The sequence below is a fragment of the Mytilus trossulus genome, chromosome 1 (assembly GCF_036588685.1).
Source record: "Mytilus trossulus isolate FHL-02 chromosome 1, PNRI_Mtr1.1.1.hap1, whole genome shotgun sequence".
Classification (NCBI taxonomy): domain Eukaryota; kingdom Metazoa; phylum Mollusca; class Bivalvia; order Mytilida; family Mytilidae; genus Mytilus; species Mytilus trossulus.
Genome location: NC_086373.1, coordinates 66,176,571 through 66,248,659, shown reverse-complemented (window position 1 = coordinate 66,248,659; position 72,089 = coordinate 66,176,571). Strand labels below are relative to the sequence as shown.

Sequence of the window (72,089 nt, the reverse complement as noted above, 5' to 3'; positions counted from 1 at the left end):
TTTGAGGTTCAAACTTAGATTGACTGAACTATAATTCTTTACTCATCATTATATTTTAACATCACATTTATCTTCTATTTCTTTCCTTTTACCTATCATTTCTTATGGTTCCCCCATTATATTCAGTTATGAAGACCTTATCATCATCTTCGAACATGCAGTCTTCAAGAACAATTGTCAACTAACTTTTGTACTTGTTGCTTTTTTGTTATTACATTCATATTGTATACCCCATACATTCTTCATTTCTGATATATTATATCATTAAACCCATCCTTAATTATTTCATTGATATTTTTATTTGGTTATTGCCTGTCCTTTTTGTGACATGTATTCGAGAACACACATACATAAAAAACTTATATACATCTTTGAAACTCATTTAATATATATGAATTATTTCAATTGAATATTTTTTTTATTGGTAAGTAGAATGGAGAATTATCCTGTTGCATAGTTAGACTAGGCTCTACTAAAATGCAAAGTATGCAGATGTTTATTTCAGGTAGGTTGTTATTAATACATTTCATAAAACAAATATGTTATAAACACAACATTGAAATTGGTCATATGCTGTTGAAACAACAACAAAACAACATGATCATATAATCAAAATTAAAAACAATTTGATAGATATATTTCAATAAATAACTTTGAATGGCCTTAACAATTACTCAGTTGTTGTATTCATGTATGTTGTTAAATTATGTTGAAATTATTCACTAGTTCATTTGACTGGGAGAAAACTGATAATTATTTCAGGTTTTACAAAATTCTTGTAACTCATTCAGATTTCGGTATACCTACATCAAGATTTATATTATTATTCTAATTGTAAGATTTTTGTTTTTGTGAATAACGTCACAGGCTTATAAAGACAATGATGGATAAGTAAACGATTTTTAACATACCACCATATTAATTAAATAGACTAGACAAATTGCAAGATAGCAACTATGGATGAGTCAAAGTTTTTTTAATCCATTTGATTTTTGTTGTATTGATTATAATCTAAGCTTTATATATTTAAATAACAACAGTGAATAAAGAATGAGAGTCATCCCATTAATAAACATTTACATTTGTAGCTTAAGATTGAAATAAATCCAATTATTCTTTATAATGTATTTTGAATATGAACATTGGGATAAACTTTATTGAGACATCAAGCCAGCAGCACAATATCAGTAGCTATTTGTAGTTTTACTTCAACTTCATGCAAAAATGAAATCTTTTTTCAATGTAAATTGAATGTATGTGATATAGTTCTATTCAAAGTGCGCAACTCTTTGAGGCATTGGTGCAACTTGCACAGTTTCAGATTTTTTTGCTTTAAACTTGTTTATGAATGACTCATTTATTCCACATTTAAGATAGTATATCAGTATACAAAGAAGGAGATGTGGTAAAATTGCCAATGTGACTGTTTTTGAAAAAAATGTATACTATTGCCTCGTTATGCCTTTTACACCAACTTCATATTCGCTTTCCTCTGTGTTATTATGATCGGTTTTGATGGTGAGTAATACACATTATATATATATGTATGTCATTTTGTTAATTGCTTGTATGTTTTCATTAAATAGTATTCTTTTAAAGAGTCATTGCATTTAAAATGATATGCATTGCTTAGAAGTTTGCTTTGTATGAATTATAATTAATTGCTATTTTCTGAATTTCAACTTTTGCTGATATATGATGTTGGGCTACTGTCACAATCTTGTTCATGCTCTTTACTGCCCTGAAATAATCTGATAATTATTCAATAGTGATTCATTATATATATTTTTATTTACTAAGGTATATCAAAAGGGCAATATACCAATTATTAGTCTTATTGCCATAGGACCAAAAAAGAGCAGATTCCTCCAGAGAAGAAAATGCGAAAAAGGTAGGATAATGTCCTTTAAAATATATCTGCCGTACCGATGACAAACAATAATGTCATTTGTTATCAGGCAATAAGTATGCTTCAAATTGGTGTACACAGATAATCATGTTCTGTTAAATAAGCAAAAGCTGCAGAGTCACTACGGCTATAAACTTTGCGAAATTCGCTATCAAGCCTAAATGAAAAACAACAATGTTGTTGCAAAGTCCTGTACTATTACAGTCATTATAACTATAGGTAGGGAAACAACGTCAACAAAAGACACACCCACTTGTAGTCGCTGTATTCGTGTGATTTTAGTTAGGGGAGGATAACCAATTTGTAGGGACTGTTGCAGTATAGTGATCTAATTAATAAGCCACTACAAATGTCACAAGTCTGTCTGTGTTGAGTTTGTGAGTTCTCGTGGCGCGCATATAAACTTCATAATTGAGTAAAATTGCCAGTTTACATGTGGCATTAAACATCATCTATCAACCACTTAATGAAAAATATTTTTGTTTTTCATTACCAAATGTTTCATTTTTTTCTTTCATGTCGACTAAAAGTCTATATTCTTTCTATGTTAACGTATCCGCGATTTATCCTTATTTTACTGATTATTTGTAACAAGTACACAGTACAACCTAAACGTTGCTAAATGGTCACGTTATTGTTCCATTTTTCAGACTTTCCTTTACTACTAAATCTTTTATTCCCTCTACAAAACGTGAGTTGAATAAGCTTGATCCAAAAATTTGCAGTGTCGATGCTATATCCTAATTTGAGATTTAATTAAAAAGATAGTCTACTAAGTAAAGTTGAAACGTTATATTTTTACGGCCCGAGTGAATTTAATATTATCTTAACGCATTTGTAACGCTTCGCTCCATTCTTGAACTATTACCTTTCCCGAGTTAGTATTATAATGACCCTTCTTGTCAATGTGGGTTAGATATTGTGGATGTCCATCACTACTTCTTCGTTTATTCAAAATGCAGGTTCTGTAGAAAAACCGTTATTGATATTGACAAGCGACATCATTATCAACACTCACGTCATCAAGTTTGATTTACTTGTGTCGAATCAATTTTGCTTTAATTCAGGAAATAAAATATGTTTAAACTGATTCTTTGTAAAGCTAAAACCAACCAATTGTATTTAAGCACATAGAGTTCTATATCTTTATCCTATTTTTCCATACTCCTTGTTTTGTACATAGTGTAGTCTGTTCATTTTCAATATTTTTAACACCCCATCCAAACCTTCCTTCATGCGTGCATCAGGCAAGACTCTATTATTTGGTCTGATATATAAAATATTTAGAATAGAAACAACATCATTTTCATGTAGCTTATAGTTTACATACTATTTTTGAAAATACAACGAAGACAATGTAAAGCCAATGGAAAATACTTATTATTTGATAAAAAAAAATTAAACGATGTTAACACGATAAAAAGAAGGTTTATCAGATCTTTTGTGAAAATTCATTTGTCATGTTTGTGGATGTATTTGTAATTTAAAGAAGTTCAGCTCTTGTCTACAATAACATGGTACAAACAGTAATTGGGGTTTTTTTTCAGAAATCCCATATTTCAAATGGTCTCTGAAAACTTAGGATTCTGTGCAAAGGGAGGCAAACCAAATTTCGAATATCTAAAGTGCCATAGCTCCAGTAGATTGCGATACAATGTATATTGTCATGTGATGTATCTGCGGGTGAACGATTTAGATTGAAATAAACAATTAATTTCCCCATAGGCGACAATGGTAGCCTTTTTCGAGATACAGACTTTAAAAGTGGATTTTTTTAACGAAACCTGGCTAGAATAAAAAAAAAAATTTAGGACAGTATTTTTTGGTCCAAAAAATATAGGTTCGCGTTGCTTTTCTTAGCGTATTTTGTAATTATCTACATGCCTATCAATTTTGCCCTTAAAAATACGTGTCTTGTCCTAGCGTCGAAAGTCATCTCAGTGCCTTTAGGGCTACAGAATAATTTTTATTTTGCCTTTTGTATAAAGCGGAGTGCACGAAGTCTCAAATTATAAAAAAAAATAGAACATATCGGCCAATCAGGATTAGCCATACTCTTAATTCTGAATACCATGTTATGCTCATAAAATGGCTGCACCCATAAAATCTAATGGTGTATTGTAACCTATAATCTAAGACCATGTGGTTTAAATCTGCTAGAGTAATGATGTTACTAAGAAAAGTTGTATTTATTTCTCTTAAATATAATATCTTGAAAGAGTCCCAAAGATATTTCTGGTAGTCACTTAGCAACTATTTCTAAGCAATAACATCACACAAGATTATATATGGACAATTTATAGATGTGGGATTAAATAACAAATAAAATAATGGAGATTAATACATGGGAAACCTGCAAAACACCAGAAGAGTCATCAGAGAAGTTTTGCAAATAATCTGACTAAATTGTAGTTTGGCCCGTTTAAAAGTATGTCTTTAATTTTTGTATAACTTATTTATCGTATCCTGGTTTAACATCATCTAGAATCACACAAAAAAAAACGTATATTTATATGATACAAATTAACGACTACATCAAATGATTGATAATAAGTGGCTGACATTTTTCTGTTTTGAAACAGTACACCATGCTTTTGTTTTTTAAATAGATTTCCTTCCATTCCAATTTCATCACATCGATTAAAAAAAAATGTATCCAGTATAAAGTGTTTTTACTTAATAGGTAAAAAAGAAATTGTAAATAAGAAACTCTAGCAAACATATCACCCATTCCTCTGTGATGCATATTTTTCTTCTTTTTTTTTCTTTAAAATTACGTTTTTAACAAAAAAACATATTGTGCAAAAGCTATTACAAACAGTGATATGATAATAATTCGCAGAGCCAGTAGATATCAAAGGAACAAGGTCCGGTAAGGACCGATTTTGGACTAAAATTTCAGGTTCATCTGACAAAAGATGTTGACCACTTTTCAAACACTCAAGAGTCTATTTCATTTGAATCAATCAGTTGATGTGAAAGATTTGAACTGATTTAGTCATTTAAATCGATCCGATTGAAGCTCAAATATGAAATATTAACCAAATATGCCGAAAAATGTAACTTTTCGGATGATTCTGTCAAAAATGAAAGTGGCCGCATCCGTGTTCATCCTCAACCTTTATATATGTTGTGTATCATCATAAAATACAACTTCCATTTCATTATTAAGAATGAACACGAATGCGGCCACTTTCGTTTTACACGAAAATCGTCTAAAATTTCACTAAAATGCTAGAATTGTGAAGAATTCAGTAATTTAGCATAATTTTAAGGTGCCAGTACCCGATATATGTTCATTGTATAAGCAGAAGCACTCTACTGTTCAATAAATAACTAAAAATTTACTTTTTATTAGTTTCGTAATACTGCTATATTTTGAGGCCAAAAAGAGCTCTTTTTGGACCTACTCATTCTGTTTTCTTCCAGTCCGTAAATAAAGATATTCATAACGTCGGTAAACAACTATAATCGCGTCAGGATAAATTTTTCGTGCTTGTAAAGTTTGAATAAGTTCCACTTAACTATAATTCTGAAGAATTCGATAGATAACAGACAGAACTTATGACAGAACTACTTTTTGCAACCAAAGTAAACAAGATGGCGGCGGTAATATAAAAAAAAAGGCTCGCCGGTTTTTAAATATTTATTTTCACTTCGCTTTCATCGTCAAATTAAATAATATTTGTTTTGTTGGGGTTTGTTTTTAACGCCGCTTTTAAGCATGCCAATGGTAGGATTTGAATCATGTATAAATGACTAATACCGACTAAGGCTAATTTGAGGGGATGTTGGAGGGGTCCTGATCCCGAAATCCCGGGCTTAAAACCATGAAATCCCGAGATACAGAATTTTAAAAAATTCATATCCCGAAATCGAAAAATATGTTCCCGGATCCCGTAAGGATCAATCCCCAAATCCCGAGCTTTAAAACACCCGATCCCACCGCCCCGAAAAAGGTCTTGCTTCCTTCTAATCTCTACCTTACTTTCACTTTTGCCAAATTACTATTTTCCCTTTTAACAATAAATTTGAATGCCCCAATTATTGACAATTATAATTATGGTTTTTCGGTCGTCCGTCCTTATCGTCTGTCTGTCCCACTTCAGGTAAAAGTTTTTGGTCGAGGTAGTTTTAGATGATGTTGAGCATGTTTTACCTAATTTAATATATATGCAAGTGGTATGACCCCTTTATAAATAGTAAACATTTCAAAGAAAACAGTAAACAGAATCAGGAACTTTCTATACTAACATAGAAATTCCCTGACAAAATACAGAGTCTCTATATATTAAAGTAGAATAATTGTAGATTACATGTAGATAAACGCGAAAATATTTGTCCTCTCTCAGACTAAGTAGGTATAATAGTTTTGATTCTTGCGATCTAAACACCATGATATGGAGAACGTTCTACGATTGGTTGTACTTGTGTCACATGTTTTACTTATTCTAATTTAAATAGAAAACATTTAAAAAAATAGACAGTAGACAGAATACAGAGAGTGTCTTTATATTAAAGTAGCATAATCGTAGTTTACATATAGATAAACGCGAAAACTAATTGTCCTCTCTAAGGAGGTATAATAATAGTTGTGGTTCTTGCGATCTAAACACCATGATATGGAGAACGCTCTGATTGACTTATCTATTTTTCCTTTTTGTTATCTATCATACGATTGGTTGTATTTGTGCATGTTTCAAACCGGAAGTCTTATCTATGACTAAAAGACAGTGTGATGACGGAATCATATCCGGACCCCTTTTTGTCGTTTTTCTCCCAAAATAACTCAATCTGTATAATCATAAGGAAGGATGACAAACGCGACTATGCATGTTACATATAGGACACAGAGGCATGATGATTGATTTATTGTGGAAGGAAGAGAAGCGACACCAAAACTGAGGTCTTTACGTTTAATAGTATAGATATGGATTAAACGCATTTTTAAAGTAATTTATTGGTGTACAAACTGGACCAAGTCACAAACATATCATTTAAGTCATTCGGACTTTTATTTGTTTTTGGGCGAATTGGTAATAAATTCCTTCAAAAACTGGTTTAATTCTATATTAATATATCAGTCTTATTTGGTTTTAATGAGAATTTATGTTGTAATACATACTGATTCTACTTGAGACAAATATTGTAGTTAGGAGAAAACGAGCTTTAATAGAAAAAATTTTTTACAAGTCAAGTGTAAAATAGCCATTGATATTAAAATATATGAATAATATAAAAAGTTTGTTAAAGGTCTGTTTTTCTCAATGTCAAAAGAAACCGCGATATTTAGACTAAAAACTGACGAAAATCCTCACTATAAACAGGTATGTGAATATTTAGTGAAATTTGATAATTGTGATTGAAATTCTACTTCAAATGTCACTTGTCAATTTCAATGAGACAGTGGCCAAAAATACAAAATATATTCAGTATATAGGTGTCTATTTCAATAGTCCGAAAATAGAAGTTAAAAAAATCAGCAGTGGCTTAAAATGATTTCCTAGCTTCGGCGAATTCCTAAATAAACATATTTGGATAATATAAAATGACATTGACGCGACTCTTGACTTCCAACATGAATATTAACATACGTAAATCTAGGTTTTGAAATCTCAATCCATTCCCTAAAATCTGCATTATTCTGATACTATGAAAATGATCCACGATGCATGATCTCAAAAGAAGGGGAGAAAGATAACAGAGGTACAGTCAAACTCATTTATCGAAAATAAACTGAAAAAACATGGCTTACAAAGAAAAAGACAATTAGAAAAATAATAGTACACAAAACATAACATAGAAAACTGGAGACTAAGTAATACGAACTCTGATCACCTGTCCTAAGTCAGGAATCTGACGTACAGTAGTTGTCGTTTGTTCATGTAATTTATACGTGTTTCTCGTTTCTCGATTTTTATATTGTTAAGACCGTTGGTTTTCCCCTTTGAATATTTTAACACTAGTAATGTGGGGCCCTTTATAGCTTTTTGTTCGGTATGAGCCAAGGCTCAGTGCTGAAGGCCGTACATTGACCTATACTGGTTTACTTTTATAAATTGTTATTTGGATGGAGAGTTGTCTCTTTGGCACTCACACCACATCTTCCTATATATATCTACCAAAATCTGGGGGTGATCTCAGGTGCTCCAGAAGGTAAGCAGATCCTGCTCTACATGTGACACCCGTCGTGTTGCTTTAACTTAAATGTCAATATGACAGCAATCAGTACCTGTCATCTTAATATCGTGATTCATTAGATAAGCCCAAATCAAAAGTAATATGCTTAAGAAACAACAACTAAAATTGCAGACTTCTGAACTTGGGATCAGCACACAAAGAATTAGACGAGGTTAAACATGAAGGCAATGCATTTAACATATGTTCAAATCTTAATCCCTTCCTACTGAATCTGGGTCTATGAACAATCAGCCGATTCTATAATAATCGAAAATGTTCACAAGTTATGGAAGGCGTTAGTTATAGCAAACATGTCTAACCGCGCACCATTATGTATGTGCCTGTCGAAAGTATTGTGACTGTTATTTTGAAGTTGTCGTTTGTTGTATATCATATATTTTTTTCATTAATTTTTTTTTGTACATTCTTTAGTCCGTTAGTTTTCTACGTCGAATATGCTGGAGTGGGCATGCGTATCAAAGCTTAGTCTTTGTTATCCGTTTGTGTGAGTTTTTTTCCTCTCTGTTGTAAATAATTCATTAAAGATAGAGAACTGCATTTTGCAATTTGAATAAAAGAAGTCCATTAGGAAAAAGAGGAATGCATGATTATGTTTATTGAGCAATAAAACTGTGAACGATAAATATTTACCTCCATTAACGCTTGATTTAGATTAAGTCAACATAATTCCTGATAAAGTCAAATACCTTCTGATGCTGTCCTGCATCACGTATATAAGACTGTCTGAACAGTTTCTGCGCATATGGCTTTGTTAGTGTATCACTCTAAAATGCTATCAAAATCAGATAAACTAAAAGTAGTTTCAATCTATATTTTTCTGTGTGTCGCTACATTTTCAGGGACAGAAAGTTCTGGATACGAGGATGCTCAAAATTTGCACGCGCTTTTATTGAAAAATTATTCCAGGATACTGACGCCACGTTTTAATCAAAGTGAGCCTGTCGACGTTACCTTAGATTTATTTCTAAACTCCGTTATTGATTTTCATCCTGTGTCTGGAATCATGACATTTAGTGCAGCTTTTATAATTAGATGGAAAGACGAAATTATTGAATCGAGATGGCAAAACTCCAGTTACGTAGATATTAAGGATACAAACATTGGTATGCACCATGTATGGCTTCCGAAGATATATATTCGAAACATAGCAAATATTGCCTCTATCTACCAGTTTCTTAGTACATTAGATAGTGAAATGTCATACGTTACTTATGACCGGTATGGGAAAGCAATCATGACGTGTTTAGCTGTCTTACAGACAACTTGTAAGACGGATGTGACGTATTACCCATTAGATGTGCATACTTGTGATATTACTGTTGTGACCATTGATGCTTTTCATGGTATAAATATACTAACAACTGAATCAGATGAAGCTATTGTGAATGAATATACGTATCCCAATTCAGAATGGACTATTTCATCATTTGTCACACATAATTGGGAAGATGACAGCTTTTCTGAAGTAAATTTTGCGGTGATTTTGAAAAGAAAACCTATATTTTTTGTAACAAATTTAGTGTTCCCAATCATGATCATAACTGTTGTGAATGGACTGTCATTTTTTGTGCCAATCGAATCTGGTGAACGATTGTCTTTTGGAACAAGTCTTTTGTTAATGTTAATTGTTTTTTTAACAACGGTTCTTGAAGTTCTACCATCAACAGATAATAAACTTTCTTATTTTAATATTTTCGTATTTTTAGAGTTGATATATAGTTGTTTAATAGTACTTGGTATAATAATAACTATCTTCCTATACCATCGTTCGACTACGAAGAAAGTTCCAAATTTTCTTAGAAAAATTACTTTGATTGTTCTCAAAAGACACAAAACGCTCCCAATAGACTCAGATAACTTGGATACCATTTCAAAACTGAACACACCAAATACAGATAGTACTAAAATGATGGACATTTATGATCAAGAATATGAGAAAACTGATTCGGAAAACCATATAAAATCTGCGAAAGAGGAAATAGTGACACCGAAGGTTAAATGGAGAGATGTTAGCATAGCGTTAGATAAGGTTCTTAGATCGATAACAACGTTTTTCACTGCATGCCTATTTTTAGTTTTTGTTATTTTCGATGTATGGCTAAGAATCGTATATGCAGAGTGATGAACATGGCGCTGTGGTCTGACGATGAACTGAATGAAGATCGTAAACTTGATAAAACTGTGTATATAACTTCATGTTTGATGTATTTTAATTTAAAAGTTGGTACTTTGAATATATTTTTACTTCTGTTGAATTGTAAATATATTTGAATTCTTTTTAGAAAAAGACAAAATTATTTTTAAAAGTGTTTTGAAATGTATAATAAAGCGTTTTATATTAATTACAGTAACAGAACAAATTTTTTGTCAATAGTACCTGTAGCGTCTCGTGGTTCATTTCGTGTGGTTTCGGTTCACAGGTAATTGATCTAGGAATAACTTTTATTAACATGATCTCTCAATTTCCATGTTAAGTTGGTTATTTGCAATGTGCGTTTAATTGGTATGCATGCTAAATTTTTTCAAAAATGTAAAATCTTTGGTTTGATTTGAATGCAAATAACACATTGAAGATTGTCACACGTTACAAGAAAATATGTTTTGTGTGATGATTGCACATTTTTTTTATGATAAATGATATATCACTGGAGTATACCGAACTTAAATCAAATTAGTTTGAGTTAAATAAATCAAGTACAGGGCAATTTCATTCACTACAAAAGTCCAACAGTCCGAAAAGACCAATTTTGTACAAAATATGAATTTGTCTTAAATATTTACTCAAGATAAGGCATTGCTGGCGACTATCTTTATCACTAATTGATTTTACTCGATGTATGTCTTGACCGTATTAACATTGTACAAAAATACTCGACAGTTTAAAAAAATGCTTTATTATATAAACCAATTCTAGGACTATCTTAAGTTATCTTGATAAGTCTTGACACCTTGTTGGCAGTTTACAGATCACTGAATATGTCTCGACACATTCCTGACGGTCTATAACACTTTATTTTGCTGCTTTACACTAACATCTATTACCGCTAGAATAAATTTAGAAGAAAAGGAAAAATGAGAAAGGAAACGGGGAATGTGTCAAAGCGACAACAATCAGACCATATAGCAGACAACAGCCGAAGGCCACTATTGGGTATTCGATGTAGAGAGAAACTCCCGCACCCGGAGGCGACCTGCAGCTGGCCCCTCAAAAATATGTATACAATTCAGTGATAATGAACATCATACTAAACTCCGAATTATACGTAAGAAACTAAAATTAAAAATTATACAAGACAAACAAAAGTCAGAGGCTCCTGACTTGGGACAGGCGCAAAATTGCGGCGGGGTTAAACATGTTATCTTATCTCAACCCTCCACCTATACTTCTAGCCAATATAGAAAAGTCAACGCATAACAATACGTACATAAAAATTCAGAACAGAGGTCCGAGTCTGATGTCAAAAGATATAACAAAAGAAAATAAACAAAATGACAACAATACATAATGATTTTCAATTATACGTCAATTACAACAGACGTCAATATAGAAAATAATGTTCCTTCCACTTGAGATTGCGAAACATCTAGTTTTAAATATGTTCCCTATGGTCATGTTATCAAAGGAGACCTCAACATAGTCGATGACCGTGAAGTCATAACTTTTCTAAAGAAAGGACCGAAATACCGTCCTCCATCAACAATAGATTGGAAACAGTGTCGTCAGGTCATTAAAGACGCTCTGTCTGCCTATTGTAAAAATTGGTGCAAACGTGAAAAATCCGATAAAAAATCTTTAGACAGTTATTTGAATAAAATTATGAATACTGTTGATATTCGAATATCTCATTTAGAAAACAATTCTGAAATTAATAATAGGAACCATGATATACCCATTTCTAGAATAAAAAACAAACTCAAGGTACTCGCAGAGCGGTTTGTGTTCGTACCGGCAGACAAGGCAGCAAATAATGTAGTGGTGGTGTGACGCATATACTACACGAAAGTTCTTCAAAACGAAATAATAAATTCCTCTACATTCAGGTCAGTGCGCACCACAGAGAGTCAAATCGTTAACAAGCATACCACTGCCACTGCCCAGCTTAAAGCATCTTCCGAACATTTGACAGTCCCTACCATGTACTGGTTACCGAAATTACACAAAAAACCATTTAAATTCCGTTTCATCTCCGCTTCGAGTAAGTGTTCTACTACTAATCTTTCAGTGCTTCTAACCACCTCCATTACTACTATCAAAGAACTGGTTATTAACTTTTGTAATAAAGCTTATGAAAATAATGGTATTAATTATTTTTGGAGTGTTAAAAATTCTTTAGAGGTTTTAGATAAAATACATGCTTTCAATGGTCCTTACAATTCTGTTGACAGTTATGATTTTTCTACTCTGTACACTACACTTCCACACAATCTTATAAAGAAAAAGTTTTTGTATTTGATAAAATGGTCTTTCGAAAAATCTCATTGTAATTTTATTTGCTGTAACTCGTTTAAGGCCTTTTTCTGTAACGAAAAAGGAAAGTATGCTAGATACACTTACTGGAAATGTGAGGATATGATTGAAGCTTTAAACTTTCTGCTTGATAACATTTATGTACGTTTCGGCGATAAAGTGTATCGTCAGGTAGTAGGTATTCCTATGGGCACCAACTGTGCCCCTTTAATAGCAGATTTATTTCTATATTGCTATGAATCTCAGTTTATGACCAAACTCAGTAAAGACCCATCATTGTTACATTTGGTTGATACATTCAAAAATACCTACCGTTATCTGGATGATATTTTTTCGTTGAATAATCCAGAGTTCTCTAAATATACTTCAGAAATTTACCCAAACGAACTTACTTTAACTAAATCTAACATAAACAGCAGCAGTTGTCCTTTTCTAGATTTAGACATTTCAATTTCAAACGGGAAACTTCACACTAAAATTTACGACAAAAGAGACGATTTTTCATTTCCTATTGTTAATTTTCCTTTTTTAGACGGCGATGTGCCTTTGGCTCCATCATACGGTGTTTATATATCGCAACTCGTTCGGTTTGCCCGTGTGTGTTCTGATGTCATAGATTTTAACGAACGTAATCAATGCATCACTGGTAAATTGTTGTGTCAGGGATTTCGATACCATAAATTACTTAAAACTTTTACTAAATTCTTTCATAGATACAAAGATTCGATTAGTAAATTTGGCTATACCTGTAGAAAGCTTATTAAAAATGGTATTTCTCATCCTAAATTTTATGGTAATATTGTACTTAAAGCGAGGAAATCACTATGTGATCCTTGTAAACTCATCGAACCTTTAAACAAACTTATAAGTAAGGGTTATCGTACCAATATTGTAATTAGATCTCTGAATATAGTTCACATTGGCACTAATATTGATTTTGTCATTAGCAAATTAAAACATAACTAAATTTCATTATCTTTTGAGGCGAGATGTATAGGGGACACAGCCACGTTAACTTTTATTTCTATAGAAGTCGCTCTTCACTATACTACTACCTGTCGATACATTTATTTTTGGCATTGCACAAGTCATGTCTTCTTTGACTATTAATGACGTTAAAATACTAAATCCCTGTGATGTGTTTTAGTCGATTTTAGTCTCTGATGCATGATTTTTTACTATTAATTGGTTTTGGCTTTTAACTAGCTGTCAGTAACTGCGAGAACTCTCAAATCGTATTTTCTTGTTAATTCGACCTGTTGATACTGTTTATAATGCTTTTTTGTCATTTTTTATTTATATGGATCTTGGCTGTATACCAGCTTTGATTATTTGTAATATCTTCAATTTTTCACTTATTCTTACAACATTTGTATAAACTTCAAGATTATAAAAAACCGGTTTTTTTCTAAAGTGAACATTGATTGGTTAAATATTTCTCAGTGTGTTTGAATTTGTTTGATAGCCTTTTGGTCATGACTGTTTGTCTCTAATATTTAATTAACTGTGCATTTGTATTCAGATATCGCAGATCAAATTTATTCGTTCTTTGTGTAATCATACGTTTTTTGATTGAGTTAAGTCTGCTAATTGATATTTTATCGTATGTTTTTATATGTTGTGATGTTATGCTATTGTTTCAGAAAAAGGGAGAAGGTTTGGGCCCATTAAAACGTTTAATCCCGCTGCAAATGTTTGCACCTGTCCTAAGTCAGGAATCTGATGTACAGTAGTTGTCGTTTGTTTATGTAATATATACGTGTTTCTCGTTTCTCGTTTTGTTTATATAGATTAGACCGTTGGTTTTCCCGTTTGAATGGTTTTACACTAGTAATTTTGGGGCCCTTTATAGCTTGTTGTTCGGTGTGAGCCAAGGCTCCGTGTTGAAGGCCGTACTTTAACCTATAATGGTTTAATTTTTAAATTGTTATTTGGATGGAGAGTTGTCTCATTGGCACTCACACCACATCTTCCTATATCTATAAATAACAACAGACTACTAGCAGTTCGTCCCCGAGGGTATCACCAGCCCAGTAGTCAGCACTTCGGTGTTGACATGAATATCAATTATATGGTTATTTTTATAAATTTTCTGTTTACAAAATTTTAATTGTTTTGAAAAACTAAGAATTTTCTTACCCCAGGAGTAGATAACCTTAGCCATATTTGGCACAACTTTTAGGAATTTTGGATCCTCAATGCTCTTCAACTTTGTTTTTATTTGGCTTTTCAACTATTTTGATCTGAGCGTCACTGATGAGTCTTATGTAGACGAAACGCGCGTCTGGCGTATAAAATTATTATCCTATTACTTTTGATAACTATTAACTGACATACCAGCTCCAGTCCTAAATTAGACTGATTGAAAGAATATGTCTTAATCATATTAATATCAGGCACAACCTCTCCCGTTAGGGGTTTGGTAACATACAATTATAAAATATATGAGAAGAAATTAACCCGTGTCATGCCAACAACTATTTTTTGTAGTTCCGATGCAAAGACCCTATAAGTGAATCAATACTAAAGCATACAACAATACATTTTTAATTATAAAAATGTTGGTATGAATTATTTATTTACATTTTAACATTTGAGATTATGCATGTTATTCATAATAAATGAAATATATGTCTATAGTATGATTTATTTCAATCATTCAGCAAGTATTTACAATATAAATAAATCATGATTTGTTATTATTTACAAACCCACATTTAAATTGGTTTATATTTTAGTTCCCACATTTGTTGTTTATATTTCCACACCAATATTTATATTATAAAAACATTATATACTCACATTTTTAATTGTAACAATATGAACATGCCAACTTTTTGTTGTTGTTGTACTGCTTGTACTGAGTGTTACTTGAAATAAGAGTATATTATAAAATGTCAAATAAAGCAAAAGATATATAATGTATATTAGTCAGGATTTTTAAAGCTCTGTTTTAAAATACACTGCACGAATCTATGACACAATGTTCATATAAATCAATAAAATATAGGGGTGGGAAATTAAACAATTTCAGAAATTCAACCATATTCTTTAACAAAACGCCGCCATCTACATGCTATAACGATGTAAACCTTGACCAAAATGCAACCATATTTATAACTGTTTATTTAGATTATAAAAGACCGATAAATGCAACTAAAATTAATCCTCGAATCGAAATTACCTCAGAAACAGAATGACAATATACCGATACCGAAAAAAAGGTCGATATAACTTTGCAAACAAATTGATCATTTTAATTTATAAGAGGAAAACAAAGGGACAATGGGAACACTGAGCTGCAAAAAAATAACAGACGCCTATGTAACATACACAGAAACGAACTATTAGATAACAACTGCCATGTTCTTGCATTGGTAAGAGAAAAAATGAGAGTAACCTGGTTTTATGGATAGCAAATCCTCCCGTTTATATGATAATATTTTAAAAATATCACTAACATGACAACCCTACGTATACGTGACAGAAATACAATAAAAACACAGGTATAAAAAACAAAGAAATGATGATGTGCTAAAAGGAAAAGATTGTTGTTGGGGTTTTTTTATGAAGAAGAAAGTATACGTAAACAGAAACATACAAAAACAACACTTTTCACCTGATTCTTGTGGTTTCAAGAAGTTTTATCATTTACTGTACATATAATGAAAGATGGAAATCTATAAGGAACCACGAGAATTGTGCCGATCTAGATATACGACAAGTAACAATTTTTGGTGAAGGATTTTCAAGGTTATTTTGAACTGAAAGATGTCGCAATCTATTCGGATCGTTTAATTGTGTTCATATTGAATATTGTGGTCAATCGCAGTCAATTACGGTGCTTTACACCACTGGGTCGATGCCACTGCTGGTGGACGTTTCGTCCCCGAGGGTATCACCAGCCCAGTAGTCAGCACTTCGGTGTTGACATGAATATCAATTATATGGTCCTTTTTGTTATAAATTTTTTGTTTACAAAATTTTGAATTTTTCGAAAAACTAAGGATTTTCTTACCCCAGGAGTAGATTACCTTAGCCGTATTTGGCACAACTTTTTGGAATTTTGGGTCCTCAATGCTCTTCAACTTTGTATTTATTTGGCTTTTTCAACTATTTTGATCTGAGCGTCACTGATGAGTCTTATGTAGACGAAACGCGCGTCTGGCGTATAAAATTATAATCCTGGTACTTTTGATAACTTTTTACACCACTGGGTCGATGCCACTGCTGGTGGACGTTTCGTCCCCGAGGGTATCACCAGCCCAGTAGTCAGCACTTCGGTGTTGACATGAATATCAATTATATGGTCCTTTTTGTTATAAATTTTTTGTTTACAAAATTTTGAATTTTTCGAAAAACTAAGGATTTTCTTACCCCAGGAGTAGATTACCTTAGCCGTATTTGGCACAACTTTTTGGAATTTTGGGTCCTCAATGCTCTTCAACTTTGTATTTATTTGGCTTTTTCAACTATTTTGATCTGAGCGTCACTGATGAGTCTTATGTAGACGAAACGCGCGTCTGGCGTATAAAATTATAATCCTGGTACTTTTGATAACTCTATACTGGTTGACGTAATCGCCAAAATATTTCACCTGTCTCTGTCGAAATTTAATTCTAAATATTCAACGTTAATTTTTTTTCGAAGGAACGTAACACACTTCGCAATTATTGTTCCATCTTTGAAAACAATATACAAATGTTTACCACACAATGTAGCAAATGTAGTGCTGAACTCAATATTCCGCAATATTTAGAACCCATACTTCATATACATTCGAATGAGTCACATTGAATTTTAGTGAATTCATAATTAGTACATTTTGTAGTAATATCTTCATGTGTCCACTTTAAAGAAAATACTCTAGCAAAGGTATCAAATTGAAATTAGAATATCAAAATCGATGACTGAATTCAAGAAAAGATTAAACATCTACTTTGATTTGATAATTTTTGGTAGTTGTTTGCCTATAGTTGAAGATCTGACAGCAATCTACATTTGATAGCGTTAATGTCATTCTATTGGAGAGTTGTCTCAATGGAAATAATATTTTTTTAAAGATTTATTTATTGAAAGACAATAACAATCAAAACCAAGGAGTAAACAAAAACTCACAAAATCAAAGGACATTTACAAGAAACAACACGAATTCTACTAAAAACCGGGAGTGAAATCAGGTGCTCCGGAAGGATAAGCATTTCCCGCACCGTATATGGCACCCGTCGTGTTATTTCTTTGTACAGTTCGGTAATGATTGAAGGTTTTTATAACTGAGGAAGAATAACATATATAATTTCTGACACACTTTTGTCTCGTTGAAATGTGAAACGTTTCCCTTTAGAATATAAAACTGCGTTATACGGAGAAACTATTAACAAAAGTACCAGGGCCTTCATATTGTTTGTTTAATACTTTATTATCCAGACGTATTGTGATGTAAAATTAAAAAGATTAAAGACAAATCCTGTTTATTTATGGATAATTTAACAAATGGGTTTACTTTAGATAATGGACGCTGAGTTTAATGGGGCAAATCAATTTCCAATTATGTTCTGTTTTGAAATTAAGTTTTTTATCGGAATAACTTTGAATAACATTTTGAATGTCCAAATTGATTTTCGTCCCTGGTTATAACTGTTGTTTACATTGGTGCTTAATAAATTACATCTGTGAGAAACAGATACTTTTTCATTTTCATGCATTAAAGAACAAATACAAGGAAATGATATAAGAACATTTTAATTTCACAAAAACTACTGATACACGAATCAGAACATGCACAATGAATATTGCCAAAGGGACTAGTAATGAAGTAAATATGTTAGCTATCAAAATGGAAAAAAGAAAATATTACTAGGCAAATTGAAAAATCAAAGAAGAATTATTGAATAATGATTTTAACACATGGCTTTTTGTTTATAGCCAAATTCTAGCGGAAAATTTGCAAAACAAAATCCAATACATGTTTACAAAACAACACGGTTTTTCTCAAATGGAAGTACATCCAAATTTACTATGCTTACATTAGTTGCATTAGAAATCGCCAAGTCATGTTTACTTATAAACCCTTACATATGTACCTTTGAAACTTTTTTATGTGCAACATAGGTTATGCCTTAACCAAGCCCGACTATATGTACTTTGTTTTGAACAGAATTTGTGTTTGAAGTCCATCCAGTAGGAAGACTTGTATATAGAAGAAACGATATTTTTTTTAATGAAAAATGGAGTAATCATAAAAGGTTTAATCGAACTAAATAGAAAAAAAAATCAAGTTAAATAATTTGTTATTTTCACACTTTAGTTTGTCATATAGATCCTTGTGTTGGTCTATTTTTAACAAGCAGTTAGATATTAACATAAAAAAAAACAATAAACCATTACTACCAGCATCACGATTTCGTGCGTATGCAGTGAACGCACCATCATGCGTCACCATGTCCAGGTGAAAAACAAGTAAACAAACGTGGACGAAAAATTCACATATAAGACAAGTTTAAATATATATGCATGATTTGAAAAATCCTTAACACGTTAACTTACTATCATTATATGACATAAAGCAATGGTTTTAATGTCTATTTTACCGTTTCCATCCTAATAATTGATACCTTAACTATAGATTATACAAATATTACTCACCTAAACGATGAGCATTACTATAAAACTTTTCAAATCCAATTCATGGGCGACTACAATAGCGGTGATCTTAGTCTTTTGAAAAATTCGTGGTTTGGCTGTTACTTCAGGTTTTATATAATGTTTATATTTGTATATTAGGGGTTTGCCCTATGTTATGGAAAATTAATGACCGCTTTTCGTCTGTGTGTTTAGGTCCTTTGTTTTTTATTATTGACAAATCCCTCACATCTTCTACTATTCAGAGAGCCTCGGTTGCTGTGTGTAACAACTGTATCACTAGCCAGTATTGAGATTATGATTTTGAATCCCACACAAGTGCTATCAACTTCAATCTTTATTGCCATGAGAATGCAGAGACGTTACGCTCGATGTTGGTGTCACTTTTGGTAACGTGTTATGTTAACGTCAAAATCACATATATTGACGTTTTGCAATATCATGATATTGACGTCCAGTATATACGTTAAACACTAGGTTTTCTGTTAATAAAAGGTGTATGACAGGTGGCCTCTAGACAAATGGAAATATAAGGAATATCTATGGTGTTCTGTGAAAGGACAGAAATGTCGGATATACGCTACATTCAAGTCCATTTTTATGCATTCATGCACAATTTGTTTCAAAATAATGTTTACCTTTTGGAGAATGAAAATCCTACTGAAGAGGAAAAACACCTTCACTTTTTAGATGATTTTTAACACTTGTTCATTTCGTTTTTTTACCTTTACTATGGTTCAGTTGTAGGGAGGAACGGTTTAATATTTTTGAGGTCAACCTTAACAAATCAATTTTAAATAATTGTAAGATTTTAATGTCTGTCAAAATTCTATGATTACAATATACTTGATTGCCAAGTTTGTTTTTTTGGGAAATGGGATGGTTGTAAGAGGCTCGCCTCCAGGTGCAGGAATTTCTCGCTGCATTGGTGGACTTCGGCTGTTGTCTGCTCTTTGTCGAGTTGTGGATTCTTTGACACATTACTCCTTTCCATTCTCATTCTTATATTTTATGTTTTACTTTGTTCTGTATTTGTTTTGCTGTTATTTTTGTCTCTCAGTTACCTTTTTTTGTCGTTGATGGTATCTTATTTAAATGTTTTTGTTTTGCCAATCTTTATTCTCAACGAAATGATTTCTGTTCCTTAGAATACAATTCTAGTGATTAGTAAAGATGTACTTACGTGTCGTGTGATTATCTCTAGAGTAAATTTCTTGTTTTATGCAGTTCTCTAAATTATCACAATCAAAATACTCATGATTGTATAATGCAATATTTAACTAAAGCGAGAAAAAGATAAATTACGCTTCATATATTTCTAAATCACTTCTTTTAATATCAATTGGAGAAATAAAATAATAATAAAAAATTCTTCAATGTGATAGATGTTGAATTTTAATATTGAGAAAGTTTTATGTAGTGCTCTCATTCTGTGCCGTGACACATTATGAAGCGGTGACACAATATAAATTTCAAATGATAATCAATGAATAAGTTCACATACCGTATAGCGGGTTATTTTCGCGGGTGTAAAATTTCGCGATTTTCATTGAACAAGGTATACGAAATATTTTGGCGGTTATTTTTTTTGGCGGATTAAAAACTTTTATTAATACCTTTGTATGTACACCTTTAATTTGGAGGAATTTATTTTGGCGATTTAGTTCTGTCCGCGAAAATAAGCGAAAATTTGCACCCCGCGAAAATAACCCGATATACGGTAAATTAGAACATTCCAAAATATTATTGTTCTCCTCTTCGGTTAAAACGAACGTATTTCTTTTCAAAATACTGACTGTCTTGGCAACATACAACACCGACGCGCTCGGGACCATTAATTTTTAATTTTTCAAAAAGACTGTACTGTAAAACGTGATGTTTTTCTTCATGTAATAATGTCCATTAGTTACATGTGTTCCTTTAAGGAAAGTCAAACCCGGGGGAGGGGGCACTCATCAGTTTCTTCTCCTGTTAACATATGACTCCCCGATGTGGTTTTAATGAGGAAGAAATCATTTTCCTCATCACATAAAACTGCAAAATTTTTACCAGTATTTATTAGAACAGCTACTGTGTCATAACTATCATCTTCTAATGTCTCGTCTTCTCTGCTTCTATTTTGACTTCCAACGAAATACCAACTTTATCAGGAAACAAACAATGGTCACCCTTAAGGCATCCGTCGCAATAGCACGACACGGTTCGAAGTAGTACCGTTTGTGTGTTTTTTTTTTGTTTCTACTCGATGTATGGTCCGTATCCCCTTTATTGGTTTAAACGATTTTCTCTTTCCAGGAATTTCTTCTTTTTCGGATTGTTATGGTGACATACAATTGCATTTGTCGTCGTCATTGGAACTTCAAGTCTAGTGGATAGATGTCTAATTGTCAACCACACCACATCTCCTTATTTATACATTTTGGCACACTACAGATTATTTTAGTATAATATTGTGTTCTATATGACGTTTAAGAGCTTGCATTGCTTTTACAATGGCCAAAATAAAGTATCAATGATTTTTATTTGATACATTTGTACTTTTAAAATATTAATCATAGAACCGAAAACCTATGTTTGGGAGTATTAATCATTATACCATTTACAAAATGTATTTGAAATTAAGTGTACCCAATTAGCTGCACGTACAAAATATCTCCGTATTTGATTGTTTACATATAGATGTGTCCGTGTGTCCGTATTCATATATGTATACACAACCTTCAACTTTCTTATTCAATACTTTAATTGATACGAATATCCATTATGTATGATGCTAGTTTATTTGTTGTTGTTTAGAAGTTAGTATAATTATCTAACAAGTCAACTTAAATAGCAGACATGTTAAGATGAATATTTGACATGCCAACCAACCTAAATATCCCAAACATATATGAATTAATGTCAAACGTTCAATGACGGCTCCAAGTTCGTACTACGGTGGTACGGTTGCAATTGGGACACCTCTACTAAGTGCAGTATTGCGGAACATGTACGGAACGGACATGAACTCTGCGCCGGAGATTAATGCTTCCCTTAATGATTAAAATTGATCTATCAAATGACCATTCCATAGTGAGTAATTATCATTAATTATGGATTTACTACAATTAATCACCTTACAAATAAAGTTTAAATATCAATTTAAATGTTTGTATAATGGGTTTCATGAAATGAACTTAAATTATAAATTTATGACTAAATGAATTGTATTAACAAATTTATGTCTCCACTTATATCATCATTTCCATGCTAGCTTTTTGAGTTAATCATTTGTTCTTTTCTTATACTCATTAGAATAAAGAATTTAGTATACAGAAAAAAATCTTCAGCCATGATTTCCCGAAATATTTAATGTCTTCTGTCAAACGTATAACTCTAACAATCAAATTAAACAAATGGGTATTGCAATCTCAAAAAACATGATTAACATTTTAACAAGTAAGAGGCTGTCCAAGTAAATATCAGACAATTCTATGATAATGGTGACACAACATAATATTTTCCCACTGAATTTTCGGTTCCAATGCAATGTTTATATCATACAAAGGATATATATGTCAAAGATATTTTTAAATCTACAGTGTATGGCTCAGAAAATGATTTTAAAGTTCACTAATAACGCAACAAAATTTTGTACAAAATGAAGAGTTATCTCCCCTTTTCAATGAATTTTCAGTGCTTTTATGTATTTTGTTTCTTTTTAGTTGTTGCAGTTAATAAAATCAAAACTTAACTTTGAGAAAGAATGAATTTGAGATATGGAATAGATGAAAACATTTTGAAAACAAAATATGTCATGTGCCATCCACTGTCTGGTTTTTCCATGGACACCATCTTAAATGTTTATTATTCCATTAATGATAAAAATTTATCTAACTCATGACCATTCCATTATAAGTAAATATCATTAATTATGGATTTACTACAATTAATCACCATACAAATAAAGTTTATCACTTATCGGTTTTATGCAATGAACTAAAATTATAAGTTTATGCGTTAATGAATTGTATTAATAAATTTATATAAAATTTAATATCATGGTTTTCATGCTATCTTTGATTATAAGTTTATCACTTGCTCTTTTTTTTTAATTATCTAGAATAAAGAATTCAATAAAAGGAAGAAAAAATGACAAGCCATGATTTTTCAAAATATTGATTTTTTTCTATCATACGTACAAATGTTACAATTGAATTACACAATTTGCCATGGATTTCTCAACAAACATGACAACAATTCAACAATCAAATGTTCTTCCTTTAATCAATAAAATTGATGTAACGCAGGACCATTCAATTTTGAGTAAATATCGTAATTATGGATTTAACACAAATAATCCCCATAGAAACAAAGTTTATCACTTATCCATTTAGATGTTTGCCTACTCGGTTTCATCCAATAAAATTATAAAATTAAATTATAAAGTGGAGAGTTAATAAATTGAAAAGACAAATGTATGTGTCCGCTTATATCAAGGTTTTCAGGCTAGCTTCGACTGTAAGTTGATCGCTTGTTTCTTTTTTTATACATTATGAAAATAAAGAATTCAGCATACTTAAAAAGAGATGCAAGAAGTTATATGAATTACAAAAGCTGAACATGCTGAAGGGTAAACTATAAATAGACTGTATCCTTTTTTTACAATCCAGTCATGATTATACAAAACACAATAAAATTAAACATAGCAACAATTATAGCAATTACATTGAGAACCCTGTCTAATGTCTCTGCTACATCTCGCCATGTAGTATGATGACGTCCATTGTAGAGATTATCTAATGATTCTTTATGGTCATAATCTTTCATGTTCCTCTTCTTGCGATTTCCTTTGTCTTCATCAACGTTCTGACTATTGCCTAAAGGAGAATGGTCTTGTTTTGATGATTTTGTCGTCACCATGATCGTTTTGATAGGTGCAATTTTTACATAACAGAAGATAATGTGTAAGTATCTCACTAATTTTTTGTATGACACAGGAACGACTTTTTTGCAATCGTAATGATAGTACTCGAGAGTTTTTATTATTCCAAAGACTGTTAAACTGCTATAAATAAGTTGTAAAAACAAATATACATTAAAACACGACACCGTGTCGGTTGATGGTAGTTTGTCCAAAACTGTTGTTAAAAAAACAATGTATGTTAACAGAAGACTGACACAGAATGACAACCTTTCACCTGATTCCACTGGTATCAAGAACGACAAACTATTAACTGTGCATATGATCATAGATGGTAATACTAAATTCAAAACCAGGAAATATGGTTTACGAGTTAAGTATAGAACAAAATTGACGTTTGACACTGGACCTTTCAGGTCCAGTTGAACTGCAGAACATACACTCCATTCCGAATTTTCAATTGTGAACACATTTAAAACAGTAGTAACTGACGTTTTAAGAATTAGGGAACTGAAAATGTCCCGTGGAATAACTGTTATATCACATGTATGTTTATCGAAAGGGTAATATCTTATATCCGTGCTGCACGTAGTGTGAAAAACAGTCAATAAACTTGTCATAGCTGTTCCATTTTGAAAGAACGTTACATATGTTGACTCACTATCAAACGTGCTGCTAAACTGAAAAATTGATGTTTCCGCCGCCATGTTCCGAATATATAACTTTGGAACCCATACTTCGTGTACGTTGAATTCCGTCAAAGCGATATCAGAGAATTCCGAATTGTTCCATCTTGTAGCAATTTGTTCGTCTTCCCATGATATATAAAATATTCCAGCAATGGTCATAATTCCAGTTATAACATCAAAGTCGATGACTGAGTTTAAGTAAAGATCAACATTTATTGTAATTGATTCACTTAGGTTAGTTTTTGGTTTCACACCCCTTGAATAATTGGCTAGCAAATACTCTTTTAACCGTCTCTCGTCCGAATATGTAGCAGCCTTTACTGCATTAATTACGAACACAAATAGCAGTACATTCATGCTTCTAGTAAAAAACTTTAATGTCCAGAATTAATTTGTTGTAACTAAGGACAGTGCGGCGATACATATAATTACTCTTAGTAATACTAATCTGTAGTCACTTTTTTTTTTAAAAACGGATGTCAAATGAAATCGGATGAAACTAAGTCGATTGACAATAGCGTATAACTTCAATGCAATTATTTCATTCAGATATCATTAGTCAGTATTGATGGCTGTCCCCTAGTGTTAACTAAAGTAGTCTAGCAGTTAATTCACTACTCACATCAAATAGACAATATTTGATAACTGTCGTCACAAAAACAAAGAAAAATAATTGATTAACTATAGAATAATTATCGGAAATTTGAGAGTTTTTGAAAACAGCTATGTTGTCTAATTAAAACTTTCCAGAACAATAAAATAGAGTTAAAATAATGGATTCGTAATTAAGGACATTAAGAGACAACCCGATGTCTAAATAATAGAAAAAATAAATGGACGAAACTAAAAAAAATATGTAAAAGTCAATTAATATGAAAACACAACATTATATCAAAGTAATTGTGTAAGATAAAATCACCGTGTATAATAATTTTAACAGTTTAGATAAGTTCTAACGTCTCTTAAAAAAAAGCTATAGACGGATCTTTATTCGTTGGATACCAGATTTTGTAATTTCCATGTTTGAATTTATCCACCAATTTGAATGTCTTACAAAATAGAAAAAAACTGTTGTCCAAAACAAGACATGGAAGGATCAACATGTAGGTTTGACCTTTTTGATACTTGAACATAATCTTCTTTTGTTTTCTCCTTTAATCTTTCAAAAAACTTTTAGACTTTTAATTCCCATGTAAAATAAATTTTCACCAGTGATGATATTACGACTAGCTGTTGTTTAATTTCACAAGCATATATTTTACTATATTGAAGTATATTTGTAGCATTTTTCGAGTAAATATTTTCTTACAGTGACATACCTATGGCGAAAAGAACAACTTTAACGATAGCTAATTTGTTGAACATTTTGATCTCTGGTATTACCTCTTATTACAAATGTGTAATATTTAAAATGTTAACTCTGCATTTATTTTATTTTTCGATCGAAACAATATACACGCATAGATGAGCCAGCTAATTACCGAAGGCAGAAGTTTAAGAAAAATGTTAATAAATGTTGTCAGTAATGAAAGACGAACACGTCACTTATTTTTTAATGTGACACAAATCACTATTAAACAAGATTTGATTATGTTAATGAATCTTGATTTCTGAAGGCTTCACGTTTTTACTATTGTTATTAATAAAAATAAAAGTCCACGAATTGAATAACCTACGATTATGCAACTTTTGCTGAAACAAACAAAAAATCATAACCAACAAAAGTACTTTCAAAGTATCTAGAAAAGCATTTTTTTTTAAATGTAAAAGAACAGTCTTTTATAGACGACTACACGGTATGGTATTCTCTCACAACTAAAGGTCGTAAGGTAGTCTATGATTGCTCACATACCCTTTATTGGAACTTTTATTTCTTATAGCGGATGTCAATCATGCCACATCTTATTATTATTATATGTGAAACAGTTTTTCTGGCTCCTTTAAACAGTTTCTAAAAAAGGTAGTACTGTCCTATTTGATAGATTGACAGTTGTACACTACAACTGATTACGCGTGTCCTAACAGATCCATCTGTTTTATACTTGAGTCGTATGTAGACGAAACGCGCATCTGGCATCTTCAATTATAATCCTGGTACCTTTGATAACTAATCATACTTCTTAAATCAATTAAAAGATTGTTTTATTTTTTTATGCATCATGATTGCATTGTTGTAAAGAAAATATATTATATTTATGTATGAGTTTTTGTTTTCTTAATTTTCTTTCTATAATGTTTAAACACACTAATATGTGAAGGTATGGTCTGATGTAATCCAAATCGTTTAACCATGATATATATCCCCATAATGCTAATTGACCTGTATACGTGTAGATAGAAGGTATTCTTTTTGCATAAAATTTTTAGGTTGTGGTTGGTTTTTTTTTTTTGTTCACTGCAGAGTTCTTGTTGTTCATTTTTTATTTCTCATAAAGTTGATGTGTTTTCCGTGGTTTTAGTTTGTTACCCCGATTTGTTTTCTCTCAATAGATTCATGTCCTTTGAACACAGGTATACTAATGTTGACGTAATTTTCATTTACATCACATTGCTGAAATATTATTTACAAAAACTAGTAAACAAAAATCCAGCGAACTCTGTTCTCACGATCATAGAGCTTCTAAACATTACGAGGTCATAATTGTGTTAGAACAGCTTAAGATCATTAACAATATTTTCATGTGCATTTGTTTAAAAGTAAAACATGGTTTTTTGATTGAGTTAAGTCTGCCAATTGATATTTTATCGTATGTTTTTATATGTTGTGATGTTATGGTATTGTTTCAGAAAAAGGGAGAAGGTTTGGGCCCATTAAAACGTTTAATCCCGCTGCAAATGTTTGCACCTGTCCTAAGTCAGGAATCTGATGTACAGTAGTTGTCGTTTGTTTATGTAATATATACGTGTTTCTCGTTTCTCGTTTTGTTTATATAGATTAGACCGTTGGTTTTCCCGTTTGAATGGTTTTACACTAGTTATTTTGGGGCCCTTTATAGCTTGTTGTTCGGTGTGAGCCAAGGCTCCGTGTTGAAGGCCGTACTTTAACCTATAATGGTTTAATTTTTGAATTGTTGTTTGGATCGAGAGTTGTCTCATTGGCACTCACACCACATCTTCCTATATTCATTCATGTATAAAAACTTTTTTTTTTTTTTTATTAATTTGAAGTGCCATATGACTTTAGTAAACTTTGTAACCCGGATTACAATTTTTCGAAATGTATCTTACTAAACAAACGATCACAGATGATATATGTAACAGCCTCAATATTATTTTCCAAGACATCTTTTTAACACGCATATGGTTGGTATCGATTAATAAATGGATCAATATTGTTAATACAATATAATTGAAAGACAAATGCAAGTCGAACACCAAATTCATGTATAAACTGTTTAACTTGTCAATTCACAAATAAAGCAAAAACTAAAATTGCATCAACTAAAGTAAATTAACATCTTGTTATAATAACAATATTCTTTGGGAATTTTTTTTGAATAATCTTGTGCTTGTTTGTAATAAGAATACATTAAAAATACTACATTAAACTGTACACTTGAACGTTGAATACCAGACGAATAAACTTAATTTCATGTGCTCCTTTTAATTGGTTCTTGCATAGCCCAGAATTAAGCGTGTGCTCGATATGATATAAGGATATTTAGATACTGATGTATAAAACCTCCCTATTAGAGTATGCAAAAAAGTCTTACTTCATTTCAAGTACTTTGAATTTGGTTGGGTAAATTCGCATGTTCTTAGTTTTTTTATTTGTTTGTATATTTTTTGTTTTCTTTTATAAGACAACTGATCCAGATTGGAAAAAAGAACATATTTGAATTACGCATTATATTTGTAGAAAGCCCTTCCCAACATCGTTTTTATGTGTTAATCTCATTACATAAACTGCATGATAAATGAATTAGATATTGATAATTCACATGGAAACTCACTATATACCCCCACGATATATACCAAAGAGGAAATCGTGGTCTGTTATATGTTCCTTTGACATTTCAAACAAGAAGAACTTACATCACTGAATTGGGTACCTACATTACATAAGTGTCCTGACAAACAACGGTATATTGCTGGGTCTTCCAATTGCTACAAGAAACTTCTTTCTAAATTATTAACATTTATTTTATCAGCAATCAAAGCCGAGCTTCAATGGTATTGTGAAACTGCATATTCTTGAGGTGGCCTGAATCATATGTGGATATTAAAAAATTCCAAAGATCTTTTAGAGTACAAACAATCTAATAGTCTTTCATCTTGCAATAGTATTACATCATTTGACTTGTCTACACTTTATACAAGTATTCCCAATTCCAATCTAAAAGACAAAATGAAAGAGTTGGTACTGCTTTGTTTCATGAAAAATAGCCTACCTAAATACAATTATCTTGTATCTGGAGGAATACATCTATTATGTAAAGAATCAATCTGATAAAAACAAAAAATTCTCTGAAACTAACATTATCAAGATGCTTGATTTCTTGTTAGACAACATATTTGTTACGTTTTGAGGACGTTTTTTCCAATAAACTATTGTCGTAAATATGAGAAACCAATTATACCCTCTTCTCGCATTTGCCGACCTGAGCCTTTATTCTTATTAGGCTGTCAACATACAAGAACCTCTTAGGACGAAACAAAAAAAAAATACTTTTCTTTCCTGCTATATATATATATGATGTTCACTCACTGAATTATTCAAAATTTGTTTACTTTGTTGAAAGCATCTATCCCCTCAAACTAGCTATAGAGATACAGTATACAACAGATACAGTTAAGTCTACCTTATATCTTGACTTACATCTAGATTTTGACAATGAGGGTCGGTTGAAAACAAAACTTTACGACATTAGAATTTTTTTAAGCTTCCAACTTGTGGTGTTTTCATTTTTATATAGCAACATTCCAGCAGCGCCTGCATACGGAGTATGTATCTCCTTCTTGATATAATATTCCTGGGCTTGTATTTTCTACATGTTTCAGGGTGAAACAAGAGGCGGATGATATTAAAGGAGCTCGCGGGTATAAATCTTTTTTTTTTAAATAGGATTTCGCTCTATTTTTCTCTAAATGAACTTTATCATATACTTAATTAAAAAAAGAAATAAGAAAAACGGGATCACCGCCCATTTAAGCTTACAATCTGCCTCCGAAAGAAGCATACATTTTTGTTTAGGTCATTTTTTTCCTGTTAAACTAATAGGAGAAAAAGAGGTAATATTGAAATAAAAAAAAAATAATTGCAGAAATCATTTAAATTTTACAATAGTTTAGTTTAAGTGCAGCTTATTTGAAGAAAAAAAACAATAAAAATATAGGTCAGCGATGGGTTGAAAAAGATATTTTAATTTTAATGCCAAACAGTGGGATTGTTGCACCAAAGGGAGGTAATTTGGAGGGTTTTTTAAAATGATATGTACATATGAAAAGTCATCTTCGGCCAAAAGAAATTGATTTGTTTGGTTAATTTTTATACCATATGATAAAGTAAAAACTAATAAAGTAAATGAAATTTGTAATGAAAAAAAAAATGTTTAAATTTTTGCTGAATATTTTGTACCCTCGAGCCTCCTTAAGATATGTTAAAAGCTAATAAATTAAAGACAATTTGACAACGCATTGGCATCTAATGAAAAAGATGAAAAGGCGAACAAGTTTTTAAAACACTTCAACGAAAACTATAAATTGAACAATACAAACCACACACAAAAACGGGGAAAACTAAAGTGTTCCGGAAGGATAAACAGTTTTTTCGCCACATGTAACACATTTGTGTCGATCATGCAAGTACGAATCTAGTGAAATGTCCCATTTGTCTATGATACAATCGAGGAAAAGAGACGGGATTATTGTATTGACATGATGGCGAAGACTGTATGTTGTCATGTAGACATATATAACGGTTATTGATATATATTTTGGTTCTTCTTGTCGTTGTGATTCTGTCTCATCACTTGATAATCGACAAAGAGATAATAAGTAGACAAATATAGATCGAAGTACGGCTTTCAACACGGAGTCTTGGCTGACACCAAAGAATAAGCTATAAAGTGTAACACAAATCAAAAATCAAATTTATTCGTTCTTTGTGTATTTATTTACGTTTTTTTTATTGAGTTAAGTCTGCCAATTGATATTTTATCGTGCGTTTTTCTATGTTGTGATGTTATGCTATTGTTTCAGAAAAAAATAGAAGGTTTGCATCCCTTAAAACGTTTAATCCCGCTGCAAATGTTTGCACCTGTCCTAAGTCAGGAATCTGATGTACAGTAGTTGTCGTTTGTTTATGTAATATATACGTGTTTTTCGTTTCTCGATTTTTATATAGATTAGACCGTTGGTTTTCCCGTTTGAATAGTTTAACACTAGTAATTTTAGGGCCCTTTATAGCTTGTTGTTCGGTGTAAGCCAAGGCTCCGTGTTGAAGGCCGTACATTGACCTATAACGGTTTACTTTTTTTTAAATTGTTATTTGGATGGAGCGTTGTTTCATTGGCACTCACACCACATCTTCCTATATCTATGAAAACCAACTGTCTTTTCTTTATGAAAAACGAGATGCAAGAACGACTTATGAACAACAAAAACAAACGACAACCACTGAACAGTAGGCTCCGTACTGGAGACATGTGTATTAATAAGCAGCGTGTTTCAACGTTTACAAGCGCCACCTTTCACTCAAACCTGAGACAGTAGTGTAACATTACAACATAAACAGCCACGCTATAAAATTTCGAAATGGATTAACTTGTTTTTTTATGTAAAACGTTAAATGTATTTGTATTGGTAGGTACATGTAGAGTTCCGTCATAGGTGGTTTACAAGATTTTTCATTGTGATGTTTTGGACATTTTATAAATGATGATAAAATGGACACATGTCATATTTACTTCCGTATCCTCCCCAAAAAAAACAAATAAACAATTCTAAAGAAGCATAATTTTAAAATAGATTTTTATTTTCACAGCGTTAATATTTAATTTTTTCTGGTAACATAGGTCAAACCATCCATTTAACCTCTAACAGTAAAAGTTATGCTGAAATAAAGAAAAATGTCATAATCAGATTATATATATTATATAGACGTGGCACGGAACTTGTCTATCCCAAATTCATGTATTTGATTTTGATGTTATATTTGTTATTCTCGTGGTTTTTTGTCTGTTGCTTGGTCCGTTTCTGTGTGTGTTGCGTTTCGGTGTTGTGTCGTTGTTCTCCTCTTATATTTAAAGCGTTACCCTCGATTTTGTTTTTTGTCCATGGATTTATGAGTTTTGAACAGCAGTATACTACTGTTGCCTTTATATATATATAGCATTATATTATGATTAATATGTCAGTGATTAAAAACACCGTAAACGTAAGGTAGAGATTTCAATTTTTTTACCGATACATGTGTTTGATATATATATATATAAGCATATTATATATCGTACAATGTTCCGAATACGTGTAAGCTTTGTTTAATGTTACAGCTTTGTAGGGATTTAAAAGCTGTTAAAAATAAGCCAATGGGAAAGACAGATTGTTTTCGCATTTAAAAACGTAGTTAGTCCCGAAACAAGTGTCATGCATATAAATCATTCGCTAGCACATGTTACTCCACATCTTCCAGTTTTCTCCTGGTGTCTTTAAATGGAAAGAAACGAACATTGTAACCAATACGGTCGTTATTAATATATACATAGATATGCCAAAAACATGAAAAAAAGAAAGTCCTTTACGCTAAAAATTAGGACTTAGTACTCACCAGAGCATTTTCTTTGTATTAAAACATCCCGCATGTTTCTTAGAGGATCAAAACTGTCTTGGGAAAATATGTATTTATCATGAGGTACTGTTGCCATTCCCTGGAGACAATCTTGATGGGTATAATCGCCGATTCCTATTACCATAATCTTTATGTTACTGTTTCTGGCTTTTTGGGCTTCTCCTAGTGTTTTTGATAGAGCCTTGTCAGATCCATTTGTAAGAATAATCATCAACTTCTTCGCTTTACTGCGACTTCCTGTTTAAAGAAGAAAATGGTTATCAGCAATTTCTTTTTATCAGAAGAAAACATACTTGTCACGAGCTATGATTTGGATTTTTTTTTGTCATTTCGACGAACTAACAAATCTGAAAAAAGAAGTAAAGTCACAAAAATACTGAACTCTGAGGAAAATTCAAAAAAGAAAGTCCCTAATCAAATTGGGTAACAATTATAATTTGACAATATGAACCAAATGTGTATCACTATCTAGAAAAAATACTTGTAATGATATATTAGGGAAATTATTGATATTTTAATCGCCCAAAAACATTGAAATAAATTGATAAACTTAACAGTTGCTTCGGATTTCAAATGTTATGTTATATATAATGTTCCTTAATGCATTTTGAGATCATGTCTTGATAAAGAGTTTAATCACATAAAGTTGAGATAGTCTTTTATAGAGGAGTTAAATAAAGACCTGGAAAACTGTTCTTTCTGGTGTATTCAATAGCCTTGCCAATAGACACTTTTCCACCTGTGTACTTAATTCTCTGGACAGCTTTAATGATATCATTTCCAGTTTTGTACTTTCCAAGTACAAATTCGGATTTAGCAGTACATTTGAAAGTATTGACACCAATCTGAATATTTCCGTTACCAATTGGGACTTCTTCCGCAAGGTTTACAACCATTTGTAACATTTTATTGAAATTCGTCTCTCCGATATGACAGGAATCCTCGAGTAGAAAAACAATGTCTGTTTTCCCCCAACAAGCTGAATCGAAAGTCAATACTAAGTCGTACATATATTAATGTGCATCACTTGAAAGAATAAAAGAATGAAGTATAAAATTTATACATTTGGATCGTCTAAAATTATCAGAAGAGTAAATTTATAACAATTTGATACTTTTGCTTAACACATCTTTTGATTGGCTGTAAACATTTTGTCTATCAGCTAAAGACATAATTTTGCCATATTGAAAACCATTTTTTTAAAATGTTTCAACGGTATGCAATCGTTTCATTTTTATAATTTATGAATACTCACTGATATCAGCAACTGAAATTAAATAAATCAGCCATGAATCTCAAATTTAGTTTACGATTGGCTATTTAAAAATATCATTCATGAAACAATATTGTATAAACGTTTTTAATTAAATGTTGATGTCGATATTTTTGACGTTTTGTTTATGCTAAAATCTATATTGTCCAATTTATAATCAATCAATCAAGTGAACACATTAGTCTGCACTTCAATAATTGTGTTCAAATTCAAGATTTTGTTCAGAGTGTTCTTATATTGGTTATATGTGATAAATACTAGAACCACAATGCTTGAAAGTGACCAAATAAATCTGAATCAACAGCAAGCTTGAGTTAAAACTCTGAACATAAATTACTTTCCAAAACTAAGAAAAACTAATTATTTTAATTCAAATATACCAGACCACGTTCAGATGCAAATTTACACTTCTATTTTCAATGCTCCTTGATTTTTTTTTTACTTTCAATCGTTTCAGGAGTATAAGTGTTTAACTATGCTAATTTTATCTGAACAACAGAGAACTTTAATATATTAAAAATTTACCGACGCTTGAACTTTTTTTATCTACCACAAATAATAAAAAATAGTTAACTTAATTATGTAACTTGTTTTGTATATGTATTTCAGATTCTGACACAACACATACTAGTTGTTGATTTGACTTCTTGTTCAGCTTCTGATAGCTGGCAAATATGTAAACATTGTCGTATCATTTAAACACGTACCTTCGCATGTCTTACTCAGCAATAATGATTCAATAGATTTCAATAATTTGAAACTGGCAGCAGTGAAAACAAACTGACTTTTTGGTTCGCTAGCAACACTTTCAAGTTCGGTCGTGTCAATGGCATTACCAATTCCTATGGAAAACATTTTTACACCCTTCAACCGCGCGTTCATTGCTTCCTTTCGAGTTTCTGCCTTGTTTGATGAATACCCATCTGTTATTAATATTCCAATCATTGGATAGCCAGGCCTATGACCTAATACAAAAATAAAACGAAAACGTAACATGAATATGAAATAAAGGCATTTGAGTCCCAATTTTCACAATTTCATTTCAATTTGAATGTTTAATCAAAACTCAGGTAGAACATGAATGTTTCCATATTAAATTGATGCCCCATCCGAATTATCATTTTCTATGTTCAGTGGACAATGAAAACGGGGTAAAAAGTGTAATGCTGAGCACGTAATTCGAATTTGATTCGCATTAACTAATTCGAATTAGTTTAATTCGCATTCGAAACGTTTTACGTCCAAACGTCAATTCTAATTCGAATTGCAATACGAGTCAAATTCGCTTTACTGTCCAAACGACGTTAACTTTTAATTCGTATTAACAAAAGCGTATTTCTAATGCGAATTGGATAATTCGAATTAGCCAATTCGAATCAATTTGAATTAAAATAGAAGAGTGTGTGAACGCGATAAGCGAATTCGATTCGCATTAGATACGAATTCAATTCGAATTAAATGTACGTGTGAACGAGGCATTATATTGTATTAAAATGAGAACGATCATATCATAGTGAACATATGCACTCAGTTTCAAGTTGATTGGACTTCAACTTCATCTTTAATTACATAGACCAGAAACCTTAACCTGAAGCGCGACAGACGGACAAACGAACGGACGGACGAACGAACAGGCGAACAAACGCACATACCAGAAAACATAATGCTAATAAATGGGACATAAAGACATTGATAAGGTGACAGTATACCTTTTCTTTTGTCTGCAGGAGTTTTGAAATATTCTACATAATGCTGACTAAATCATGGTGTGCTAGCTTTACAGTTTGTTAGGCTTTACAACTGTTTTGAATTGCACGTTACTTATGAGTTTTATGTAGACGAAACACGCGTCTGGTGAATTGAGTTATAAGCCTAGAACTTTTGATAACATTAACCGTTTATTAGGTGAGTACTAAAAGTATAATCAATAACAATGATAACGGCTCAATTCAATTTACATATTTTAAACAAGTGTTGATTTTTTGCTGCTGGTCTTTGTTTTAAATCATTCACCTTTTTCTTTTGAAATAGAAACAGAATATGTCAAAATTAAAGCATTGTCATTTTGTTTTATAAAGAAAATCAATCAAGAGCACTTTAACGAATGTCAATAAGAGAATGATATCCAATCCGAATAAGTGTATTCAACCCGAAATTCTGTTGAGCTTTAGAAACTCTGTTGATTTATCAAATCTATTCTTATGAAAGTCTATCCTCTGGTTTAAAATAACTATAACTGATTGTATATTGTGTGCGAGAAAATTAATCATTCATTTAAACCTTCTTTCTTTAACAGGTCGGGACCACTACCTTATATGGAAATGCAAAAATTAGCATACTTATGTTCTCGCACATGTAATTGTTTATTTACATGTGACGCAATTTATTTTTACCTAGGTTTTTAACCAAATCCACTAAATGAGTCACAATGCATGATGGACTACTACGTGTTTACAATCAACCAAGAACACGTGTTATTTACTGAAATACAACACATTTTTTCGTGCAATGCGGGATTCACAATTTCGCTTAGTTTTTCATTTTGTGTATCCTCATTTATAGTTCGTGATATAAAGTATTACTTCCATGCTCAGATTAACGAAGAGTTGTTTCTATGCGAATAAAACAGGGTTTGAATTACCCTATATAGCCATTAACATGTTTGACGGTGGCACAGATATTTCATGTATTTGTCAACCAGACAGCAACGAAACAAAAGCGAAAAAACACAATAACCCATGAGACAAACTTACTAGTGTAAAGTAAGCCGTCGATAACAGCCGGTGCTGATATTCACGAGTACAGCCATGTTCGTATAGATAATTAAAGGCAAATGTGTGATCCTTGAATTTTGTGTTCGTAAAAAAGGCGAAGTAATATTTACATACATGGCAATGTTAACAAAATCTATAAGTATTTATTTTTGTCACATTTCAGTATATGGGACTTCCAAACTGTTCCCTTTTGTTTTGAAGGTAGTGAAGTCAGCAACTGTAGTTTTAGTTTGTTTGTTTTTTAACAGGCTCGGACTTTTGCCAAACTGAAAAAATCATTACAGCTGATTCCGTATAACTGAAATTGACATATTTAACAACATGTATAGGCATAGTTTAACTTGTATATTCTATATTTTGTACAATGTACAAACAAAGCAAGCAAGCTAACCAAAGTTTTGCTCTACATGCCGTTGATTAGGAAATAAGCTGTAATGATGTTATCCATATGTATGTGCGACAAGTTTGACAAGTTTGAAAATTTGATATGTTTTTTGAAAATTGCAGCGTTGGATCTATAATAAAAAAAGAAGATGTGGTATGATTGCCAATGACTACGCTGTCCTCAAGAGACCAAAATGACACAGAAATTAACATTTATAGATCACCGTACGGCTTTCAACAATGAGCAAGGCCCATACCGCATAGTCAGCTATGAAAGGCCCCGATATGACAATGCTTACTTTACTGAATTATGTCTTTGTTGGAAAGATGTCACTCATACCTCATCTTCTTATTTCTATATACATAGCACGTTTTAGAGAAAAAAAATAATAGGTAATATGGCACCCACTATGATCAAGAGACTTTTAATATTGGAGATATTTTACATATGTCAACAGGACAGCGGCCGAACGATAAAAAACCTCTGAGGTATATTTTGTGATAAAATTAGCAACAAACGGATATTATCGATGGATGAAACTATAAAAAAATGTATTGAGCTATATACCGTACCCGCTCCAGGAGGGCGGGGGTTCCGGGGGGAATGGGCTCCCCTTTTTTTTGGACGATCAGTCCATTTGGATAGGGACATGTAGTTGGAACCCCCTCCCCTTTTGTACAGGGTTAGGACCCCCTTTTTAAATGGCTGGATCCGCCCCTGCCGCTTTCATAACACTTATTTTTAGCATACTGAATATCATTATGTTCTTACTTTTAGATCAGGTCCTGACAAAAAGAAAATACACTTCCAGTACAGAAAGAAGTGTTTCAATGAAAGTTTCGTGTTTTTCTAGGCAGAATGATTTTGGAATGACATTATACCGGTTTAAAAGAGCTCAAATGATTTTCTTACTGGACAGTGGTCACTTCATTTGATATTTCACTGTTTCATGTCGTGAAATTAATGCAGGTTCAATTCATAACAATGCACAAAACCGGTTCAACTACTTTGGCAAGGCGTAAAAGAAAGTCGAATCGTGAAGCCAGTAAACAATTTTTTTTTAATCTGAGCATGCAAATTGAAGATTACGTTATATATTTTACATTAAATATATTTGCAGAATAAAAACATTGGTAATGAGAGTCCCAGACAATATATTAGTTGACTGTTTTCTACTTATTTCACGTGTTTTAAGTAGTAGTTTACTCGTAGTAGCCCACAATGCATTGTAGTTCATTGAGTCGATTGGTCAGTTTTTCAAGGCCATTTTGGCCTTGTGTTTTGGAAATTACTATGCAAATATATTCTGACGTCAGAATATCTAGAGTTCTCGACCTGTTTAAGAACATACAAATATATTTATTATTAGTATCGGGAGCACATGACTTGTCTGTGTTTGTTTATGTTCAACACATGTTGATGAGCACATGATTGCATACCTGGTTTGTTATTGTATGATTTGATTAGCTATTGTATGTCGCAATGCAGGTATTCTATCCGTTTGTACGAGGGTAGGATCGTGATTCTCGTGCAAAATCTCATTATAAATATAAGATATCTTTATAACCAGTTTGCTTGGATGGGTAATTTGATGCAGATGGACGTTTAAATGACTATTGAAATATGAATATATATGAAATGGTTTTGTTGTTTGAAGAAAAAATAAAGTATAAGTATGAGACATCATTCCTATTGTATACATGTGTTGAGTTTTATTGACTAAATAATTTATGTTCGGTTAAGCTTGGCGAAAAAGAAAATAATTAGAAATGACATGAAATTAAATTCAATTACACGATCATTTTGAATATGAATTAGAACGTGGTTTGCTAAGTATATGTAACTATACCCGACGCTCTCGAGAATGCTGTTGTGTGTAAATATTTAATAGCTCCTCCTGTATTTGTCCCACCTCCTTCGTATCTGATTTCCATGATGGCTTTCTGTATGTCTTGTTTATCTTGATATGCGTCAAGATTAAATTCTGCCTTCACTGGAGTATGAAATGTTAGTACTCCCAATTGAAATTTGTCTTTGTCTGTGCCGATATTTAGACCGTCAACAATATCAGAAATAAACGTCAAGGTGGTATTAAAATTACTTGAACCAACACTTCCAGAATTATCAACGAGGAAAATAATATCAGCACCCGCTTTGCAACCTTTTGATAAGAGGAAAATTAATAAACTTAAAATGACAAATATTCAAGCATACCACAATTAGAATTGCAACTATCAAACTCCTACTAGTTGAAAAGATATAATTATGCTCATTTTGAAGAGATGATTTAATAAATTCAATTCATGACATGTTTTGAAAATTCTAAACCTCTTTTGTATTATGTTAAAATTATTGATTCCAAGGGCGATGTTTTAAAATGAAAATGAAATTTTATACAGAGACGTTGTTCTTGTTTTAATTTACAGTCACCATTAAGGCCCAAAATTAAAATATGAAAGCCGGAGTTACATGAATATAGTTTTCAACCTTATTTATCACGTTTAAGCGTGAAGTAAGATGCAAACAGTCGGAACCTAAAAATGTTTGTAATGATACATGTATATATATATTAAAAGAAAACACTTACCAACTATCGGGTTAAGATCTGAAACAGAATTGTAATCATTCGAATTATTATGATCATCATTTTTGTTGCTGATATTTTTATTGTACAAGTATTGATTTTATTATGTAATGTTTACTGCTGGGTTGTTTTTTTGTTGAATTACTTTTGCAATATAAAAAAGAAGATGTGGTATGACAAGACCATTAAAATCATCTTTAACAGCTTAATATATACATTCAAAATCATATTCGTGATAAAATGAATACACTGCATCCAAACAAAAGGTGAACTATTGAGGAACTTGGTTTAGCGTTAATTATCGTAAATGTGTTCAATGATACAGAAGAAAAATCTAATATTCATTCTTGAAAGTATCATAGCACTTACTCTTTTAGGGGGTAGTTGCTTACCCTTCTGGAGCACCTGAGATCAACCAAATTTTTGGTGGGGTTCGTGTTGCTTAGTCTTTAGTTTTCCAAGTCGTGTCTTGTATACTATTATTTGTCTGTTTGTCTTTTTCATTTTTAGCCATGGCAATGTCAGGTTTTTTTTTATCTATGAGTTTGACTGTCCCTCTGGTATCTTTCGCCACTCTTTTGTTATCAGACCTAAAGCTTCTGTAAACAACAAGTGTTGTTTTAGATTTATGAGTTTAACTGTCACTTTGGTATCTTTCGTCTCTATTTGATAACAATAAAATAAAGTATATGCGCATCACAGCAGACCCCTTCTTTGAGTAACAATCATCAAGTCAAACTCGAGAAAAAAAAAAAAATATATAAACGTTCAAAAGCATCACAAACAAAAAGTGTACTGAAGTATATTTTGCTTCATATCAAAATATGAATTCAACTCAGCCTGTGACTTTCTTAAACCAATTTCAGACATAAAACAAACGAGATTAGATCCATTGCAAAAGTAATAATGATTTTTACAAGGAAATAAAAAACAAAATTTCGCTTTTACATAAAGAGCAGTTAAATCTTAGATTAAAATATTAATATACACTTTATGCATATTTACATACTCTGACATGTTTCTGATGCTAATCTACTCTCAATTGACTGCAACGCTTTGAAATTGTGGACACTGAAGTAAAAAATACTGTCCGGATCATTTGCTACTCCTTTCAGTTCTATAGTATTGACACTACTACCTATTCCAATAGTAAACAACTCGATTCCCTTCCTTCTGGCGGCGTTGGCAGCAGCTATTGTTGAATATTGAGAATTTGATCTGCCATCTGTTAATATGATACCAATCTTCGGAACTCCAACCCGGCTACCTGAAAATCAGAAAAAAACTTCAATGAGTAAGTTTCGTATTACATTGCAAAAGTTCATACTCTTCTTACGATTACAATACTATCATTCAGTGATTTACATGTTTCGCCAATGTTATCATTCCTTTATTTTTAAAGGATTTTAGAAACTAACTGAGTATTTATATTATCATGTACCTAGTTTGAATATAATTTAGGTGATGACTAACGTATGATGCGACCAAAGCTTACGCACACTACTTGATGTATGTGAAGTTACGCAAAAATAATCAAAACAATAAATTACTTCCAAAACGGTTGTGAAATGAATCATTTTTTTGTTTTTTATTAAAAGACGTTACTGAAACCATTGGTTTTAAACAAACAATAAATGAAGTTTTCTGATCTCTAATCATTTATAAATCATTACCATGTGACGACGAAAAACTGCTGCTTATCAAATGATGTATCGCTCGGTTTGTAGCTGTTCCACCATTAGTATAGGAAATACTTTTCACAGCATCCATCAACTGTGTCTTTGATTGGTAAGAGTTCAGTCTTATGCGTGTAGAAGCAGAATTAGCATATATATCAACCCCAACCTGAACATCATTTTTACCAATAGTAAAAATATTGATGACATCTTGCACAAACTTCAGCATAACTTTCCAGTTTGATGTTCCTACACTGCCAGATGAATCTAACACAAATATTATGTCTCCCTTCTTCCCACATCCTTTGGTTTTTAAAATAGAAAATAAAAAAATATTGATGTGTCATGGTAAATTTTGATTAATGACACTCGGAGAACCACTCAATTAGAAATTCATCGGGAAAAAAATTGAATTACACAATTTGAGTGGAAAGTAATTTCTTAGTAACATCTTTCTTCTAAATAAAGGCTACGATTTTTGTATTAAAGGTTTTTAAAAAATAAACCACGTTTTGCAGTATCAATTTTGTTCCCCATTAGAAAACTAAGATATACTTACTTTTTAAGGGAATGTGCTAGGAATTCACCTAAATGGTTGAGTAGCAAGAAAACGGCTTCCGTATAATGCACACAAATATGTAATACCGCCATTCATAGAACGACATATAAAAAAGAAGATGTGGTATGATTGCCTATGAGTAAACTATCCACAAAAGACCAAAATGACACAGACATTAACAACTATGTGTCACCTAAGGCCTTTAACAATGAGAAAAGCCAATACCGCATAGTCAGCTATAAAAGGCCCTGATAAGACAATGTAAAAAAGTTCAAACAAGAAAACTAACGGCCTTATTTAAGGGAAAAAAATAACGAAAAACAAATATGTAACACATAAACAAACGACAACCACTGAATTTACGTCAGATCTGGTTGCAAACGACAAAAGGTCGAAAAAAATTGTTCCCTTGAATTTGATAGTTGTAGGAAATTAATACCATATTTCATTGCAGCAAATATTTTCTAAGTCATAAACATATATCATTGTTGTTTCAAAGCACGGTCCTTTTTTATTATTTGTTGTTTCTAGAGAATATTTTGGAATCTTGAGGTTACATGATTACTAAAGCTTGTACAGAGTAAAATAAGGAGTGAATATTTGATTGTATGAATTCCACTGATGGTTATTATCTTTTATGAAATGAAATTTTATGTGAAATTTTATCCGTAGTACTGGAAGGGATAAGATTTTACCCATGTCAAGTATTTTTGTTATTTGAAACAAAGATAAATTCAGCACATTTTTTTTTAAATTCCAAAATCAACAAAGACTTATATGAGAAAATTAATGGTGGTATTACGCCGGTCCTATGGTAATAATTTTCTCATCTTTTATCTAAAATTTCTGTCGTTTAGTTTCAAACTTCAGTTTCATAATATCCAAAGATTTTGATTATTGGTTTTTTTTGTTTTTTTTTTATATTCAAAATTGGTTTACATACATAGGGTTCATTAACCAAATGACTCGTCGTGATTTTGACATAAATAAATAGTGTGCTTAATCTTTGTATTACACATCTTTCTTCTACACACTCCTGAACTAGTTTACCTGTTGATGCTATTATTGCAAATTTATAATGGTTCCCTGTATACAATTACTACCGCTTATTATAATATAAACGATACTATTTTGTACATTTCGGAATTTAAAGTCAAATAAGTTCTTTGTTAAGATTTTAGGTTTTTTTCGTAGGATTCCATAATCCTTACCATCATTAATTAGTAAATCGAAAAGATGAGAGATAAGAAATAGTTGTAAACATATATATAATATTACCAATTTTGCTTGGTCGAACAGTTACTGGTATTCTATAATTCGAATTACTAGTACCAATAGAAGAGGGATTCATAGTAACTGTACTAGTACTTATATCTTCTGTTGTGTGTCCTGTCGTCATTTCAGTAGTAAATGAATCTGTAAAGGGATTCATAGTAACTGTACTAGCACTTATATCTTCTGTTGTGTGTCCTGTTGTCATTTCAGTAGTAAATGAATCTGTAAAGGGATTCGTAGTAACCGAACTGTTACTAGTATCTTCTGTTGTAGGTCCTGTTGACATTTCAGTTGTACCATAGTTGTTGTAATAATTATTTCGATGGTAATAACGATTCCATCCTAAAAAGTATGCATGGAAAATTATATTAAAAATGTTTCATATAATTAGTGTGTATTTTCTTTTATCTCAGTTATCTTAATTAACAGATATATACGTATTACTTATATAAAAAGGTTTATACCTAACCAGATCAATTATGGATAATAAGGGTCTTTTTGTTTTGAATTGCCTTTACAGTTCAGTATTTTTTTTTTAGCTTTAATACCATTTTTAAAAGAATATTGGCATCTTTTCGGGCAGTAAAAAACCCTTCTACACTCTCGTTTCTATTTGGCTGTGCGGACAAAAAGAATTTTCAGTAATGTCCGGTAGAAATAGGAACATTAAATCAAAAGTTTCACTCTCTCTTAAAGTAATATAGTTCTTGTAAAAGTATGTAAAATGTTAAGGAGACAAAAAATCAAATGAAGTGGATACAAGCAATAATAAAAAAAATCAGTTTGCAATTGGCTGAATTCAAACAATAAGTATGAGAAAAAAACACTAACACAAAAACAAAACCCACAGATGTTAAAATTCCAAACTCCACGGAAAATTCAAAACGGGATTTTTCAAATGATAAAATCAAAGGGTCAACGCATCAAACAAATGGAAAACAACTGTCATGTTCCTGTCTTAGTACTGGCACTCCCTTTTATAGAAAATGACTGATAAAACATGGTTTTATAACTCACTTAACCTCTTACTTGTGTGACAGTTGAATAGAATGCCACGATTATTTTTCTATAATTATTACAGAAATTTGATAGTTCAATATGACCTATTTATACAAAAAGGGTCATTTTTAACTAAATAATGCTTTTTGTGTAAATATAATAAATTTAATATCAGAATAATATTTGTTTTAAAACTAACCTGTAGCAATATGTGTAGCTGCTATCAATACTAACAAAATGAAAATCATTTTGATATCTACAAATAAATCATATCTATAATGTTATTATTTTAGATGAATATAGTCTCTCCTGTTAAATATCTGCAAATAAATCATATTTAGCCTGAATAATTATCTCACAATGTAAATCCCCTATACCATTTCTTATAAATTTAATAAAAATGTCTACCATTTCTGCATTTATAAAGTTATTTATTTTTCTTTCAATAGTTGTACATAATTATATAAGATAACGATTTGGTATTAATCTATGAAAAAAGATGTTAGAATTTAGAAACACAGATTCTTCTTTATATCATGCAGTTTTGTATCTTTTAAATAGTTCAGAATTTACAAAGACAAGTAACGTATACGATTTTGTTTATTTCAGCATATACATTGAATTTTTAAACAAATATTGTTTTTCCAGTTTAGTACTAGCTATTTGGCCCACTTTTATTTTGAGAGGACCTGCTTTAAATCTTTATTTTTTGTCCCTTTTTAAAGTAAGAAAACGCATGAACTACCAACTCACACCGTCAACATAATTGTTTTATAAAAAAAAAATGAAAAAAAAAATCCTGTCTTAAACTGTGTATAAATTAAAGTTAATTATTATTAATAATTTGAAAACAAAAATATTTTTTGTAGCAAGAATAAGGCTGTTGTCTATCTTTAGTTTTGGTATCTGCCTATTAGGAAGGAAATATCATTAATTTACATTTTTTCCAACTATTCATCATTGCCAGGGAGTGATTATTACTCTGTTACTGGAGAGTAACATTTAAGTTTTGGCTTAAATATAAAAAAACAATAACATTCTGTGTTCAAGATTTTTAAACTACGTTATATATAACAGCATTTTTATATTAATATTCTGGGAAAAAGGTTTTATATCTCCATTTGGTAAAAATTGTTTTAAACTAAGATTTGTCGTTGATGACGTCGTGCATTTTGAATATTTATTAGTGCAATATTTGAATGTATTGCACGCTAACTTTTGGTTACTTTCTGTGGGAAATTTTATATTGCTATGCAATAAATATATTTATAAAAGAATTGAATAACAATTGTCATCAATTTTCCGTATTCAGCTTATATATTTATATTTTAGTTAGTCATGATAGAATTGTCTAATCATTATATACACAAATAGAATATCATGGCAATAATTACCTATATGTTATGTAAGAAGAATGAGATTTAAAATGAAAGTCAAAATTATGATCATTAAAGAAGTTTAATTTATAAGTGATAAACAGATTTTGACCTAACAAATCAGCGAAATAACGACAAAACAATGTTGCATTAATGAAGAGTGAGAGAAAAAAACATTATAAATCTGTTTTGATAATTTATAAAATTTTTCCAGTAATTTAGTTCAAAAATAAAAACGAATTACACAAAAATGTTACAGCTAAAACAACAAGTTTACATGTATTCAGCTTTTTTAATTAACCGATTTGTATTGTTGGTCAATTTAACACAAATAAAACAACATAACATTTATGATTCAATTTTTAAATCATATACAAACAATAGTTATGAGATTTTTTCCATTTTTGATAGAGCACTTTTTTATTTAGGTCTCGATGTTGTCTTTCATAAACACAATGAAAACAGATATGACATATAATAAGATGGGGTTTGAGTGCCCATGAGATAACTTTTAATCCAAGTCACAAGTTATAAAAGTTAACCATTATAGGTCAAATAACGGTCTTCAACACGGAGATTTGGCTCACATCGAACAGCAAGATATAAAGAGCTCCCAAAAATACTATGTAAAATATTGCAAAACATCTAAACTGCATGTTAAGATACTAATTTAAAGACTATAAACATGAATGTGATCGTAGTATACGGATGCTCTACTCGCATTATTATTTTCCATGTCTAACGGACCTTGAAAATATCAAGATAATGTCATAGGGAACATGTGTACTAAGTTTCAAGTTGATTAGACTCAACCTTCATAAAAGACTAACTTGACCTAAAACCTTAACTAAAAATTTAACCTGCAGTGGGACAAACGGACGAACGAACAAACGAACGGATGCACAGACCAAACATAATGCCCTTAGGTGGGGCATTTAAAGATCTTAAAAACGTGTTCAGACTAACAAGATTGCTGAGATTATGTTGAGATTGTCAAGAAATGTTAAGAATAGATAGGGTAATTTGAGAAATATTCATAATGTTGAGAACAATTTGTAGAAATTATTACTTTTCAGGTTGTTAAAGTAAATTTCATACAATTCAGATGATAGATTGTCAAATTTGTGACTTTTTAGTGAAAGTTGACATCACTGTATTTACAGTATGGTTCCATAATAGAATTCCACGTAATCACAATACTCACAAAAGGGGGTGGGTGGGGTGGAGGGTTACAGGTAAACGAAGACATTTAACCCAATCAGGTCATACACAAACCTCATGACAAAATATACGTTCCAACTTTCCTTCTACTAAAAACCATAACCACTAGCAATGTTTTAGAAATCATACTTCGTAACTGATAGCAACATATTATCATAGAAATTGATAAATGTACAGAAATCGTACAACGTAAACTAGTATAACGGTTTCATATATGAAGCTACGTCAAACTGGATAGTTATTGAACTTTCGAAGACATAAAGTGTACGTCTATAGTTCATATATTACATGAAATTATAAAACGGACAATTCTGCAACACAAACGTTCTTATGTTATGAAACCATAACCATCAAATTAACTTAAACTCACAAATCTATTCAGAATGATTCGTCAAATTTAAAATTAGTAACTCATTTTGGCCATTATATTAAATACAACAAAGAATACAAAATCAGCAAACTTACTTACATTTTGTAATTTATATTAAGCAGTAAGAAACATAAAACATGAAAAAAGTTATTCTACTTCATGGGGTCAAATATGAAGTGGATTGATTAAAATTAATATCTTGAAAGTAAGTTAGATTTTAAAGAATGAAAACTCACATTACTACTACTTATACAAAAAATGTGGAAAATAAAACAAATCAAAGAAACACCGCAACAAATATAGAAAATGTTTAAACTGTATTCATAATGTCTTTCACATAACTTCGATGTAATTAAAAATAGACATGAATTTCTCTGTGACGGGGTCTTGTATTAAATCAGAAGATGAGAAGTGCCTCATTTGTCAAAATACATGTATTTTACATTTTATTGCATGACATGGGTTAAAATGTTTAGAAGATAACGTTCCACAAAATAATTCTGTAAAAAAATAAATATATAAATAACTACATGTATTATTATTCTTACCGAAATAACACCTTCTGTATCAGAAATGATTATGGCAAAAACATGTAGTGGTAATTAAAATGAAACTGTATATTCGTGTGTATTACACAATATAAAATATAAACACGAAACAAAAACATTTTCTCTGAACGTACACTGAAAGCTGTTAGGTATATAGTTTATTTTGTTTTAAAACTAAAATCCATATTAGCAGGCTATATGTCATGTGATATCTAGATCTGATTCTACATGTTCTTTGTCTTATCAATTCTAAATTATGTCAATAACCATATGGTAAAAATAAAATTATCAAATGCCCAAAAAGGCGCAAGCCAGGGCCGACCGTGCAAGGGCTGTATAGCCAGTCATTGTCGTTAATAACTTCCATTTGTTGTTGTCTCATCAGGATGTAATTCCATACTTTAGTAATATTGGACTAGTAAAAAAGAATTATCCCGTCTCAAATCATTCGTTTAACATTATACCCCGTAATGGTATAACTTTCTTTTAAACATAAAAGATAATACGTTTATTGTAAGTTCGTATTTTTGCACCTAGCAAGCATTATAAAAAGATACAAATTTGTTAAAAGCAATAAACATGGATTTAACTCTCAACGGACGTGAAAGACAATGTTTGAAAGACATATTTGGAATATTATACCATAGAAAAGTGTTGGACAGTTCATATAAAAAAACAGATGCTTCCAGTTGCTTATTAAAACAGATCATGACAGTTTCAGTTGTAGACCAGATTTGGACATTTTTATCCTTTCAAATCCTTCTTTAGATTAAAAAGAATACTATTCCGCATTATTATTATTCCATTAAAAAAAAAATTAGTAAACTTACTAATGGCTCCTTTATCAAACAAAAAAAGGTTTAAATGACGTAAAATTAAGCAGTTAAAATCACTGTAGGGTCTCATTTATTCTGAGACACATTCATACCATTATAGTTAGTAAAAAAAAGAACCAGGCATGAACAATGAGATGCAATTTAGATAAACATATCAACGGCCTGATTTGTGAAAAAAAAACATTTATCAAAAATCAGATTTAACAGACAATTATCCAAGAAATGACAGGCTCCTAATTTAGCATAGACATGAACATAATCTATTAGGGTTCACATATTTGTCAACAATCCATATAACTTGGAAAATGGTAAAATATAGTTTGTCTTACAAATCGGCAGTAGCAAAAAAAAAAAGAAACAAATTGCAGATCTAACAATAGTCACAGTTAGTTAAAGTTAATAAAACCAAATTACAACTAATGAATAAATTTTGTTCTCCCAGACTGAAGTATCAATTAGTACGCTTCCAGCAAATGAATAAACGGACGTCATACATAGTCTTTAGTCCTTATTCTTATGCAATACCTTAATAAAGGGCAAATAATGTCGACATGACTACATGGCGAGCAATACGTTTTCAAAAAATCAAATCAACACATACTAAGTGATGTTTTAATTAACCAAACGTAAATTCTAGATTAAATAATATGAATTTTAAAAGATGGTATAGTGTAAGGTAAACTCGGTTTGAAATCAATCTTCGAGAAAATAACTAATATACAATCGAGGCTATTAACAATTTTCCGATTTTATATTTTTTCTGATGAATGAATTACAAAAAACTGGACCTTCTGTTTAACGTCAATTGCGACAATTACAATTAATGTTACGAGGAACAAAACCCGACAGCTATACTGAAGAACCTGTTATGACTACATTTGAACATCAGTTTTCAAATGTTGCCTTTATCTAGACAAATCTGCAATTGATATTTACAATTTACAACTGATCATTCAAATTCGATGCCATACTTAATTAACTCTAACAGTTCTGTCTTAAACAGTTCTAAGTAAGAACTGTTTTAAGACTGTTTAAAACATGTTTTGTGACAGAAATATTTGACAGTTCTATAGAAAAGACTTTCAAGTTAAAATTTATCCAACCTCAATACAGTTATGAAAAAAACTAGAATCAGCCCTCATTTTTTACTTACCTATTCAACATTCTCAAGTTTTTACCAGCTAAGCGAATTTTCGTTTCTATACAATCATCAATGGTTGTTTGTATACAATCAGTATGTTTCAACTAATTTGGTTTCCTACAGTAAAATGTTGAAAGGTACCAGGATTATAATTTAGTATGCCAGACTAGCGTTTCATCTACATACGACACTCATATCAAATATTTATAAAGCCAAACAAGTACAAAGTTGAAGAGCATTGAGGATCCAAAATTCAAAAAAACTTGTGCCAAATACGGCTAAGGTTATCTATGCCTGAGATAAGAAATTTCTTAGTTTTTTTTCTCGAAAAATTCAAAGTTTTGTAAACAGGAAATTTGTAATAAAAAAAAATTACCACATTATTGATATTCATGTCAACACCGAAGTGTTGACTACTGGGCTGGTGATACCCTAGGGGACGAAACCTCTACCAGCAGTGGCATCGACCCAGTGGTGTAAATAGTTAACTAAGGTACCAGGATTATAATCTAGTACGCCAGACGCGCGTTTCATCTACATAAGACTCATAAGAAAAGATTTCCATAAATTTGGTTTCTGACAGTAAAATGATGAATATTATAATATTTCTTTTATTTTTGTTTTTTTTATTTGTTATACATATAAGCAACAGTTGAGTTCCCACATTAATAGCTTATAAATCGATTATGGCTACGTTAAGGTTACAAAAAGAATACAAAGAAATTTCAGCAAAAACAAAAGGAGTGAAACTAAATACGCTGTCTTAGTAGGAATTCCCCCATTTTGTTTGAAACACTTGTCAAACGAATCAACACTCTAGTATACATGTAGGATACAATATATTAAATTTCAGATCGAACAAATTTTCAATTTTATAAAGATCTGAGATAAAGAACACATATCGCTAGTGAGTCTAAACACAGACATATACTATATATTATGTAGTATTGATTTCAGTTGTCCTACCTATAACAATAATTTACATTTATGAAAAGTTATGAGTTGGAACTGTAAACCGCAGTCCTGACTGTATAGTGGTACCTTATGAGAAACGTCAAACAAGATTCAAAATCTATGGACAGTATCCTGCCTAGGTACGTAACGTCTCAGCAAATCTTTTCAAGCACAACTTTTTTGAATTTTGGGTCCTCAATGCTCTTCAACTTTGTACTTCTTTGCTTTATAACTATTTTGATCTAATCATCACTGATGAGTCTTATGCAGACAAAACACGCGTCTGGCGTATTATATTATACGCCTGGTACCTGTTATAAGTTTTGGTTATTGATTCAGCATCATCAATATATCTCAAAATGAAATCAAAGCTTTTAAAGGACTTGAGAATATGACATTTTCTTTGTCTTTTAAAAGGTTTTGTATCGATTTTGTACAAACAAGTCCGCCCGTAAGAGTAAGTGTGCATAATTTTAATACAGTTTTTCTGTAGACATACCAATCATATCCAAATTTAATTCCTCATTTATATTTAGATGTTTTTCTTAATCCATCTTTAACATGATCAACATACTGAAAATTAAATTTAAAAACAAATAATTCTTTTGAATTTTATTTCATTATTTAGACATTTAAATCTATTGTATTATACAAAACCCCTCGTGGCGCGTCAATTCATTCTGTATGCAATCCGATCATTATTATTAAAAACAAAATCAGGTTCAAAATAGCAACAGTTGTAGCTATTATATTTATAATCCTGTCTAAAGCTTTTGCTACGTCTCGCCAAGCAATATTATCGTCGTCACTGTCAAGAACCTTCGTGTCATCCTTATTGTCCTTCAAATCCTCATTTGTAAGATTCATTTTGTTTTCATCATTGTTCTTACATGTGCTAAAAGAAGAATGATTTTCAGTTAATGTTTTTGACGTAGTCGTCGTGTTCGGTGAAATCTTAATTTTACAGTTGTTACGAAGTACAAATCTAACAATGTTTTTGTATGCAACTGGAACAACTGAGTTGCCTTCGAAATGATAGTATTCAAGTGTTTTTATTATTCCAAAGACTGTCAAACTACTATAGATAAGTTGTACTAACAAAAATATATTAAACAAAGACACCGTGTCTGTTGATGGTAGCTTATCCAAAACAGTTGTTAAAAAAACGATGTATGTTAACAGAAGACTGACACAAAATGACAATCTCTCACCTGATGCTACTGGTATCAAGAACGACAAACTATTTACTGTACATATAATAATAGATGGACACACTAAATTCAGAACCAAAAAGTATGGTTTTCGAGTTAAAAACAATTCATAGATGTCGTTCGAAAAAGGACCATGTGAAATGCCACTATATACCGAAGACGATATAGTCCATTCGGAATTTTCAACGGTGTACATATTTAATATTGTAGTTATAGACGTTCTAAGAAATACGGTGCTGTACAAGTTAAGCGTAATGATCGAAAGATCACATTTGTGTTGATCGAACGGATAAAATGTAATATCTGTGATGCAACTTGTCTGAAGGACTGTAACAAGCTGTGTCCTAGCTGTTCCATTTGGCGAAAATGATACAAATGTTGACTCACTATCAAATGTGCTGCTGAACTGAAAGATTGAAGTTTGTTCAACCATATTTCGAATATAAATCTTTGGAACCCATACTTCATGTACATTTAGTTGTGTCTTAGTAATCTCACTGAATTCAGAATTATTCCATCTCGTACCAATTTGTTCATCGTCCCATGATAATGAAAATGTTCCTGCAAACGTCAAAATTCCAGTTAAAACATCAAAATCGACGACAGAGTTCAAGAAAAGATCAACTTTTACTGTAACTGGTTCATTAAGGTTGATTTTAGGGTGTAAACGTCTTGAGTAATTCGCTAATAGATATTCATTCAAACGTTTTCCGTCAGAGTATAAAACAGCGTCAACAGGGAGAATTATGAGCAGAAGAAGCATTGCCTTCATATTTCTTGTTAGATGGTCAACCTGTCCAGATGTATTATGCATGGTATTCTTTAAAACTGATTGGAAAATCATTCTATGTTTGTAATATGAAATGATGATAATATTAAATGGATTTACTTTGGGATAGTTGATCTCAACTGTCATGGGATGAAATAGAATCGATTCAAAATAAGTCTACCTTGTTAATGCAAATATTTTAGCTGGACGTTTTTAATTTGAATTTAAAGAACTAAATTGATTTATTCCCATGCTACTAAGTATTGCTACTAGGTTTCATATAAATGCCAATTCCCGTCTGTCATAAAGGAAAATATTTAATAACGGAATAACTTTTAAGTTAAATAAGGGATTTAAATTTGAAAGAACTATTGCAAAATGTTGAGATATTAATACATTTTAATAAAAACAAATTGAAAATTGAAATTGAGAGGGATGATTCAGGGTATACATTTAATACGTTTGCAGCTAAATGAAAGATAATTGCATCGTTGAAAAATTTGGATGATGAATTGCATAAAACAATAATAAATATCGGATGTTTATAAGGAAATCAATATTCAAAACAATATTTTGGGAATTTGATTTCAAAAGAGGACATAATACTAATGCAGTAAATATAAACAAGGAATCGAAGAAAAACAGACAACGCAATGACTAAGAAAAAAGCGACAAAAGGAGACCAGTCAATGGCACACTTTAGCAAAAAAAAATTAAGATTTACCATTATTTTTAAAAGCACGTAAATTCTAGTGTGTATGACGTGTGTTTTATTTTGTGTGAGTTCTGTCTAATAAAAAGATTCAAAAACTGTAAACAAATGCATGTTCATGCAAAACACTGGCACTGCACCTTCCAATAGAGATTGAGACCAAATATTTTGGAAGGTAAAATAATATAAAATGTTTCAGAGCTTCGAAACTTTGAGAGACATGAACAAACGAGGACAAGGAACAAAAGCACTGCTAGTGTAGCTTCCTGTTTCATAAATTGTATCAGTGTTCGAATATCGTTTAAAGTCGATAGGGGCTTCAAATTGAAATGTTCTGCAAATTATAACAGTAGCCATCAGCCATATACCAGAAACATATAAACGTACACTACGTGTATCGCCTCGTATTATCTGTCAACCTGTATTTGTAAAGAAGAATTGACTACTGACTGATTATAAAAATGTCCAATCTATAGAGTATCTTAACCGATGACTAGTGTCCCTATCTACAACTGTTGATCTGCATTAGTGCACATCCACCTACACGTTTATCTACCTTTTATGTATCTATTTAACGACGCAAGATTCATTTTTTTCTTGGTGTTAAAAAATAAATAATTGACAGGATGACTGAATGATAAACAACGCCATGATCTATTGATATTCATTGAGCTTTTTTCAGAAGTTTAAACTTCAGATCAAACTTATTCAGACAAATGCACATTTTTATTTGTTCTAAATTGCATCGTGTCATCCGCATGAGATCAGACCTGCATTGGTAATCAATGACGGTAAACATGTACATAGGTAAAACCCGTTTTGGCGAGCAAGAAGAGCAACAATAAGTTTTGACGCTTTTCGAATAAGTTATTGCCTATCATTATAGGCAAGATTGCTGTTTAATTGACTTTTTAATATTTCGTGCATCTTGTTTCTTTGCTCGAATTCATTGTACATGTATACTGTCTATGAATAAGTTTTTAAAAGTTGAAATAACCCTAATTTCCGGTAAAAGTAACATGAGACACATGTTCAAATCAGTAACAAATTGTTTTAAGTCGCTGTATGGAATTTGACAATGCACAGTTTACACTAAACATACAATTGCAACGATATTTTGGTAATAACTTTATATCATTGCGAATGAACTGCATAAACAGACGACAACTAATGTACATCAGATTCTGAATGCGGAAGAGTCTTACATTCTGAGGCTGATATTATACTCTTCATTATTTAAACATCTTTAACATTGTTAAACAGGAACACTGTTTGTCATCTAATTATTTATTGCGAATGTTTTGTCAGGTCATTAGACATAGTTGTTTTGTCGATGGCAAATAATTGATAGTACTTTTACGTTAAATTATCAAACAAATGTTCCGTGATAGTGACGGATTTATGATTGCTTTCAAATATTACAAACATAGCAGGATAAGAATACATTTATGTCAAATAATAATGAATCTTGATTTAAATTGGTTATTAACAAGATCTTTTACATGCCAATTCACTACGTAAACGCCGACATGAAGACATGTAGTGTTACCAAGACCTCATGCCAGACTGGTAACGAATATCGGCAAATCAGGTGTAAAACAATTTTGAAGCTTTGCAATTATTTTATTTATTCAATGTTAATTCATTCTACTACACTTTTAAATATTTCGTTTTCATCCAACTCTTTATCGGATAGTAATTTGGACACCCATTTGGTTAAACACAGTAGTATTCAGATTTCTTGAAAATTTGTTTTGCATTTGACTGGATTAAATGATTTTCTTTATCGCTTTAAAAAGGGTCAAGCTATATTAAGACCTAATTTGAGTGCCTGAATAATAACGACCGAGATCCACAATTCACATGTTTTATAGTCACAAATCAAATCACTAGCAAAACGTTTTTGCAGTCGTCGATCGCGCATTAAGCCCAAGGTGTTTTCGTCTGCAAAATTAACGATGTAGTATTGTCTTCATTTAAAACAAGGTGCGGGAATTTCTCGCTACATTGAAGACCTGTTGGTGGCCTTCTGCTGTTGTTTTTTTATTTGGTCGGGTTGTTGTCTCTTTGACACATTCTCCATTTCCATTCTGAATTTTATTGACTATTTTCATTTGAACTGGCAAATTGCAAATTTTCCTTTATCATATGATGTCAATAAAAAAAATCCCGATTGAGGTTTGAATCGTATTACCCAAGGTCTTTCAATTCCTAATTTAATTGAGGATAAATTGCCAATAAGTTCGCCTGCGCTAGAAATTTGGTGAATATTAGAAGAATTAAATCCGCAAATGTATATGTTTCCTTCAGAATCAGTATCTATTCCTCTTGGATTAGTTAATGTCTTACAATTGTACGATGTAGATATCCCTCTGTCTTCGACAACCGAAACTGAATTTGTGCCGTCCGCATAAATATACGAATTAGTTTTTGATGCAGAAACATACCATGTATCGCCCTTAGTCTTCTGCTGTTTAATTTGATGTCCAGATAATGTTGTCCAAGTCAGTGTATCGTTATATGCGGTAATAAAATGTGAATCTACATACGCTAAGCCGAAGACAGGGGCAAGTGTTTCAACTGTCTCTATTAAACTCATATTAGCAATGTTAATGATGTAGATTTCGGTGCAAAGCGAAGATGCAACCGCAAGAGTGTTCGAATCTATGCGTGCAACATCACTTATCTCCTTCGATAATTTCATTCTTGTCCGTAAAACATATTGTTCATCGTATTTTAAAATCATTTTGTTCACTGAATCTGTAATTATAATTGTGTCATCCATGAAAAGTCCGCTAATTTGTCTGCTTCCAAAACCACCATCATTGATATGGACGATTTTCAAGACATCAATGTTTCCGATATTAAAATTCTTAGTGGACAGTCCGAAAGAGGCTTTGGTTGTCAAAAGATCTAATGAAATATTTCCAAACGTTTTACAGTCTTGAATGAAATTTCTAATAAAATCATTAACTTCGATGGATACCGAGGGCTTTCGCGATTGTGATATTACGCTTTGCATCTCGTTTTTCACTTCTAAATACGTAGATTTAATTTTCTCAATTTCAATTAAACATTGTTCATCTGAACCATGTTCTACACAGGCAATGGACAACCTATATATATTGTCAAGAAAAGCTCTGTACCTTGACAAACTAGAAACTTCATCAGTAAGAGACACAAATATGTCTTTTTTCGATGCAGTCAATCGATTTAATGTTACGTCCGATATTCTATGTATATGATTTATCAAGATTTCTTTCCTTTCATTCATTTGTTTTATAGCAACATCGGTTTCCTTATGGAATATGTCCATGCAGTCTGCACGATTTTTCATCAATTCGTCAACTTTCCTGATTTTTTCTTCCAGATGAATAAATATTTCCTTCACAGTATTTGAGCTCTTTATACTTTTTGCTGCCTCTTTAATATGAACAACTCTACTACATGTTCGGTGTGAAAGTGTTGCGCATAAACAGCAACATGGTTTAGAATGATCGATGCAATATACTTCAAGAATTTTATCGGGATGTTCATAACAGTACATCATTCCACCGATATCACACTTTGTTTCTTCACCCTTCATGTCGTGGAGGGAAACTATGCTGTGGGTCGATGATATTTTAAATGCCCTGTGACATCTTTCACAATTTTTACAAAATGCCTCTTTACAATAAGTACACCATGATAATGCATCAGTCTTATCTCCATTCAGCTCACACGAATTACAGGAACTCACTGAAACTTTGGTAGCCTTTCTTTCTATTATATTCATAAGTACATTGTTCAGAGGAAACTGCATGACTAATGACTCAGAATTGTTTATCCTTTTTTCCATTGAAACTGGTCTCCAACATATAGGGCATTTTAAAATATGTTCGCTACAATCTTTCAAGAGAGTTGATAACATTTGATTTAAACAGTTTTCGCAAAAATTGTGAAGACATGATAAATGCCTTGGCACTCTGAAAATATTCCGACAAATAGTACAAGTTAATAAGTCTTTGAATTGTCCGAATTCCTCAAAGTTTTTTTCTTCATACTTAGTAGCCATTGTATTAGAAGAAATGCATGAATTGTTTGAACCCCAGATAAGAAGTTTTAATTTTACTTTACGACTTCTAACATAACGTTCCTTATCATTAAAGGTCATACTACACATGCTATATTAATATATTTGACAGACAAACAGCAGATAGATAAATATGCGTCTGGGACATTACATATTCGGTGTCAAAGTTTATTGACTTATTATCACTTCAACGATGTGCACGCATCAAGTTATAGTCGTGTAATAAGGAAAGCAATCGTGGACATTAGAACACTATCAACTAATAATAATAAAAGACGACAGGCTAGTTTTTTTTCTACCTTGCTCCCGACGAAGGTTCCACTGTGATATACTGGCGGGGTTTTGATAATTATGTAAGGGATTACTATATCGTAATTAAAGCTTTCTACGTTAATTGTTGCAAACTGATTTTCCTTTGCGACGTGTTGTGTTTAAAATTTTAATAGTGTACATTGTAGTTCATATATAGGTACCAAGTTTGAATACTAATATATTTGTTTTTTTAAGTTCTCAAGTCTTTCAATTTCTTTGTTTGGTCCTGTTTGTTTTGGTTTTTTTTTTTTTCCTTTTTTTACTTAAGAGAGTCGACAGATTCAAAAGGGAACGTTTAAACTCACGAGTCAGAAACAAACTGACAACGCAATAGCATGAGGAAGGGTAAGCAGATCCTGCTCCACATGGGGCACACTTGGTGTTGCTCATGACAGTACAAACACGGTGATATTTAGTAGGTCACACTCGCGGGAAAGGGAGCGATACTTTAGTTACAATAATTTGATCATATTCGTCGTCATTAGTGATACAGGTATTCCATAACAGACCATTGATTTACTAGCTCTCTTGTAAGCTACAACTCTCTATAAAGAAAATCATCATAGAAAACACAAGCTCTGGATTATCGTATCATCTTGGAGATTTATACTTCTTATGCAGGCGCTGCTGGAGTGGTGCTCAATAGAATAGGAAAGTTCACAATTGGGAAACTTAAATCATCTCATCGGTAAGAAGAGGAGCACAGTTGGTTCCCATTGGAATGTCGATTTTTTTTGTTGACATACACGATCTTCAAACATAACAAATATGTTGTCAATCAAGAAATCGAGCATATTGATCTTAAATGTCGTTTTTATGTCTTTCTCCTCAGGTTTATGAAATTTTAAATTTAAAGATAATTTGTATATAGGATGTACACAAGACTTAAAACATGCAGTGACATTTTGCATTTTTGGGTATGATTTTTTGTGCATTTAGCAACACTTGCATTATCGTGAATATTTGATTTCGAGGTTTTGTCAATCTATGCATACAAATAGATATAGAAAGATGTGGTGTGAGTGTCAATGAGAGAACTCTCCATCCAAATAACAATTTAAAAAGTAAACCATTATAGGTTAAAGTACGACCTTCAACACGGAGCCTTGGCTCACACCGTACAACAAGCTACAAAGGGCCCCAAAATTGCCCCGAAATACAAAGCCTATATTAAATTTGAAATCCGTTAAACAACTCCGAATATTAACAAAAGTTGATTCTGATTAGTTGTCTCATGATATAGCATATATCGGTTTTGCGATTATCGTTTGACTAACATGTATTCTACATTCGTTCATGTCTACGTAGAAAATCCCTGTAAAAAGTCAAGAATATGACAGTTGTAATCCATGCGTCTGATGTGTTTGACAATTCGATATTTCCATTTGGTTGGGTAATTTTCGTTTTGAATTTTCCGCGGCGGTCGGTATTTTATTTATTTCACCTTTCACATATCATGCATACATAGCTCTATTCACGGATACGTTTATTAGAGGTTTCCAGATTTGCTACGTATCAGGTACGGTTGGTACGTAACACAACCGTTGGTGCTGTTTGGGAGGTTTCATTTAATGCATGAGATTATTGTATGTATCATGATAAAAATAGAGAAACAAAATTGCATATCAGTGATAAAAACTGTTATCTTTTATTTTATTACGATTTCACTGCTTCAAGAAAACCTTGCACGTGATATTATACGATAAAATTTATTTTGTGCACAAGAGAATGAACCAAACAGTCCTTACTGGAACTGATTTGCCTCGACCTTTATATTCTAAATATAGATTTGCGTTTCTGTATGGCTATATTTCTGTTTTTTGTATATTAAGAAAAGGATTAGAATAAAGAATGTTTTCTAATACTTAAATATAAATTGGAATAATTAGAAACTACTTATTTATAATATCTTACTTGTACCTTACTGGTTTCGTTAATGACTACATAGACGGATCCAGGGGAAGGGGGCTTGGGGACCGCCCCCCCCCCCTTTTTCGTGGCAAAAATTTGGTTGATTATATAGGGAATCACTGAAGCATGGATGGAGCGCCCCCCCCCCCCTTTATGAAAAGTTCTGGATGCGTCACTGAACTAGTGCACGTGCTAATGGCAAAAATGAGTTCAAAATTGTATTGATTTCTCATTAAATAATTTTTTATTAATTAAGCTATCGTTTCGATCATTTTAGCAACATTTTTTCATAAAACGCAACACACATTGTAAAACTATCGATCTATCTCTATCCTTATATTTTGTCACTGAACTTTTAATAAAATTGTTGATTATATTAATTACTTAAAGAATGAATATAAATTTTATGACACTAACGAAAACCATTTTTTGAGTAGAAATATTTATCATCACGATGTTACTTCATCGTGTTAGCTTATTATTGTTATGTCACTAGATATTGTTATTACATTAATATTTGTCAATATTGTCGCGAGTAAAATTGCACATGCCTGCGAGTAGTATAATAAAATCTACGAGGGGTAATATTAAACCAGTATCCATCCATTAATCCTTTTGTCATACAGCATTGCCAGAAAAACTTCATACAACACAGCGTATTTTGTTCACTGATAACGGCAATAGTTTGACGCTATATTTACACTTAGTTTAATGCAATATGAATATGTCTTTCTAACTCTCCGTAATGTTCTACAGAAAAATACTGTGTTGCTATATCATGTCTTTTGCACCATTTACAACTGATTTATGGACTCAAAATTTATGATCATTTTCATCGGTTGGTAAATGTTTCTCTGTAATTTGGTTCAGGTTTATATGTACTAGTATCATGAAAACGATATTACTTATAATAAAATAGTTTAACCCCAGTTTTTCTGAGTTTTCTCTCTCGGCTTACTGAGAAAAAGATATTAAAAAAGGGCATGTTTCTAAAATTTATAGAGCATATTGATTTTATGAGGGGTTTTTTATAAAGAAAAACTTTAAGCCCGACGGTAAAGATAATTGTCCAAAAAGAAAGGATGCCAAGTAAATACGATATCAGCCATATCTCTTTGCATAATTGTTCAAATTGAAGATGTAAACGACCTTGTCTTTTTTATAACTTCATTCCGATTCCGGATGTCTGATTTATTTTTTTTTATCTTTATTCAATTCTTCAACATATATATACAACAGCTATATAACATATTACACAAAATTATCACAAGGCATAAACCTCTCGCGCACTGACTTAACAAAGATTTGGTTTTATATTAATTTTGTCATTTTTCTTTTGTTATCAAGGTCAATTTATTTTGTTCAAATACATTTTATTTGATCATGTTTTCTAAAAACTTACCAAAATAAATACAAAACTTTAACATTTTATTATGATACATAAAGTTATTACAAACAAAATTTATAAAGTTTTAGATTTGTTTTGTAATTTAGCTTCTTTGTATCTATGTAGTTTCACGGGGAAATAACTCTTAACTATAAACCTTTCGTACCGACGGTTACTTGCAACGGTAACTTGAAAGCATAATCGAGTGCACACACTATTGTTTTCTACGAATACAAGAAGAAACCACATGAAATTAGTCCCAAATTACAGCTAAAAATTCTCTAAACAGTTATGCATTTGATTCCTAAAACATTTGTTGATATAAAGTGTATACATCAATAATTTTCAAAAGTTAAATGACGGCTCCCACTTCGTACTACGGTTGGTACGGTAGCAAATCTGGAAACCTCTATTAATAAATAATCACATTAGATGTATGTTTCATTATAATACGTTATTCTGATTGGCTAATTGCACATCACATGTTATTTCGTAAGCAATTGCATGAGACAATAACATTTCATTCATGATCACACGAGGTCCCACAATAAAGTGCACAGGTGAATTTAAAAATTAAACTTCATGAAAATCGTGTTATTATAATCCTAGCTAAAAATGTAATTATAAGTATTGAATGCTTCTTTTTGTAACTTTATAGGGTTGTAAAAGCGTTGACCGTGCGTACATTTTTAGAATGAAGCGCTTCCGCGCTTCATACAAAATGTACTTCGGTCAACGCTTTTACACCCCAATAAATTTACAAAAAGAAGCATTCAATTCTTAAGTGATAACCATTTAAGGTTATATTTATTTGTTAAAGGACGCTATATATCATCAATATAAAATCCATACTTGGAGACTAACAGCTGCGTCTTCAAAAAACATTACAAGAAACATCATTGCAAATAAGTTTTCAAACACCGTAAGCTACAAAGAATTATGATAAAGGACAAGACAAGAACTAATAGAAAGACCGATTACAATACGTAGATAGAAAGGATTAGGTCCGGTACGGGCCGATTTTGGCCTCACATTTCAGGTTTATCTAACGAATGATTTTTAACACTTTTTAAACACTAAAGCGTCTATTTCTGTTGATTCAATTAGCTTATGTAAAATATTTTAACAGATTGAGTCATTAAAAACGCTCCGATTCAATCTTAAATATGAAAAAAAATATCAAATATGCCAAACAAATGTCACTTTACAAATGTTTTTGTCACAAATGAAAGTGGCCGCATCCGTGTTCATCCACAACCTTTATATATGTTATGTATTATCATCAAATACAACTTACATTTCAATATTAAGAATGAACACGAATGCGGCCACTTTCATTTAAGACGGAAACCGTCTAAAATTTATCTAAAATGCTGAAATTGTGAAGATTTCAGTAATTTAGCATGACCTTATGATGCTAGTACCCGATATATGTGCATTGTATTGTCAAAAACAGCCCATTTATGTAGCAGAGGCATTCTTCTTTTCAATAAATAACTAAAAGTTTATATTTTAACAATTTTGTAAAACTGCTATATTTTGGGGTCAAAAAGGGATAAATTTTTAAATTGTTTGTATGCCCAAATCTATGTAACGTATAAAATTTTCTGACGTCAGACACACAAATCAATGAATGTGTTTGTAGATGTTTTTGTGTTCTGTTAAATTGTTCCTTTTAAAATTGTTATACGATGATGACTGATGTACCCATATTTTGACTATTTTATTTATTGTTTCTGTTTAGTTCACGTATCGATGTAAATATAACGGAATTCGATGAGATTGACATCAAAGTGAGAGGTTTAGCGCTATAAAACCAGGTTTAATCCACCATTTTCTACATTTGAAAATGCCTGTACCAAGTCAGAAATATGACAGTTCTTGTCCATTCGTTTTGATGCGTTTTGTTATTTGATTTTGCCATGTGATTATGGACTTTCCGAATTGAAGTTCAGTTTTTTTGTGATTTAACTTTTAACTACACAGGTGTTATAGTGGATTCCTCATGGCCTACAGAAAAGAGGACAACCTGGCTCAGGGATATAACATCTGATCTACAGAAAATCAGGGAAAACTTTGAAGAAGCAATGCCAAGGACAGGAAAGGTACCTGTGGTCTTCCTGGGACGAAGTAGATTAAGAAATGTGTGCTTTATTATTAATTCCTGCTTAATGTCTTTGAGAAACATTACATGCAGATTACGAAATTTAAAATCATCTATCTACGCATACATTTACTTAAGATCATGAATATCATTTTCAAGACTGAGTTTTATTAAAAAAAAGTCTTTACAACATGTAATTTCGTCACTAAATGAATCATAGGTGAACATTCATGGTCAATGACTTATAATAGAGAGCATTTGTTCTTTTGGTTCATGTCTTTATCAGAAGAACACTGGAATGCCTTATAAAAGAAATCACTGTTTCTAAGCACGTGATTTATTCTGAAAAGGTAAATCAAAACTTGATATCATTCATGAAAGATACAGAATAAAGAATTAAATTGAATGATATAATATAATTATATAAAGCAAAAAAATGTAAATAAATGACTTTATTTGCAACAAACAATTGTTTGAGGGTCACACGTAAATATATACTGCTCAACCGAAAAGTGCACATGTGACATTTACTCTTTCCGGTTCGTGCACTTGTTGCTCAATCAAGATTGTATTTAGATATACGGTCATCTTTAATTTATGTCGTTATTAAAACACATACCAAAGTGAAGAGTGCATTTGGCTGTATAAAGTGTAGCAATACGTACAAAAACATGCATTGTATTCGATAAATCGTGGTAGAGAGACAGGAGAGTTACTCTGTAGAATTAAGAAATAATTCTTTCATGCCATGCTCTATGCTCATTTTAACATGGGTAGGCATTATATTTGTTAATATCTTAATACCGAGCGTTAGCGAGCATAGAGCATGGCATTATAGAATTATTTCGATTCTAATAGGAATATTTTGAACTTTTGTACTCCGAAGCAGACCTCTTGTAGATGCTCGAAATGTCGCCATTTTGATTTGATGAACAAAAACGTTTTAAAAATTTCAACAGTTTGTCAATAAAACAAGAAAAGAAACATTTAAACTTACTTTAAAAATGTTTTTATTTAATTTCCTAGCGAACAACACCAACAAAAATGTCCATTTTGATCTCTGGTGTTATTAAAAATTCATCTGACGTTGCAATTTCAATTGTGACGTCAATCACGTGCAGCCCATGTTCTATTCGAATTAGAACATATCTGTGTACTCAAAGCTAAAGAAGAGCGTCATATTAGAATTAACCTTATCGCATGTTGTGCGGGTTTTTTTCGTATCATTTATAAACATTAAAAACATTTGTCACTTTGCGTTATGTACAGTCAATAAAATTAAACACTATTCTTCTTAACTTCTGCTTTTGAAACAAAATGGCACTGAAAATACATCAGGACCAATTTTAAATAAAGATAACTTCTTTAAAATTTTAGTTGATGTACTAATATAAACTTTATGATGATTGAGAGTTCCTGGTGGAAGCATACCTAGGTATTCAAGTTTTGAATATCTCTTACCTATGTTTACTCATTGATGTTGTGTCTCCAAATGGAACTTCACAAAAATTCTGAATATAGAAATGAATTCATATATTATTAGAAATGAGAAAGTCGATATAATATCCTACCCTATATCCTACCCTGCCTTTTTCATTTATGCATGATTTAAACTCTTTTAATTCACAAAAATATAATTGTGTTTTAAATTGACATCAACTAAATTTATATATAAGCTAAACAGTCAATGTACGAATCAAAGTTTATCAATTTAAACGCTATCAACATCAGAGTTCATGGCTAAAATAAAAATGCATAGTCATAATGATGTTTTCAATAGTATGAATGGTATCAGACACTCATTTAAATTTATGGTGGAAATGGCCGCTTTCAAGAGATAGAGATTATCAGAACAAAATAAAAATAAAACAACACAAATTAAAAAGCAAATAATGCAACCTACAAAGCAGAGTTCATGAAATTCAGTTGGACCAGATTGTTAAACAAAAAATTACTTGATAAACAAAGTTTCTTCTAACTCGGATGTACAAACTTCTGAAGTCAACTTACTTGTGTAAAATGTAGAAGAAACAATTGTTCCGGAGTTGCAGATAATATTGGAAGATAATATATCTCTGAAGTTGCAGATTCCAGCTGTCGTTCATATTCCTTTAAATATAATGGTAAACCGATGTTTAGTTAAATAAAAAGGTCTAGGTATAAACTTCTAACGGAGTGCCACTATGCGCTTCAATACGATATAAATTTATCATCTATGCATGCATTCTATGTCACGTAATAAAGTCACGTCCACTATTAAGCTATTGTCGAAGTAGGAAGATTGGCATAATGAATGATGTTGATGTTTTACATTGAAAATTAAAATGTCACAGCAGTGGATAGGACAACGGGACAATGCAAGTAAGATCCACGTATGAATGATTGCAACAAAAGAACCTGATAAGTGATACTTTTAAAAATATTTTCTGGCTAAAAAAAATTTAATATTTTTTTTAACAAAACAATATACAAGAAACTTTGTACGTTAAATTGCCATATTTAGATTCATCAGCTGCTGTTGGCATATTGTCTAGTTGTGAATATGGCCTGCATGTTAAGGTACTGAAAAAATGAGAGGCGAACGATACCAAGGGTACATTTACTCATAATTCAAAGATAAACTGACAACTCAATGGCTAAATAAGAAAAGACAAACAGTGCACACAACACAACATAGAAAACTAAAGACAGAGCATAACGAACCCAACCAAACACTGGGGTCGATTTCAGGTCCTCTGGAACGGCAGGCAAACATTCTGTTGTATATTATAGCGAGCATATGTTCTTAAATCAACTGTGTATGATAATAAATACGGTACTCAAAAAAAAAATTAATCCAATAGCCTTAAATTTGTGAAATATAGAAATTCTGTATTTGCTTCCCTTAGAACTCAAAAATGTAGTTTGCTTGAATATATCATCCTATTCACATTTCAACATGACAACTGTAATGTGTATACATTTTACAATATGTGTTGAATTTTATTTTGACATAAGTTTTACCTGATAAATGAGGTGTAGTGCTCCGTCCGCATTCATTACTTCTCCTGTACTTGAACGGATGTTGATCTGCAATTTCAATTTTTATTTAACATAAATAGCATGATAAGTCTCTGTAAAAGGAAAGGTTTTGAATCAAACGATATTGGTTCGTAAATAGCTAAAAAGAAATAACTCATCACTTCAGCGCGCAAAAGAAAACGTTTTGGTTTTAAATTAAATAGATTTTTGAAAGATTCTTTTCAAGTTTTCGTCATTGAAACGAATATCAGACATTCTCAGAAATATCTTACAGTAATGTCGGATGAAAGTTGATTGTCAAAGCAATTCCATGTATTGAGAAAAAATGAGGATGAAGATGAACTCCACCATGATTCTGCTAAAGCTATTTCCATGGAACCTGTAAATAAAAGTAATAGTTTGACACTTTCGATATAAAAACATTCTACGTAGGTTAAAATGTATTTAGCTAAAGGGAAACGATACAGTTTCAATCCCACGATGTTTTTTGGTCAAAAACTTGCACACAAGCTATTTTTCATCTGAGGAATTTAAATGGGTTTTTGCTGCTTCTCCACTTAGCACGCGGCATGACGGAGTAGGTGTAAAGACTGGTCAGCTCGGAGTCAGACCATAGTGTCCTGACTGTTACCCTGTGAACTAGTACGGTAATAACATGGCTTATCGTGTTAGTCTATTGGTACAATTTGGGATTTTTTTTTACTTTTTACTCAGTAAACCCATTTCGAAGCCTTTGGTTTTATCGTGTCGCTGTTCGAACCCACAACATCCCTCACCCGGAACGAACACTCTACCACAAAACCACATAGGCGGTTAAAATTTGTCGGCTTTCCAGTCTTCGAATTGACAGATGTAACCTTACCATATAACGCCTTTACAATGTTCGATGCTATATTAAATCCAACACTTGTTAAAATAGGAAACAAGGGCTCTTTTTCAATTGTCAAAGAGGTTAGTCCAAGTGGCAGTTCTGGAAAATAAAACGACAACTTTATAGTAGAACAACAAGTAGTAAAAATTCATTTTATCAAATTTGATGAACTGATTTCTGGAATTATTTTCTTTATGATCTTTATCACTGACGATGTTCGGGTTTTTTTCAATTTTGTTTAGGGGGATTTATAATTGATTCATTCAGTATTTTCATGAATACTTTTGCTCGATAGTTTTAGACACAAATCAATTAAACGGAAAGATTATGCTGAGAAAGGTAAAACATCAAAATATTTCTTTTTTTCAATATATAATTTCGTAAATAACAAACAATATCTCAAACCACACTATTCAGTGAAATTATTCTTCGATTTTAATTTTTAATATTCAAAATAAAATTTTACCTATTTCATTGAACCTAACGTTATATTGAGGTTTGAGATCTGACCATTCAATCACTGTTGATTTCGTTGATTTTCCCAGTTTTGCCATGTCTTCATTGAAACGTTTCTTCAAACATTCAGTTGCAGAAAGAACAAATGAAATTGAAGACGTTAATTTGAATGATAAATCTATGTTTGGTTGTGGTAAAACCTCCACTTGAAGTGAAGATAATTTATTAAAGAGTGACAATTTAGTTTCTTCACTGAGGTCTGTTGAATTGTCTATATTAAATTGCATAACGTTTGTTATATTATCAATCATAGTTTTAGTGTAATCTACTCCATTAGCTATATCGGTCGACATCTTTACAGAGTATTCTTTATGTAGTTCAGAATTCAAAAGGTCAAAGGTAAAATTGACACAACTTAACCAATTATATCGCTCTTCTCTGATGTCACTAAAATACAAATCAGTCCGCTTATTATATGGAAGGTATTTCCATAATCCTTGAACGATTACTGTTACCAGCTCATATAGTTTTATGGTATCTGCACTTGTATCTGCGACAAGTCTATCCAAACCATAGAAATAAGTTGGATGGGTAATCTTGACTGGTGTGTTCGGTTTTACATCTGGGAATATATCTGTCCAATTCAATAAAGGGTGCCTTATTTGTAGGTCACTAAACTGTATATTGATACTACTTGTCTGGCTATCAATATTGCTAGAAGGGATGATCTGGAATATATAACACGTAAAATGCTTTCAATTCTGAATACATATGAAATTATGTTGAATATGCTCACCCACTCAGAGCACTTGATATCATACCAGATTATTGTGATAGTTCGTTTTCATTAAGATAGATAAAAAGTACATGTTTAAGTGTCTTATTAATAACCTGAGCATCAAAACTTTCCTTCTTATGCTGAGATCAGCTGTTTTACAATAAAAATGTAAATAAGAACACAAAATGGATGATGTTAACTTTGATCGACTTCTTCTATCCTGCTTTATTTTAGGAAACCTTTTTTTTTTTTTTTTTTTAAGACATACAAACGTTTTATTTCTAAATATTTCCTGTGTACAATTACCTTAGTCGTCCAGGATCAGGCTAAGGGTCCCTGTTTACAAAATGAAACCATCTATCCAGGGGAAATAGAAGGCAATAAAAAAAAGTTATCCACTTTTAACCTTGGAATACATTTAGTGTAAAAAATATAATATCAATATAATGTTAGAAGCATCTAACAGTTCTACACTTTGATTTCAAAATAGTAAGTAAATAATTATAAGATACCCACATAAAAGATGTGCATTTACTACAATAACCATGATAGGCTAATACTTTTTTTTTATCATTTGTTTTTGATACAATTATTATTCTAATACTATAAACCATAAAAAATGTACTTTGACTCAAGCTGTATAAAAAAGGTCTAAATTCTCATTATTACAGACTCCAATTTTGTCTTATCAATGATATCAACGCCTTTCAAAAGAAGAACAAATTTTAGATTATATTTCAAGTTTTGTTTCCAGATTTTATAAATATCTTGTGGTGTTTTAGGCGTTTTATTAAATTTTATTGAATTCCTAATTTTCCATAGTGTCCATTTAAAGTATATGATTATTATGTTTAAAAAATTATCATATTTTAGTTGTTTCGTGTTTATACCCAATAGAACCTCCTTTTCACCAAAAGGATTACTTATTCCTATTTTTGACTTAATACGTATTTCTTGGAGGTTTTTTAAAATTAACTGTGATGTACTACAACTGAAAAATAAGTGTTGCAGGGTTTCTATATTATTGTCATTTTGACAAATGTGGCATTTTCCATTTGATATCTTCATTTTTTTTAATCTTTCTTCAGTATATAAAATATTGTGCAAGGATTTCCATTGGAATTCTTTTACTTTATTTTCAATTTTCAAAAAATTTAGTCCCGACCACATATTTTCCCAAGGTAAATTTGTTCCAGATATTTCCTCCCACTTAATTTGACATTTTGGAGATACATCTTTATTTAAAACCGTACGAATATAATTGAGTTTTAACTTTGATGGTTTGATTTTTTTGTTGTTTAAATTAATGATCTCAAGGTCATTTGAAATCTTTAATTTACTTTCATGATGCAAATTCTGGTTTCCGCAAGATTTCAAAATTTGCACGAAATCTTTAGGAATTGCCTGTTTAATTTTTGAAAAATCGGAAATACAATTTCTTCGATCAATCAACTTCTTATAAATTTCATTGCAGCTGATGAAATCTGTAGTTTCTAAATTCCAAATGTCCTGGATAGTTGTGAAACCGCTTTTTAAAAAAGAAGAGTAGAACAATGATTTATTTTTGAAACGAATAGAAGAGTTTCCAAATAACCTCGTATTTAAAATAGCACTTTTATAGGGAGGTATTTCAACATTTTGAATAAATCCTGACCACGTATTTATAATTTTCTGATAAATTTGTGGTAGTTGGTTCATATCTAAACCGTTTAAACTTGAACATTTACATACAAAAAAAGTGTCATTATATTTTTCGTCAAATTTCCGAAGCCAATACTTACCGATCGCATTCCAGCTTTCCAATGGCTCATGAATTAAACGATATACTAGTTTTGTTTGTTTGCTTTTTATAAACGTATCTATACTTACCATTCCCATCCCCCCTTTTATTTCGTCCAAACAACAGACATTTCTATCTACCTGGTTCACTTTACCGTCCCATATAAAGTTCCAAATTATATTATTTAGCTCTTTAGTATATTTATCCGGAATTCCTCGTATTTCGATCTCGTAAGAACAAAGAGAAAGTATCATATTTTTTACCATAAGTGTTTTACCTTTAAATGTAAGCTTCCTACTTTTCCATACATGTACACAGTTTTTAACCTTTTCTATTATTTTTCTCCAAATATCATTGTCATCTATTTCATAACCATGGCACACCCCTAAAGTTTTAACATTGCCTGTGATCCATTTGATTTTATCAAATTTAAATCGTTTTCTTTTAGAAGCCCCTAATAGTAAGCCTTTTGTTTTGTCATAGTTTATTTTAGAACCCGAAGCTTTTTCGTATAAGGACAAAACTTTAAAAGTATTTTCTACAGATTTTTCATTTTTATTAAATACCTGGGTGTCATCTGCAAACATACATAATTTGGTTTCTATAAAGTTCCCTCCCCCTCCTGGTAATTTTAATCCTTCTATTTTAATGTCACCCCTTATTGCACATGCCATGGGTTCAGCTTGTATGATATACAACAGAGGCGCTATTGGACACCCTTGCCTAGCGGAGCGAGTAATAGAAAAGTATCTTGATACAAACCCATTAGTTTTGATACACGTAGTAGCATTATATAATAGCATCTTTATCCATGCTCTAAATTTCCCGCCAAATTCAAATTTCTCCAATACAAAATCTATCCATTCCCATTCAACCCTATCAAAAGCTTTTTGTTGATCCAAAAATAATATAATTCCTTCTTCATCTTCGTTGTCAATATATTCTATAATGTCCTGAATCATTCGGTTAGCCTCGCTTATATTACTACCTTTAACAAACCCCTTCTGATCGGTATGAATAATTTTAGGCAATACTATTTTAAGTCTTTCAGATAGAATCTTTGCAATAATTTTGTAATCACAATTTAGTAAAGTTAGTGGTCTCCAATTTTTTATATTTTCCCTTTCCCCTCCTTTATGTAATAAGGTTAAGACCCCCTTATGTTGAGAGTTACTCAATATATTATCATTAAAAATTTCTTGTAATAAACTAAAGAAATCGTCTTTTATTATATCCCAGTATAAAACATAAAATTCTGATATTATACCATCTTCGCCAGGTGATTTGTTTTGTTTAAGTAATTTTAGTACCTTTTCTACTTCAGAGATATTTATATCTCTATCTAACATCTCTTGATCTTCCTTACTTACCTTGTCTACGATAAATTGACAAAGTTGTTCGCCCGCTGTTTTGTCCCACCCTTCCGTGGCAAAAAGTTTAGTATAAAATTTTACTTGTTCATTTAAGATTGAATCAATGTCACATTTATACTCACCGTTTTCTGTTTTTACACGTTGCCATAGTTTGTTCTGCCCATTTTTCTTTTCTAAATTAAAAAAGTATTTTGTCGACTTTTCCCCGTCTTCGGCCCATTTAGTTCTTGATCTAATTTTTGCAGAGACTGCTTTTTTAGTATAGTATTCCTTAATTTTATTTTCTAATTCTGAAATTTTGTCACATGATTTATTTGATTCGTTTAATTGAAGTTTCAATTTTTCAAGCTGTTTTTCTAAATCAATGACATTATTTTGTTTTGATAAACGGTTTAGTTTTTGACTAATTTCCATGGTCAAAAATTTAATTTTTGATTTTGTAACATCCCACCACTCTTGAATGCTATTGAATCGATTCTTGTTTTTAACCCAATTTTCCCAAAACGTTTTAAATGCATTTGAAAATTCATCAGTCTTAATTGTATTTAGATTCATGATCCACAATCCCGGTCCTCTTTCAATGTCATCTAATTTTATTTTTGAAGTAACTATGTCATGATCACTAAAAGGAAATGTGATTATACGTGTGTTTAGGAAACCTTAAATATGGTTGTCCACGTAACACAGTCGCTTTGAATACAACTACTTAGTGCAAACGAATTCATTGCAATAACAACACCATTATATAAGATTGATTGAT

The 72,089-nt window shown here is 31.5% G+C and overlaps 2 protein-coding genes across 2 annotated transcripts in view; both read right to left on the bottom strand.

Moving 5' to 3' along the window:
* Nucleotides 1-31,767: 31,767 nt before the first annotated feature.
* On the bottom strand, nt 31,768-47,723 carry LOC134682488 (cartilage matrix protein-like). The gene is made up of 12 exons (XM_063541772.1): nt 47,642-47,723; nt 44,326-44,382; nt 43,131-43,469; nt 41,291-41,596; nt 40,627-40,884; nt 39,621-39,638; nt 38,883-39,194; nt 34,582-34,839; nt 33,857-33,868; nt 33,284-33,580; nt 32,581-32,838; nt 31,768-31,867 (listed from the first exon to the last, which is right to left on the bottom strand). Exons 2-12 carry the CDS (start codon nt 44,372-44,374, stop codon nt 31,863-31,865), a joined length of 2,112 nt encoding a protein of 703 aa, XP_063397842.1. The 5' UTR covers nt 44,375-44,382; nt 47,642-47,723; the 3' UTR covers nt 31,768-31,862.
* A 15,493-nt stretch (nt 47,724-63,216) lies between these two features.
* Nucleotides 63,217-72,089, bottom strand: part of LOC134682472 (uncharacterized) — a 15,733-nt gene continuing 6,860 nt past the window's right edge. The window contains exons 8-14 of the mRNA XM_063541770.1: nt 67,409-68,126; nt 66,934-67,041; nt 66,344-66,450; nt 66,054-66,119; nt 65,061-65,159; nt 64,512-64,561; nt 63,217-63,392 (exon numbers count right to left, since the gene is read on the bottom strand). Coding sequence (XP_063397840.1) covers nt 63,293-63,392; nt 64,512-64,561; nt 65,061-65,159; nt 66,054-66,119; nt 66,344-66,450; nt 66,934-67,041; nt 67,409-68,126 — 1,248 coding nt within the window. The 3' untranslated portion in view covers nt 63,217-63,292. The remainder of the gene's footprint in view (nt 63,393-64,511; nt 64,562-65,060; nt 65,160-66,053; nt 66,120-66,343; nt 66,451-66,933; nt 67,042-67,408; nt 68,127-72,089) is intronic.

Excerpts from the sequence above, each read along its gene's own strand:
- LOC134682488 (XM_063541772.1), bottom strand. The coding sequence starts at position 44,374 with ATGATTTTCATTTTGTTAGTATTGATAGCAGCTACACATATTGCTACA. Across the intron at positions 41,597-43,130 it reads TGTTCGACCAAGCAAAATTG|GATGTGGGAAGAAGGGAGAC; the intron begins GTAATATTATAT and ends TAAAAACCAAAG. Across the intron at positions 40,885-41,290 it reads CAGTTTTTCGTCGTCACATG|GTAGCCGGGTTGGAGTTCCG; the intron begins GTAATGATTTAT and ends TCTGATTTTCAG.